Genomic DNA, 59586 nt, shown 5'->3' with positions numbered 1-59586 from the left:
GTCGCCACTTCCCCCACTGTGTAATTAGACGATGGTGTGGAGGAAATGCTTTGACAAGAAGAGAATATAATTAAGAGGAACGTCCTTTTTGATAAATATGAAATGCTATCTTTCTTAAAGCAAGCTGAGTTGTGTAACAACGAAAGAAGATTTTAGGTAAATAATGGATGATGTATCGTGGCAGTACATCTACGAAAGTAAAGTCTGTTTACTAATATATCACTTTTTGCTTTCTATTTCAGTCACATTTTACAATAGCATTCCTGTTGCATATTTACTGAACCGCTCTAATTCAGCACATGTACATAAATATATACTATATATTCTATCATTCAAAAGTTTGGGGTCAGTTCAGTTTAGTAAGAAATTAGCAAGGATGCATTCATTTGATGAAGAGTGACATTTGAGACATTCATTTTATTTCAAATAAAGTCTCTTATTTGCCGTTATATTTCTTTCTAGTAATCAAGGAATCCTGAAAAAATATATAACAGTTCCAACAATGTTTTCAACATTGATAATAATAAGAAATGTTTCTTGAGTACCAAATCAGCATATTATAAAAATTTCTAAAGGATCATGAAAAATTCAGGTTTGCTCTCAAAGAAATAAATGACTTTTTAAAATGTATTCAAATAAAATTATTACTTCAAAATGTAATAACATTTCACAATATTATTTGTTTTTACTATATTTTTTGATCAAACTATTGCAGCCTTGGTGAGTAAAAGAGATTTTCAAAAACACTTATAAAATAACATGATAATAAATTAATATAAAATATGGTTATGTATATATGCACTTTTTTTGTTTAGTAATTTTAGTTTAATTTTTAATGAATGTATGGGTGTTGGGAGAAAGTATAAAAACACTGACCACTGTTCTACAACTACTGTAAATTGTTCTACATTTTTCTGATAAAAATACAAATCCAAATGATTTTCAAAGCATTGCAGGGAAAAAACGCTATGGGCAAATGTTAACAACAGGATATTTACCTTAGATGAGGTGATGAGGGAGTGGACACCAAAACTCATACAGCCCAGGAAGTCGCTGCGCCTGTGGGCAAAATCAAACACTCTAAAACACAACAACAGGCGGGAATTTTTTGAACTCCTTATAAAGTCAGGTCACATTCATATCGGTTAACCCCACTTAGATCATGTTCACTGTCCAGTGACGCTGCTGATATAAAAAAAAAACACAGCCGAAACATATTGATTTTGTACTGAGTGATTGTGGCACTGCTGAGTGTCTTTTGCAGCAGGAAAACAAAATACATACTAGAAAAATTGTACTTATGGTACACATATAAATAGCCTCTATCTATAGCTGTAAATGAAAAAAGATGATAAAATCCTACCTGGCAGTTCGACTGCGATTCCACACGGTTAACAACAGCCTCTTCTTCTGATCGTCTTCATCCACATCTCTGCAACATAAATGCAACACTTCAAAAGCTCATCCATCAATGTCCAGCTTCATCCAAAAACACAATGGCCTTCCCCTCCAAAGACTTCAAAAAGAGCTAACAAAAGAGAGACAGCAGACTCAGCTCTAAAGTCTCTTTCAGAAAGACTGATTGAGATATAGAGGCTGTCAGACGAGAGGTTAGAGAGCACATGATGTTTAACATAAATTATTCAACTATAAGATAACGCAAAACTCTTCACTTCCTCTTTTTGAACACTGTCATACAAGTGCTCTGTCTATAGCGAACAATAAGAATCACTCACAACATAAATGTCTCGTTGAAAACAGGACTCTTGCAGTCTAGAACGGTCCTGGTCTTCCATTGCTTGATGTGGTCAACATCTGGAGCAATACTTATCTGGAATAAATAAACACGTGTTGGTGGTTGCTATTAGTCCAGTAGTTTAACATTGCTAGAGGATATATTCATCATACTCAGAGGGAAAATCAATCAACACTTGAATTTGGAATCGAGCGGACAGCTGCCAACACAACTGATGCTTTCTCATGCCTGAAACCTGCTCAGGCTGACATGAAAACGGGTTCATTTCAAGGGCAGACGTCCACAGAGGATTAAGCGACAAATAATGACAAAAATAATTGCACATCATCACCAACAGTGACCGAGAAAGTTTCTGCTGTCTCTCTGCTAAGAGAAATAGGTTTGAGTTGTTTTATGAGGCTTGCAGTCACGTGACCTCACGTGTCGTCTAAATATTGTCTGCACTAGACCTTATCAAAATATGTGAAAATGCCCACCTTTACATATGAGTCACATGGTTTGTACTCTCGTCCCATGAGTCCTCTGGCCTCCAAAACTGTGAATAAAAACATGCCAGCATGAGTAATGAAGCTTTCATTTAATCAATTATGAATGTAAGCCATCCTCTATGAATTAAGTGCAAGTATAACCAGGTTATTAAAATTTGATTTTAACATGAGAAGCAGTCTTATTTGAAAAACTAATTCTTAAAACTCTGAAATTATAAAGTACAAAATCTGTTCACAAACATGCTTACTTTGAACATAGAGCCACCCGCTGCCTGGAGTAACTGTCAGTTTGAGTTGACCTGTAGTCAGTGGGGAAAAAAAATCCAAATTATACACAGGGTTCCCACATGCCAAATTAATTTCCATGACTTGACTTTTCTAGTCAATTTAATATCCAGTCAAGTAATATAAATAATAAATAACTGGTCAAAAGTTAGTATATTATTATTTTTTTTTTTAAAGATTTATTTTTGGCTTTTTGCAGTATTCAGACAGGAAGTCAAGTGGGAGAGAGAGAGGGGGACTCGAACATGCTCACAAGGCTATTGGCACCAACTACTATAATATTTTATTGTTTTAGAGAGAAGTCTCTTACGCTCACCAAGGCTGCATTTATTTGATCAGTACAGTACTATTGTGAAATATTATTAGAAAATATTGTAAATTGTATTTCAAAGCATGTTAAAAATGTCATTTTTAATTTGCCAAAAATGTTATTTTTAAAATAATGATGGCACAGCTGAATTCTCATCACCCATTACTCCAGTATTCGGTGCCACATGATCCTTCAAAATCATTCTAATATGCTGATTTTGTCTATTTATATTTATGGAAACATCCACACAGGAATCTGCAAACCTGTCATGGACTCACAGGTGTAATGAGGAGTTTAAATTATTAGAGCATAACAGATAAGTCCAATACCCTGACTCAGCAGCTGGTGTTACACCAATATGTTCATAGACACATAAATTTGACAATTCTGTGACAAGTGCAGTCAAACAAATAAAAGCTCATCTTTTCATCTAAATCAGTGGTTCTCAAACTGTGATTGGTAGGTTACAGGGGGTCTGTGATGAACTTAAAGCAGTCCACAAACTGACTGAATGATATAAATAAACTAAGACAAAAAGCAACAACAAATAATTAAATGGCTGATTAAGTTACTCATAACAATGAATGATTGTGTGACTAATTTGAGTGCCTATACTGTCATATAAGTTATACACTACCATTCAAAAAATCTGAGACTGCTTTTTAAAAACATTAATCTTACTTTCTCCAAACTTTAAAATGCTAGCATATATCAGTCTACACACTGGTTAGGATCGAAATGGTTATCTAGCTGACATTTTGATGATTCCATTTCATTAGCTAAAACTAGCATGTAGCTAATTTCAATAAAAAGAATCAGGCTGGAATTATGGACCGGTAAAAGTGAAGTTATTTCAAATTAAAACAATTTAAAACTGTAGGTAATTGTTTAAAGATTTTTGTTGATTAATGCTATTGAAGCATCATTTGTGAACACATACAGTAGCTCAATAAAGACTCACCATGAGTTTGTAAAAGAAAAGATGATCTCTGCCATTGCCTGAAACAGCTCAGTGTTACTTTCTGTACCTTCTGACAGTCCATGTTACAGTAAAACCACAGCTTGACTGATTTTAAAAGCATCCCAAATTGCACGCATCACACATGAATTCTCAGAAATGTAATAAATTATTTCAGATGTGATGCCTCTTAGCTATTCAAAAGCTTAACTGCCACTGTGCATATTGCCACTGGAGGATAAAGGACAGCAGGAGAAAACAAGCATAAATTTCAACCGCCTTGCATTTTGAATATCTGATAAGACAGGAGGAGCTGTGATTGGTCAGAGAGCAGCACTGAACGAGTGAAAGGGGGTGTGTGAAGGGAGAGAGGAAGGAAGGGAAAGTCCACCTGCTGTATTCATAATAAACAAAACCTTTGATTGAGGTCGCCCTCTGTGCTGATCTGAGATCAGTTACATTATTTCTCTTAATAAATATATATAATTGGATCAACAACAACAAAACTTGAAAGCAGCTTACAAACACTTCTGATTTCTTTATAGCAAAGAGTTTGTCATGGACTCGAAAAACAGAGACAACATTAAATGATCCAATGTAAAAATCGCATTTATGATCATTATGTAATATGTGTATAAATCCTCAAAAGACCCAATGCCCTTTTTATAACTCCAGCTATAAAAATAAAAATGTGCTATCCCTGGCTTTTTTGTTTCTTTTTGATGACAGAAAACCACTTTCTAAGAATATATTCTGAAAATACATTTGATTGTTCTTGAAAAAAAAAAGACATTGAAAGCAGTCTTGAGGGCAATCCTTTGTTTCTGTCCGTTAAAGGACTTTAATCTGAGTGAGTCATTCATTGACACAAACAATCACAGCCTCTTTAATTCCAGGATGAAGCCACCCCTCTGCAGAGGCTACATCTTTACTCCACAGATCTCACTGATGAACATAAGGAAAATGAGAACAGTGATTTGGTGCTGCTATATAATCATGCTAACTCCATGTCCATGATGAATCCATCATATGGCAGTGAATAGTAAGCAATGCATCCCTCTGCAAGAGCAAAACCATGTTGAGTGCATAAAGCATTGTGTTAAGCTCTGTTTCCTGGTCTCCTTTGGGAGAGCCATGGAAAATGCATGCAACACACAGATAAAAATAACAATAAACAACTTGTGCAGAGCAAGCAGGATTTCAGTTGAATTAATTCAGCCATTATCTCTACTTTCTTCCCAACAGACAGTTTAAAAAAAACAAAAAAAACATTTTTATTTGTAAAATGGGATTATTGAATTCCAGATGTTTGTTTTTCTGTGTGTGATATATAAATTCTGTAATTTTAAGAGGGCATTTCTTGATGTACTACCAGCAGACATTATTGATAGTGACTGGAGACATTACTGATAGTCCGAATAAAGTCAGAGTCGAATTTATACAGTATTCTGCAGTATTTATGTAAAAAAATAATAATAGAAATAAAAATAATAATTTTTGGTACCCAATTTTAATTAATTAATTAAATTTTTTAATAATAATAACTTTTAAGAATTGTAATGCACTCTAGCTGAATAAACCTTATATTTTGAACCATATTGTACATTTATATGTATGTATTTATTTAATAACTTTTAATCAACTTAATACATACTTTCTGAATAAAAGTATTTCAAACCTTACTGACTTTTTTTATTATTAATTAGTTGATTGATTTATTTTAACCATGGTAATAGTCTGTGGTCTTATAGGATATGATTCAAAAATATGCAAATATTTTAGTACATTGATAATCTATCACTATCAAGGTTTTTTTAAGCCCTTATTTAAAGTTCTAAAATTTTACAGTCTGAACGTGAGTTTGAAGAAGTTTGAAAACTCCATGAATGAATTCCTTGTGCTGAGGAACACTACTTTACGGACAGATTCGTTTGGTCTGAGCATTGCAACAGTGCCATCTAGTGGCACACAGTGCACAATATCAGTAAACGTTTAATTATCCGTGCATCTCCATCAGAATGGAGCTTAATTCTAATGCGCAATCAGAAGAACAATCATTCACCTTTTCCTTTGAAACCAGACGGGTGAATTTTCCTCCTCTTTTTGGGTGCAGATTCTGTACTGTTCTTTATTGCAGTTTTGACCACTGGGGCCACTTTAACTTGAGCAGATGAACTTTGGCTGACAGCTTTCCCCCAGTTCCTGTCAGCAGGTCTACCAGCACTGAGACTGCAGGAATCACAGGATGAAACAAAAATATGAAGAAACTGAGAAAAATGCATGTCTACATAAGCAGTTCTAAACCAATTTAACTTCAGCACTCTGGTCTACATGATATAAATAAGCAACACATTTAATTTGAATAGACGCATAAGTTCACATATTTTCATATGAAATGTGTAACTATGCAAACAATGCAGTCATAAAAGTTAATGAATTTGATTTCAGCTTTATGTAAAACCATATGATTATGAAAGAAAAATTAAGTGTTTCAGTATTAAAAGAAAAAAAATTTAGTGCCGTTTTTGTCTTCGTTTGTACATATTTTTTAAACATATCAATATATACATGGTCCATGCATATATGAAAAATATAATATAGCTAGTTAGAAATGTATTATCAAATATATTGCATTATATTTTGAAGTATATTGCCATGTATTTTTGTTTCGTGAGGGATTCTATTATTCTTATTTGTTTGATATTACTTTGTGACTGTTATATTATGTGAGTCGTTAATTATGGTTGACATAAATTATAATACATGCATCATGCATTGTTCTAGTTAATCAGTAGACAGTGGGTAATGTTGTGTGGTTTGTTTTGATATGGTCATGCAGCATTAAACAGAAGCATTCCATTCATGTGCATTTTATGTGTTTACGTTCTTTACTTTGCCTGCTGGCTTACGGCCAATGGCCTTTTGTCCCTGACAGATCTGATGTGTGCCACTGAAGATCTCCTCTCTCTGCTGTCTGTAGGCCTGGATCTTTCTCTACACGGCTTCTTTGTTGACGGCCCCTTGGGGAGGAATGGATCCTGTAGCCAAAGAGATTCCCTGTGAAGTCTGTTCCTATGGGCACAGCCGGAGGTGTTACATGGTTAGACATTCATGTGACATGAATTCTGATGACAGAGTGATAGACAAGCGAACCCTGCAGGAAGCTCTCAAATGATCTTAATTCACTAAAAAAAAGCTGATTAACTCCAACAATGAAAAAGTCGTGTCAGGAGTTGCCAGAGCTAATCTGACATAAACGTCACACTACTTTAACATGAATTTAATGTATGAAGCTGGTGTTCTTCTTTGACTTCTTGTTAATTTATTAATGATTTAATATTTCAGAAATTTAAACAAAGAGTGTCAATGATTAGGTTTAATTAAGGTCTTCTGAATATGCTGAAGAAAATCACTTCTGACAGCCCAGCAGGACATCAGGTGCTTGCAGCAGTGGGGAGGTCAGAGGTTACAGTTCAGCACACAAAACTGCATCTTACCAATTTGAATTCTAATACATTTTATACATCTGCTTCTAATAATTGGAATGTCAAACTGATTTAAAAATGAATTGATGTCACTGCACTAGATTTAAAAAAAGATCAAAGCAAGCATATTTGCATTTACGTTTATTCATTTAGCAGAAGCTTTAATCCAAAATGATTTACAATTGAGGAATACAACAAGCGTATTTGAATCAAAGATTGCAAATGCTCGATTTTCATGCAATACATTTCACAAACGGAGGTTTGTTAGGTTTTAAATTATAAAATATGCATATTGTTACACATTGATATGGATAAACGTTGGTTACTATGCAAAGACACGTGAATGAACTTCATACATCCGCTAAAAATCACTACATGTCAGTTTGTAATGTAAATAGATTATTATTATTTATTATTACCAGTAAAAATGGTTCAGAAAAGTTAAGCATCGTCTGTTTACAGATTTCTCTTCAAGATTCAATTTGGTTTGATATCTTTACTAGACTATAATAGGCCTGGTGGAAATTGTTGTAGACAGAGGTTTAGTACATAAAGACATACAAAAGACAATTTGTGAATATGCAAGTATGCATTACTGCATGCAATGTACAACACAATACTACATTATATGATAGATGGACAGATACTGTAAGTTAAACTATTCCTAATATGCTATGAATGATTGCTAATGTTAATAAATGTTAATAATACGATTTATTTTTTTCTTGTGCCACTGTATATTGTTTTGTTCATAAACAGCATCCAGCTTTCCAAATAGTGTGTATTGATTGTAGTGTTGTTTCTGTCAGCAGAGGTAAACTTCATGTAATCATGAACTTGTGGCTTGAGCGCTTCGGTGATCATACACTCAACACCCCTTCAGTTCCTCACAATGGGCTGGGGTTAAAGAACCATTACAAGCTGTTTTCAGCCTGAAAACTGCAGCAGGAAATACAATTACCAATTACGATTTCTTCCATGTTCGGTCATAGCTTAAACCGCCATAACTTTACACTGGCGCCAGCTTATATCAAACTGCATATTTATAGGAATATGTGAGCTTAGTGAACTGTCTGTATTTAGGGGTTTCTCAGCAGGCGTTTCCAAACGTACCCGAACATATTCCACAGCTGAATGTCATTTACACTTACCTTTCTCTGATGTCCATATTTTGCGAGTGTTTTCTGCTATAATCCATCTTCTTAACAAACACAAATTCCCAGCTATTATGTTAATATTTATCAGGTCTGCGTGGGACATTCAAACTGCAGTAACTCCGCCGCCCCGCTCTGCAGAGGAAGTGTGTAGCGCTGCTGCAGACGCGCTGATGGATCTCTCCACCAATCGGAGAGCTGCATTTGAAACCCACGGTGCATTTTCACTAAATGTCTAAAACTCAAGGGGACTGCAAAAGTATTTGCCCCAAGGGAGTAACTGTTCTTTGCACAGTAGTTATATTCCTCCTTTTACAATATTTGTGCTGAATCCAGTCATCCAAAAATATTTTTGTCTACTTTTTTATTATTATTTAAACGTTTCTCCACGTTTTTTGTTGTTGTTGTTTTTTGTTTTTTAACAGTATTACAAGTGTTTCTTGGTTTCCTTCACTAACAGAGGTTATGTTTTTCAAGTAGTGCCCACCACTGAAGACATTATAGTTGCCAGGTGTCCAGAAAGTATTTAACTTTTTCTCATCCTCCCTCTGGACTGTTAGCCAAGTACACAGTATGCCAATTGAAGTCGCAGTAGTTTATTTCCCTTGCAAAACAGTTTTCTTTGTTTGTCTGGCACATTTTGTTGTTCTTTTTGTTTAGTTTCTAATTTTTACTCTCTATCTTTTTCTATTTTCTCTATCTTTTAATCTTACAGTATGATTTTATATGTCACAATTTGACTTTATTTCCTTTTTAAACTCTTTCTTATTTAGCTATACTCTGAGGTGGAAAAGCCTTCCATAAAGAGACAATTAAACAGTCAAATGTTTTCAGTTACCTAAAAATGGTCTTATATATTAGGATACACTGGAGACAAGTCATAATACTGCCACTGTCTTTTTGCATTATAGTTCTTGTTCAGCTAACAGGTCACAATTAAGTGAAACCTCAAAAAAAGCAAAACAAAAGAAGGGCTTGTTGCTGAACACATGGGATGAGGCCCGTTATAATGTGAAAGCACTCATTTGTGTTAAACGGTTTGAATACCTTTGACCATCAGCACAACAGTAACTAGAGAGCTGTTCACTTGGGAATGATTTCTTTACTGTAAAAGAATACATTTCTTAAAATGTTTTAGTGGAAAAATGTAATGTCTACTTTAATATGGAAAATTTAATAGCGATTATGACATTGTAATACAAAACAAGGTGAGGTTTTCCATTGCTAAAACTAATTTAAGAGGTATAATTGGAGAACAAGTTATTGTATGTACTGATAAATATTTTTGTATTGTAAATACATTTTTCACTATGCTGTATTAAAAGATCATATATTTGTGTGTTACAACAGGAGAAACAATTGTTAAAAACGAAACAAAAAGAACAACAAAGTGTGCCAGGCAAACAAAGAACACAGTTTTGCGATGAAAAAACAACAACAATGACTTCCATTGACATTCCCTGTGCTTGGCTAACTTGGCTGGTATTATTCTGGACTGTCCCTCTTTTAATATATGCACAAAACTCTTTCATGAAGTGCACTTTAAATAGTTATTTAGTATAATTTTGCCAGAAAACGTTTTAGAATTTTTATCATATGTTAATGTAAAAAAAATATTGTGTTTGTTTGTTTGCTGGTTTTTATTGTATTTGTTATACTTGTATTTTTAAAATAGTTTTGTCATGAAAATAGCCTAAGATGCTGACATGGCATTAAATAAAAATATACTGCTACTACTAGTATTAGCCTATATATAATAACAGGGAAAAACAAGTTTTTACTGTCATGCACACCTTCTCTCATGCCAAAGCACTCTTGCTGTATTTCTATTGATTAAACAACTAGGCCTACATTATGTTATTGCTGATCCACTTAACATAAACAAAGCCACACACTGCGAGTCAAGCACAACAGCAATATACACTTTGACCCTACAAACATCTGACTCCAGCAGAGACTGGAGGTGAATTGATGTCCAGTGTGGCAGCAGTTTCCCTGATGAGCAATTCATATCAGTGCAGCTAAATGCTGATCAAAATTGAGTGCTGTAAAGAGTATTGTGAATCAGCCAAAAAGGGGTTGAAAATAACTAAGAAAAACTCCACATTTGTTTGCTCACACATTTATCCTCCCTATTATGTGAGGTATTTTCAAAGGCCATCTGGTCTTTTAAAAACAGCCAGGAAATGTGTGGTTTACAAAGTTATCTGTAGTCTACATCAACTGCACAGAGCATTCATTGGTAATTGGGCAATTCCCATCAACAACTAATTTCCTCAGCTAACTGGTTTTGATCCTCTAAGAGGGTCAGTTGTGCTCAGCAGATATCCATTCATTAAGCAGATTCATATTTGCATTGCAACTATTTCAAATAATCCTGAAAAGAATCTATCAGGTTTTTCACAATAATAATAAGCAGCTGTTTTCAATACTGAAATCTTTCTTGAGCACAAATAGCATATTAAAATGATTTCTAAAAACATTAAAATATTATATACTGTGTTTTTTTATTAAAAACAAAAATATTTCTAATCCCTCATTTTGAATGGTATATTTTATTTATTGAGAATTTAATGTGTATTAATAACTGTCTAGTCGAAGTGTATTTTATCATCAATATTTAATTTCAAATATATACATTTTATGGGTGAGACATTACAAATGCTATTCTGTGGAACATAGATCAATGGTACTTAGTCCTATAAGTGACCCTGGACCACAAAACCAGTCATAAGTAGCATGAGTATATTTGTAGAAATAGCCAACAATACATTATACAGGTCAAAATTATCCATTTTACTTTAATTAGGTAAGAATCATGTTCCATGAAAATATTTTGTAAATTCCCTACCATAAATGTATCCAAACTTAATTTTTGATTAGTAATATGCATTGCTAAGGACTTCATTTGGACAGCTTTAAAGGCGTTTTTCTCAATATTTAGATTTATTTATTTTTTTGCACCCTCCGATTCCAGATTTTCAAATAGTTGTATCTCAGCCAAATATTGTCCTAACAAACCATACATCAATGGAGAGCTTATTTATTCAGCTTTCAGATGATGTAAAAATCTCAATAAAAAAAAAAAAGACCCTTATGACTGGTTTTGTGGTCCAGGGTCACATATATAAATGACAAAGTATGACTAGCAGTTACACTTTTCACTCCCGTGAATATTTCTCAGGCTGGGTTCATTTTTGAAAGTCAGTTGCAAACCTCAAATCTTTCCCTGGATATCCAATCTGCTGCAGAGATTAGTTCCAACCCTGATCAAACTCACAAGCCTGTGATTTTCTAATGATCTTGAAGACTCTGATTATCATGCTCAGGTGTGTTTGATTCGGGCTAGAGCTAAACTCTCCAGAGTGGGATAGATTTGAGGATGCCTGCCTTAAAGTCTTGAATGTAAAGTAAAAATCACAAAACAAAACAAACCTCACTGTTATCTTCCACACAAAGACACTTTAATTTCATCACAAAGCATTGGCCAGTTTATGACACCAGACCACAATAAGATACACATGGCAGCAGTAAGATTCACACACACACACCCGTTCCACTACAGAGTGGAGATTTTGGTGTTGCCCGCAGACCCCTCCATATACAGTATATACACACACATACTAACCATAAACTTGTATTTTACAATCAGTGCATTTTCAATACAATGACTTCATTATCAATACTTAGTAAATGTACATGTCGACACAAGGCAACAGAAGCACAACTCCCAGAGATGCACAACAAATACACATCAACACAGTAACAGAATCTGTTCACCATATAATCAGTCAGAACAGATGCTAAATTCATTTAAACTCATGTCAGGGTATGAAGGATTCTTGAATTTATTTATCAATAACATTTCAACCGCAGACAGATTGAATCAACAACCATTCGCTTTGGTCGGACATTTTCCACTACTGCATTAACAGACAAATAAATCGCACCAACTTGAAAGTAACACATAAACATAATTCTGAGACTTTTTTCATACCAGACACTTCATAATATATATATATATATATATATATATATATATATATATACATATATTATAATATATGTACATTTCAATCAGACAGGACTTTTGCTATAGGGAATATACAAGAGACATTGTAGCCAAAACAAACACTGTGGGATCAAATAACATTCAAACTTTCAGGAAGAATACATTCACACACACTACCACATAACAAGTGCAAAAATCGTGAAGTTTATATTTGTGTATCCGCTATCCTGTATACTGGCGTGCGGACAGGAATGTAAGCTTACACCTTTAGCTCGTGTAACACCTCTATATAGATCAAGTCGACATTGACTAGTGTGTAAACACAAACACCACACAGCATCTTCAGTATAATTAACACTGCAGTGACTTCGTATGTTGACACAAGTCTACACTGGGTGTATTAGTCAGATGCCCATTACAATGTGATTAGTGTATATAGTACAGACAGAGGGAATGTGCTCTCCCGCATTCTTCATTTATCTTTCTGACTTTTCTTTCAGCCACTTCATCCATACTCGCTGCTGCAGTGACGCTCGGCATTCAGCAATCCCAGGATGCACTTGGTCAGAGAGAAAGCGCAGAGAAAGAGAGACGGTAGAGAGACAGAAAGAGGGGAGGAGGAAGAAGAATGATTGGCTCTAAGAGTCAAATGAAGGATGTGGATTCTCACTGTGAGAAGGGCTTCCTTTGTTTGGACGGCTAAAAGACAAAAAAGAACAACAAATAAAACCAAAAAAAAAGGAAAAAAGCTTGGGAAATGACAGCATGGATCGTAAGGAGAATGGGTTTGTCAATGTCAAGTGGGTATAATGGCTTGTTTTTGTTCACTTAAGTTAATATTAGCACTTGTGAATGTGATGGTGATGACAAATGTCAATATATGTTTTTTTCTCCTTTCAGATATATAGAATTTAACAGCTCCAGCAGTGATTCCTCAATATGATTCTGATTCCGTAACAATTCCATTAGCAATTCTTTTAGTTTTTTTGGGGTGGAAAAAGATGCAATTTTTACTGCCAAATAATAATTTAGTTTAATGAAAATGGTCAAAACATTGAATTTATTCATTTTTTTATAGCAAATTCTCCAGACAAATCTTATAAAATGTACTTTATTTTTAACTACACGTCTTATGAACTTTTAAAAAAAAATTGAAACCAGTTCTGAATATGAACCAATTCTCGCTTACATTTTTTTGTATGATTTACTGTTAACGCTTTTCATGTAAATCAGTCTCAGAGAGGTGCAATATAACATTCAGACATCAATATGGACTATATTAAATCAGAGAATCATAAAACTTGTTAAAAAATAAAATAATCCCAACCATTAATATAAGGCAATATAAAAATCAAGAAGAGTTAGATGAAACTTGTTCATTTGTTAAGAAAGAAAATATGACTGCAACATAGAATTTAACATGGTAAACACATGTAACATGGTATTTTTTTAAGAAAAGCATGCAGGTCATGTTTATTCAGGGGTTAAGAACTAGTCAGATGCTGGTTAAGGCTTAGTTGTTGCTAATAAAGGCAAAAACATGTCAAGTGTCATCTAGCATCCATGTGCATAAATGTTGAAGCAAACAGTGAAATAGGCTGGTACATGGACAATCCCTGTGCATTTTATAACTAGTGTTCTTCATTCCTAAATACAGGATATATGCTGGTAATGGAATATAATGGCACCACATCTGCGCTCATGTGAATGTGATCGGTGTACAATTATTAGATACATTTTTAATATTCCTGGTATCTATTTGTGGAAGAGTAAATACTCTTTCAAGTAAACATGTGATATGTATGCGGACTGTGCTTGTGTGCCTGAATGTGGCAGAGGGGTCAGTGGTTTTCCTCTGTCTGCTGATCACCAGTGTTAATACTCAGTGAGCGAGTCTCGGTTGGATCTGGTGGGGGAGGCTGGCGCTCTCCGACTTCAAAGATGACAACAGACAGATTGATGGACGCAGATGTATAAACAGGAGGACAGACAGACAACAGGGGAAAAGACACACAATTAGGAACAACACAAAAGAACATGAAGACAAAGGCAGTAACAATGAACTCTGAAAATGCACATATACTGTATGACACACAAGGTGGATTTATCAGACATTCATGAACTACTAATGTCATGTTATTAAACACCTACAGGAATAATAAATCAGACTATAATTTATTATTTAGTTTAAAAAAAAAGATAATAAAACTTGGATTAAAACTGTTTAATCCAATTCACTTGGGCTTGATGTTTCACAAGTAAACTATATGCAAGTTAGCAGAGCCATTACTGAACATTTGCCATGTTAAGTCTCACAAACAAATACTTTCTGTAAAAAAAAAAAAAAAAAAAAAAAAAAAAAACTAAATAATAATAATAAAAAAGTATCAGGAACACACATAAACAGCATGTCATATGCCAAAACCTATATGTGTTAAAATAGGTCTATATGCCCCACATTAAATAAAAAAATTAAATTAAATTAAAAGACTGGCAAAGAAAAAAAAAAAAAAAAAAAAAAATTGCATTTTGTAATATAACCTAATTTAAAAAAGCCAAATAATATAACTTTTTAAATTAATGTTTATTTATGGTGACTTAAACACAACTATTTCTCAATTAAATTAAATTAAATTAACTGACATTAAATTACAACTGCTAAATTAAATATAAAAATAAAACAAAATAATTACAAATTACAAAAATAAAAAAAAATTCATGTTAATTTATAGTATATTTAAATACAAATGTTGCTAAATTAAATTAAATTAAATATTATTAAATTATTATTATTTTTTTTTTAAACCATGTTATAAATTTATGGTACCTTAAATACAACTATTGCTAGAAACTAAATCTATAACATGCATTTAAGAGTTGTTCAACCAGGTATCTCTTCCTACACAATTAAATGGCAGTTCTAAGCATAGTTTTAATTAGGATTTTGGAAAAATAAAATACTCTGAACAAATGAATTGACAGTAATAGACAGCCTGGTATACTCATATCTAGTGAATGACAGGTGTTAGGGAACAGCAGATGTTAACACATTTAAAGATGGAACCATGCAAGGACAGTGTGATGTCACATATAGACAATATGGCGGACATACCATTTGTGTAACTCCTCATTGGTCACTGATAGAAATTCTGAAACAATAACCGGAATCATTGTGGAAGGGATTTAGTGGGATTTAGTTTGAGGGGAACATGGGTCGACAGAAAAGAGGCAATGGAAGGAAGCAAAAACTTATCATCTCCATGGTTTGTCCCGTTTAACTGGTCAGTTTCCCTTACATTTTCCTCCCAAACATGTATATCAAGAGAGAATGATCTCACAAAGCTGATGCACTGATGTTACTACACAGTGCAAACAATTCATGAACTGAATGATTTAAAACAATGTTTGAATGAATATGCACATGGCAAGGAGTTGGAGAAAGAAAACCAGCATAGTTGAAAAAATGTGTGAGTGGTTTGTTAGTGCAGGTCTCTGAGTTGGACTGTGTGTAGGAGTGTGTGAGCTGAGAAAAAGTAATGGATTGTGACAGGCGAGAGAATTAGAAATAGCAGGAAGAGTGTTACTGATCTGTCTTTCTTGTGTTAAAGACCAGGGATCAGGTCAGGGCAGAAGGGCTGTAAAGGGTGTAAATGGAGGGTAGTTTGTAGATCATTGCTCTCAACACCATTAACACTTGTATTACTCCCCACAGTACTCAAAACACATTCTATGGTCTCTAGGCTATATTTAATTCAATAAAACATTTCAAAGGCCCCCTTTCATTTGCATGTGCACCATCTGAACAATTACACTGAAACATTATTACTTTAATTTATGTATATATATATATACAGTATATATATATATATATATATATATATATATATATATATATATATATATATATATACAGTATATATATATATATATATATATATATATATATATATATATATACGTCTTCTTTGGATATATCTTCTCTTATAAATATTTCTTCTCTGACTCACCTTGGGACACCTGGTGGGGCGCGGTTGGGACGAGAGGGGACTTGGGGTGGGGGGGTGCTGAAGGGGTCAGGAGAGGCTCCAGGTCTGGATGGCACAGGAGGTGCTCCAGCGGCAGGGGGTCCTGGGGCAGTGCGTCCACCTGGACGAGGGGGCCCAGGTGGGGCCCGACGCTGTGGAGTGGGACTAGACATGGGAGATCTGTTGAGAAAATAAAAAAGATGATTATTTTGGCTTGAGAAAGATGATTCTATCTATCTATCTATCTATCTATCTATCTATCTATCTATCTATCTATCTATCTATCTTTTGTCTTGTACATCATTTTTTTCTTTCTTTCTTTCTTTCTTTCTTTCTTTCTTTCTTTCTTTCTTTCTTTCTTTCTTTCTTTGTCTATCTGTCTGCCCATCTTCCAGCCTGTATGTCTGATAATAATGCTAATAATGCCTAGTAACAAGTTAGCTTCATGCTTGATGCATAGTAGCAAGTTAGCTTTAGCTTCATGCTAAATTATGTTAGCAATGCTTTTCAAAAGGTGTGTCTCATTTCACGGGCTTATGTACAATTCTATGCTGTTTTTTAGTATAAAATTCCAAAAAAACAAAAGTACACTTCAAAGGTCTGGATTGAGCACTTAATTAACCATAAAAAACAAGGGTAGGGGCTTTAAAACAACCAAACACACAACTAAAACATTAACAGGGCAGTCGTGGCCTAATGGATAGAGAGTTGGATTTGTAACCCGAAGGTTGTGGGTTCGAGTCTCAGGTCCGGCAGGGATTGTAGGTGGGGGAGTGAATAACCAACACTCTCCACCCTCAATACCACAACTGAGGTGAGACTTTTGAGCAAGGCACCGAACCTCCAACTGCTCCCCGGGCGCTGCCCACTGCTCTGGGTGTATGTTCACTACTGTGTGTACACTTGGATGGGTTAAATTCTGAATATGGATCACCAGACTTGGCCACACACCACCTCCCCTTCCCTTTCCCTTAACACTGGAACACAACTAAAATGTTAAAACTTGTTAAAAAATGTTATAGAAACTTCTAAAACATGCTAAATCATCTATCTGACAGATTGCATGGTCTTGCAAAGGTTTAGTTCACACCAGAATCAAAATTTCCTGATAATTTACTCACCCCCATGTCATCCAAGATGTTCATGTCTTTCTTTCTTCAGTTGAAGAGAAATTAAGGTTTTTGAGAAGAACATTCCAGGATTTTTCTCCATATAGTGGACTTCAAAGGGGACCAGCTTGAAGGTCCAAATTGCAGTTTCAACGCAGCTTCAAAGGGCTCTACATGATCCCAGCTGAAGAATAAGGGTCTTATCTAACGAAACAATCTGTCATTTTCTAAAAAAAAAAATTTAATCTATATACTTTTCAACCACAAATCTTTTCCAACATGACTACGTAATGCATGAAGTCATGGAAATGCATCGCAGAGCTAGTGAAAGATGAGCATTTGTGGTTAAAAAGTATATATTTTTTTATTTAATTTTTTTTTCAGAAAATGACCAATCGTTTAGCTAGATAAGACCCTTATTCCTTGGCTGGGATCCTGTAGAGCCCTTTGAAGCTGCACTGAAACTGAAATGTGAACCTTCAACCAGTTGAGTCCCACTGAAGTCCACTAAATGGAGAAAAAGATTCCACTTTATATTAGGTGGCCTTAACTACCATGCACTTACATTTAAATTCATAATTTGATACAATGCACTTATTGTGTACATACATGTTTTTACATTGTACTTATATTTTTAAAAATACCTATATGTAATAAAATCTGTAATCACTTTCACAGACTTTTAAATGAAATGTTCCCTCCCAACTCAATCCGAGCAGCTGAGTAAAAAAAAAAAAAAACTACCACTAGCTTTTCTAATCTTTTTGTATTTTATATATCTGTTTTCTTTTTATTTATTATACAATTAACAAAAGCAAAAAAAGCCTCTAACACTAGCTTGCTCTATTCTTTTTCTAAAAAAACAAACAAACCTTGCTATGTGTACTGCGTTAAGCTAACTGAAACTTGTTATAGCACTTGCATATCATTGCTCTTTTGTTGATTTTGATTGCTTCCATTGTACTCCATTTGTACGTCGCTTTGGATAAAAGCGTCAGCTAAATGACTAAATGTAAATGTAATTAATTTCTGTAATCACATTTATAATTACACTGTTGACCCATTCCTTACACCTTAACCTACCCTTAAACCTACACACACCACCCAACCTGTCTCTAACCTTATCCCACCTCAATAGCAGCAGAAATGTTTTGCCATACAATATGACCACAATAAGTACGTTGTACTTATTTTTTGATGTAAGTACATAGTTAAGGCCACCTAATATAAAGTGTGACCGAGAAAAATGGTGTAAAGTTTTCCTCAAAAACCTTAATTTCTTGTCGACTGAAGAAAGAAAGACATGAACATCTTGGATGACACGGGGGTGTGTACAATATCAGGAAATTTTAATTCTGAAGTAAACCAATTCTTTAAAACATCCAAATTTCCAGCTTTTAAAATGATTACAATCTATCTTAAAACTACATAAAACTTTTTTATGTTTTTTAAAACTAGGCAAGGTAAGGCAAGGCAAGTTTATTTATATAGCACATTTCATACACAGTGGTAATTCAAAGTGCTTTACATAAAATAAAGTGAAATAGTCAATAAAAATAATAATCAGAGCAATAAAAACAAGGAATTAAAAATAATAATAAAAACAAGGAATTTTAAAATGATATAGAAATTGATTTAAAATAAATTTAAAGAAAATTATTATACTTAAAATTCATTGCAGTCAGTTCGGACATATAGCACAGTGCTCATTCAACAAATGCACAGCTAAACAGATGAGTTTTGAGTCTGGATTTAAATGTGGCTAATGTTTCAGCACATCTGATCTCTTCTGGAAGCTGGTTCCAACTGCGGGCCGCATAATAGCTAAAAGCAGACTCCCCTTGTTTTGTGTGAACCCTTGGTGTTTCTAACTGACTCGATCCTAATGATCTGAGTGGTCTGTTAGGTTTATATTCAGTGAGCATATCTGCAATGTATTTAAGTCCTAGGCCATTGAGTGATTTATAAACGTGTAAAAGTACTTTAAAATCACTCCTAAATGTAACTGGAAGCCAGTGTAAGGACCTGAGGACTGGTGTGATATGCTCAGATTTTCTGGTTCTAGTCAGAATCCTGGCAGCAGCGTTCTGGATGAGCTGCAGTTGTCTAATGGTCTTCTTGGGAAGGCTGGTGAGGAGACCATTACAATAATCCACTCTGCTGGTGATAAAGGCATGAACAAGTTTCTCCAAGTCTTGACTGGAAACAAAACATCTAATTCTTGCAATGTTTTTGAGATGAAAGTATGCTGATTTAGTTACTGCTTTGACATGACTACTGAAACTAAGGTCTGTCTCCAGATTCACCCCAAGATTTTTGACTTGATTTTTAGTTGTTTGACCCCTAGAGTCAAGGTATGCATTCATCTTGAAAACTTCATCTTTGTTTCCAAATGCAATGATTTCAGTTTTCTCCTTGTTTAACTGAAGGAAGTTCTGGCACATCCAACTGTTAATTTCATCAATGCATTGGCAGAGGGAGTCAATGGGGCTACAGTCGTTTGGAGATAAGGCTAGGTAAATCTGGGTATCTTTAGCATAGCTGTGATAGGCAATTTGGTTCTTCCTCATTATCTGACTTAGTGGGAGCATATACAAGCTAAACAAGAGCGGTGCAAGAATTGAGCCTTGTGGGACTCTGCATGTCATGGCCGTCCACTTAGACTTATGCTCTCCTATACTCGCATAATAACCTCTCCCTTCTAAGTAGGGCTGTCGCGATTCGTCGATTTTAGTCGATTTTTAAAAATCGTCACTTCATTTAGCTCGCGTCGACTAACCGCCAAAATACCGGAAGTGGCGCATTTCACGGACCAGAATCCATAAAACACATTTTTAGACTATTTTCCAAGGCTGCATGATATATTAAACCCATTTAAAAATCATAATTCAGCATAATTGTGAATAATTCACAAATGCTATGATTTAATTAAATAATTATATGCGATGCAGTTCACACAGTATATGCGCTTTAATTATTTATATGCGTGTAGCTTAAGCACGTGCGTCTCACAGCGGCTCTGTTCACAGTAGCTCCACAGAAACTTATCATTTACATGCGTTGAGTGTCTTAAGCTCCATCTCTGCATGTTGTTGTGAGTTTGTGTTTATTATAAAGTTAATATGGAAACGCAACGCGCGCCATTTCATCAGATTTGTAAAGTAAATCATTTATAAATCGACACAAACACAGGAGAACACATCGAGATTTCAAAATAAAAGCTCAAACCTTCACTCTGAGTTTACATGGTTTGATGTCCACATATTCATTTAATTACAGTGGCTATAGCATTTCTGTCCTAAAGAAATGGCCCAATATTAAAGATTAAGTGTACGTTTGAAATAAATGGTGCTTGGTCAATATTAAACATTAATGTGCCGTCGGCGCCCCTGCAGGCCTTTGTTGTTATGCGTAATCTACATTAGCTCTATTGTTTATAATACATTATGTATTTTAACAGTTTTGTTCAATAAAACCATATGATATTTTGCTTTTGATACTTTGTTTGAACTAATTATTATTGCATCATTGCTATTATATATGAACTTTAAGTCATTTTAAAAGCTATTGTTCACTTAAATCCATTTTTATTACCACAAAAAAGAAAAAAACATAATAATTATAGGGCCCTATGAAATCCGTTTTATTTCCAAATTCAGTTTTTTAAATTTTATTAATCAAAAAGCCTGTCTAATTAATTGATTTTTACAGTTTTATCTTTACCAAATTCAGTTTTCCATTATTTTCTGGATTCCATTTTAATTGTTCCATTAAATTTTAATAATAAAAAGCATCTCCAATTAATTAATTTTATATTTTCAAAAAAAATATTTTTTCAGAAATACTGCATATTTACATTTTTCACCTAAATAAATTCTGGTAAATAATATTTCTGGTAAATACTCCTTTTAAAAAAGTGTTTTTTACACATAGATATGTTGTCATTCTTACACTATAATACTGAACTTTGATTTCAGTGATTTGGACTATGAGTTGGACACTTGCTTCTTGCACTCTATGTTGCACTTCACTTTTGCTTTAAAAAAGGATTTCATAGAAATTTTGATTTCATTTAGTTTAATAAAATATTTTCAAGTAAAATTGTAGATTTTTTTGCGGGAAATTAATTGTTTAATCGATTAATCGAAAAATTAGTCGATAGATTAATCGAAATAAAAATAGTCGTTAGTGGCAGCCCTACTTCTAAGTATGACCTGAACCATTTGAGTGCCATCCCAGAAAGCCCGACCCAGTTTTCCAGTCTCTCTAGAAGTATGTTATGATCGACAGTGTCAAACGCAGCACTAAGATCTAATAGTACCAGCACTGATATTTTGCCGGAATCAGAATTAAAGTGAATATCATTTATTATCTTAATGAGTGCAGTGTCTGTGCTGTTATGCGCTCAGAAACCAGATTGAAAACTGGTATCCATTTGAGTTTAAGTAGTTGTTCAGCTGATTAAAAACTACCTTTTCAATAATCTTACCTATGAAAGGAATATTGGTCTATCAGTGGCTTCAAAACCAGACATAGTCACTTCTTTTTGAAATTGCGGTCGAATCTGTGTGACCTCTGCATAACTTGAGAATGTGCCAATCTCCTTTCTGATATTATTGATCTTCTCAGAAAAGAAGGAAGCAAACGCATTGCATTTGCTGTCAGAGAGCATTTCACTGGGAATCTGACTTGGGGGGTTTGTCAGTCTCTCAACAGTCACAAAAAGAGTGCGAGTCTTGTTTAAGTTACTATTTATAAGGTTTGAGAAGGTCTGTCTAGCTGTGGCTAGTTCCACATTGAAAGCACGAAGGCTGTCTTTATAGATGCTATAGTGAATTTCGAGTTTCGTCTTCCGCCACATCCGCTCAGCTTTTCTGCATTGTCTTTTCATGCTCTGAACTGCTGTTGATTTTCTCCAAAAATGATTTTTGTCTGCCAGTCTTATTGCTGACCTTTATCGGAGCAATAGCATCGATAACATTCTTAACTTTTGAGTTAAATGAATCCAGGAGAAGATCAACAGAGTCTGCAGAAATGCTTGGTGTTAATGATATTGCCTTCATAAATAGCGCACTAGTGTTCTCATTAATGCATCTCTTTCTGACAGAGACAGATCTAGATTCAGTGGTGACAGAAATCAATATATCAAAGAAAATACAGAAGTGATCAGATAGTACTACATCCTTAATAACAATGGATGAAATGTTTAGACCTCTACTGATGAGTAAATCTAGAGTGTGTCGACGATTGTGTGTGGGTCCATGCACATGCTGACTCAGGTCAAAAGTATTTAAAACAGTTATAATTTATTTTGTAGTTTTGATTTCTGCATTATCTATGTGAATATTAAAACTACTTCGATCTTAAAACTACTTTAAACTATAAAAACTTAAACAGGCTTATTAAGACAATAACAAATAATACAGTAACAAACAAATATTACAGACCCCATGAAATCAAAATCTGGGTTTTATGGAAATATCAAGTACAAATGATGGTTTAACTGGGCTAGGATGAAGTAAAGGCAATTGGCTATTCAAAAATTATCTTTGATATATTTCACCTCAATTTCCTGTTTCAGTATGAAATACTAAACAAATGAAAAGCCACATCATTCAAATTCTTAATTAAAATATAAGTGTACACTGAAACTCTTGATAAAATTGCTGATTTAATAAAAATGTTGGCACAGTACCTGCGCCCTGAAGGTCCTCCTTGTACCTGCAGCCAGGAATCATCCACCGGCGGGGGCATGGCAGTGGTGACGGTGCTGGTGCTGATGTCCCCGATGATGTTGAGGGCCTCTTTCAGAGCGTGGTACATGCGCAGCATCTCCTCCCTGTGCTGAGCCTGTTCTGCTGACTCCTCCATCAGAGAGTTTTGGTCTCCACATGAGTACAAGTTAGCCAGCAACTCAGCATGGATGAATTCCTTAGTCTATGGGAAGAGGAAGCAAGGAAGTAGACTAAGAAAAAGTGCCATGCCAGCTGTATTTGCCTGGAACTGCAAGTCTAAGAAACATCCAGTAAGAAACTAACTTACATGATTCTTATTTGATAACAAACATCATGGTAAACACAGCTTACGTTGTTGATCATGAGATGCATGATGGTCTTGGGCATGAGGTCCCGCACAGTCTTGTTGACAATGGCCATGTAGGAATCCACAAGGTTCCTGATGGTCTCCACCTGCCTCTCAAGCTGAGGATCCATGGAGTGCATAAAGCCATCTGAGCCGTTCTCCTCACTAGCATCACTCTGCTGAGGAGCAGCAACACATATTGATATTCACATATTACTAGCACTAATACAATTAGGGACACATTGAGGAACAAAGAGTGGAACACTGAAGCAAATTAAATCCTATCACTAGATCACAGTTTATTTGATCTCCATCCTCAACCAGTGGTGGAGTTTACACCATCATTTTGTTAAATACAACACATAACTGATATTCAGAGAGGAATATGTTTGCATATGACAGATTTGGAAGAGAGAAAAAATAGTCAGAGAAAAAAACTTACCTTCTCTTTATCCTGCAGATGTAGCAAAGAAAGCACAATAAGTTAATTATGTTAGTAAGCTATCAATGTTTGTTAGAATTGCATTGGCGACTGGTTATACATGTGGTAGCTGTTGCAGCACAGTAATGAGTTAATAAGCTAATATGACTGAGAGATGATTAGTGGAAGCATTCACGTACAGTGATGCGCTCCGGGTAAACTCCAGCTCGTAGGAAGGACGCCTTCCAGCTGTCCACCTCCTCCTGAGTGTCACAAGCCAGCTCAAGCTGCCTGTAGTCTTTATACACGTTCCTGAGACAACAGTCCAACAACATGCAATGAGTCATCTTGTGCTTACGAAATAAAAAATCACCAGACAAGTGTCATTTGCGATGTAAATTGTATAAATCAGTATTAAATTATTAAGTATTTTTATTATAAATAATGTTTATTATACATGCACCTAATCAGCATATTACAAGAATTTCTGAAGGATCATAGGACACTGGATTAATGAAGCTGAAAATTCAGCTTTGCCATCATAAGAATGCATTAGATTATAAAATGTATTCAAATAGAAAACAGCTATTTTAAATTGAGTTAACTTAAGAGAATTGTAGCGCTCCAAACAGGAAAAAAGAAATCCTTTTACTGCAGGTGCGTAGAGCCAATGGAATACTTGAAAATGAACAAGAATGTGGCTAGCCGCACACTGAATCCAGCTCAGACTGGAAAAGTCTACAAAAACAAACTTTTTATTTTTATAAATTACATCATGCAAATAGTGCAGAGTGCATGTGAGTTAAAAACAAATGGACATGACGAGCAAGCAGACGTTTCAGCACATTGCTATTGTTTTTAACTCACATGCGCTCTGCACTTTTTGCACAATGCAATTTATAAAATTAAAAAAAAAAACGTTTTTGTAGACTTTCCCAGTCTGCATTGGATTCAGCGTGTGGCTACCCTTATGAAATAAAACTACATGGGAATATACTGCAAAATATAATAAAAGTCGTAAAAGTAAAGTCATGACGTATTGTCAAGTATGGTGACCCGTACTCGAAATTGGTGCTCTGCGTTTAACCCATCCAAGTGCACACACACAGCAGTGAGTAGTGAACAAATGCACACACACCGTGAACACACACCCGGAGCAGTGGGCAGCCATGCTGCAGCGCCCGGGGAGCAGACGTGGTATTGAGGGTGGAGAGAGCGCTGTACATTCCCTCCCCCCACCTACAATCCCTGCCGGCCGGGGACTCGAACCCGCAACCTTTCGATTATGAGTCCGACTCTCTAACCATTAGGCCACGACTTCCCCTGCCATTATTGCAATGCAATATACTGACACTCAAACAATATATTACATAATGCAATATATTACATAATACATTTCCATATATTGGAAACTAGTGCTTATATTTTTCAATATACAGCAATATATACATTGATATGGCTATATACTGTATCAATACATACAAATATATTTAGAAATGAAGACAGATGAATATAATATTCATAATGTTTGAGTCTTTATTGTGTATATATTGCACATAGATGCTCCCATATGAATGTGAATATATGTAAACACATATATACGCACATTCGTGCAATGAGTTAAATCAGATCTCTAGTTCCCAGCATGCTTTGCTTCTGACTATTAAAGGAGAGTAAAAATTTTAAAATTAAGTGTTATGTCTTGTTTTTACTCAATATTAATATAGGGGAGACCTTTTAGTGTTTAATGTTGTATTATTTTGACATGTAAAAGTGTTAGGCTGTGGTTAGGAAGACGATTGGCCAAACACTGTTAAATTATATAAAAAATAATGGCTGTGCAATTTTCAGCACAGTTATAGTCTGTTCACTAAGCACTTCATTATGAGCAGGTGTACTTATGCTATTGTAAACTAGCAATATTTTAAAATATATCTTAAATGATTATTAAATATAAGAAAAATATATGTGTGTATATGTACTGCATGAGTAAATATATGTTCAATATATTTTTACACATGCAGTAACATATCTTATCACATCTACATCTATATATTATAAAGTGTATTACTGAATATAAAATTACATATATTGTTATATATAAGTAAAAATATTGTCACATATTTTTCGATATATGAAAGCGGCAATTCCTTATGTATTATTCAATATTGTTATATATTTACACAATATATTATTCTGTATAATTTCTAATATACCGTTATGTTATTTAATATATTGATCATTCATATATTAGGAAATATGTTTTCTTTGCGTAAGGGTAGCCACCTTCTTGTTCAGTTTATATTCAGATTAATTATGCATTAAGTATATTAATGTATTTCTTTATTTTGGAAAGCTCTACAGTGAGTAAAATATTTTCTCTAACCTTTGTTCGGTGTTAAAGAGAGCAAACACGTGCTTGCTGGACATGAAACTCTTCTCTATATCTCTGAGCTTCAGGTTGTCTAATGGCAGCATGTACTTCTTCTCTTTCTCCTGCAGAGGGCAATAAGCACAATCAAAAAGTTACAGTTTTTTTCAACTGCTTACACACATTTTCAAAACTTTACACACAAATCCAAGAACTGCACACACAAAATGCCTCACATCTCTTGCAAAATGAAGCACTGCATTCAAAATATCACAAACATATATCAAAAGCAAACATTTGCAAACACCTTTGCTATAATATTCATTCCTGTTAGATTTTTGTGTTTTGCAAAAAGTGTTTTATGAAATTGAAAACTGAGTCAAAGGCTGAGAATTAGTGTATGGTTTTGCAGATTTGGTGTGTGGTTCTGGTGTTTGAGTGTCGGGTTTCAGAAATTGTGTGACAAGTTAAGATTTTGTGTGTGAGCAGTTGAAAAATACTGCAATAAAGCAAAGCCACAGAAGACACTACCAGATCAGGGACTGCCTACTGAAGAGTTATATTTGCTGAACCTGTATTTGCTTTAACTATATGGCAAAAGTAGAATACTATACTTAAACTGCTAGCTTAGCACTCTTTTATGATTGCATAAATCTGTATGAAGACATTTAGAAATTTAGAGGAATTGAACAACAGTTAGTGCTTACATGTCGGCCCCATCAGCTATAACACTAAAGGGTTAACAAATACTTGTGATGTGAATATTGATTCCACACTGGAAGCCTGCAATGGCACACTAAGTATCATGATTTATGACTCACACACTTAATCAGCAACACACCAACTGAAGACGGAAATCCTGTAAACTGAATTAAACTCTGCTTTTAAAGATTAAAGTATGGACTTTTCTCATATACCTAAAGGGTACAGAAAAAGGCTGATTTGTCATTCTGATTGATGCTTATCCCTTTTTGAATACAAAAGTGAGAGCATAGAGATGACACAGTGAAGCGTGTAGGAGGAGGAGAGGGAGTGAAGATGAAAACACTTGCATGTTAACAGTGTGAAGCAACCACATATTAGAAGAGTAACCTACATACAAACCACCAGAGGAATGCATTTCAGCATCAACACAAAATGATCTATATATCAGCTATACTTAACAACACTTGATGTCAGTGCTCTATTACAAAGATATGATATACAGTAAATAGAACAAAGTACAAAGTAGCAGCAATATTGTTGTGGCATACAAAAGTGTGATGTGCCTCTTTAATTAACATTTATTTCAATTTAAGTACTGTCTCAATATGGTGTAAAAGCATGAAAACGTAAAGAATATTTTTCATGGATAGTCCATCTTAACTATGTAGCAGCTGCTGTAAATATAGTGTATTGTTATATTGTTTTATAATATATTATATTTATTTGACTCTGATAGGTAATAAAAGACCTAAGGTAATAATCAAACACGTAAATACACAGAGTGAATTGCTTTGGGGTTTTTTTATTGTTCCTTTAAATAGCTTTGTTGTTGTAATTGTAGAAAATGTATCTTTGTCACTTGATACAAATCACTTTCTTTTAAAAAGGAAGCTGTACTGTAGTTTAACTACTTTCAATTATCTGTAACTTTTAGGAAGAAGTTACAGTTTCATCCCATCTCATCCCATTCTTTATCTCTTGTTTCTTCATGCAGTCTTCTCTCAACTATCCACTAAAAAACGAAAAAATCAAAAGAAGGCAGTGCCTCTCTTAGACCAGCATTCATAGTCTATGGTTCAATAATTTACCCTGACATTTATGATCATTTTCACCATATCCAGAAATAACAGATTTTAGAGAGACTCCCAAGTCTTGGGAAACAAAAACGTTGAATCACATGCACAGTCTCATAAAATCACAGAAGATGCTTGTGTATGTAAAATTCAGGAACAGAGCTTATGTATTTGTTTTTTAGTGAAATTAGACATGTTTGGCACATGGGCAACAAACTTTAAATGATAAAGATGACTGTGCCAAGGCTATGATTCTTTTAAAGAGTAAACATTTTGTATTTGTTTTATCATAAATATTATGAATCAAAATAAATCAATTTGGCAAAAAAAAAAAAAATTTCAGTTGTGAAAAGATGTACATTTCAATTGGAACCTCTTGTTTCTTTGATCAAAAATGTAAATACTACAAAAACTGTATATACAAATATAAAACACTTTTATTAACTAAAGTATTTTTGCTGTAATTATGACAAAGCCGCTAGTATTTCCCATTTTCTTATGAACTGGGAGTGTTAATATATAAATTAACCACAATTTATTTTGTGATTCTTGCCATTTCAAGAATTGCATGTTTCCAAAAAAAAGTTTAAATATTTCTCATATTGCATTTTAAACTAGAATATTTTAATATATTAATAATTATTTTAATATATAACACTTTAGAAAAAGGTACTATTAGTTAATGCTAGTTAACGGATAAAGTAATATTAAAGGTGCCATAGAATGAAAAACTGTCTTTACCCTGGCATATTTAAATAATAACAGTTCTGTACATGGAAATGACATACAGTGAGCCTCAAACACCATAGTTTCCTCCTTCATATGTAAATCTCGTGATTAAAAAAGACCACTGAAAAACAGGCGAATCAGAACATAACACCGACTGTGACGCAACATTCGGGATCACTACGCCCCCAACATTTGCATAAACCCGCACTTGTTCTAAGCCGGCAGAACCATCAGAAGCTCTGCAGGTATTGTAAATAAACAAGCGCGGACAACAGCGAAAATAACTAAATAAATGTTATGTTCCAGGCCGTGCAGGGGGTGTGAAGTGCAGGGATGGGTTGGTGTCTGTATTCAGAAAGGCACAGAAAGCAAATAACGTGAGCCACTAAAGGGACATGGTTAGCTCCTTGCTAGCGGTAGCCTGTTACAGTACATAAGATTTCACTCTCAGTAAGGAGAGATGAGGATGATGGCGAATGACTTACAGATCCTGAGCACCACTGACAAGCATCTGATCTTGTGAAATGTGTGGTAAGTACTGTTGCTCCATAATGTAAACATAGTTTGTGTGATCGCGTCTCTTGAAAGTGAAACTATAACGCGACCGATGGATCGTTCAAAAGCAGTTTCAATGCCTCGCATATTAATAACGGCTCCCTGATGCCCGCGTTTTATATACAGTATAATTACCCGACGATATAACTGCGAGAGAAAGTATTTAAATATATATTTTCCTCCCTGTGCTTCCTTCTTGCTGATGAGCCGTACTGTGAAACAGCCAATCAGAGCAGGGCTCAACATTGAGCAGCACTGTGAAACAGCCAATCAGAGCAGAGCTCATTATTATTCATGACCCTGCCAAATAAGCCAATAACAGACCGTTTCATTCTAGGGAGAAATCCTAGGGTTGTAAATGGACATGTAAAATCATTTCTGGAGATTTTTTGCCCAACAGATACAACTTTTTATTTTATTAATGTGTTAGTAAATGTTGCAATTACAGTTTCTCTCGATTGCTAAAACACTATAACCAGGCTTTTGAACTAAAATTTCAAAATCATAATGCCGTTTTTCAAAAAGCACACCCATTTTGCTGAACTATAAACACTATTCCCTGCTTTGACACATGAGTCAGATTTGGTGAACTGTTACTGCAAAACTCTACACACAAATCCCTACATTTCTCAGTGCTTACACCATGTGGTCATTTAGAAAGCACTAGCATTCAATATTGTTCACTCAAGTCAGCACAGTTTGAGCTCAATTAGCACACAATTACCCAAGTGGAAACACTAGGAGTCTAAATTTATCACACACCAATCAGAACCTTCCATGGATAAAGGGCCAAAGTCAGCTCACAGTGTTTCTCAGAGGCTTTGATGCATTCAAGCAACTGATTACTGTATGTACATTTGTCTGTGGTTTCCTACATTATTTGCTAATGTCATGTTGCTCAAAATGTATAGTTCTCTGTGCTATAGACTTACCCCTCAAAACCTCAAGTCATTAGTTCATCCTATAAATCATTACGGTAAATGCAAAATGGTTGATCTAGTTGTCAAACTGTCAAGCATATTTTCTACACATTTCTATTAGACTTTTTATAAATTTGCCATAAATTGTTCAAGTGAATCTTGACTTTCACTAATGAAGAGAATATAGATCAACCAATGACAAACCAGTTCTCTGAAATAGCTCAAAGGTGCATCTCATGAACCTTCAGTTGGAAAGCATATATAGAAAGAGGACAACATAAATTCTTACAAATTCTGATAGTGGACTTTCTAATTTTTATTTTCGCCTTTGTGCACATATTTCTTTTTCTATTCTATTCACAATGACGTTGTAATGTGTTTTTTTGTGTGTTTTTTTTTTGGTCAGACCACTAGTAAAAGTGTAACTGTGAATCATATCCAGTCTTTTTCAATCAATATACCACATACAGTAATGTTTACATTTGTACATTTGAAATAGATATATGGCATACATAAGAAGTGCAGTCTTCTGTATTTCAGCACAGTAACTGTCATCCAAACTGCTGCCATAGTTTACATCAGGTAATACTAACAGAGTGCACTGTTATACTGACAACATGACTAAGCATTTTGCCTTGTTTGTGAACAATGACACAAGGACATCAGGCATGCGAGAGGATTTTTCCCCCGCTGCCTGGCCAGGGCCAGTATAGCCTGTGATGTTGAAGAGGTTCTTTGGCCTGTCCCAGACCAAAGACGGGATACTGGGGCAGAATAATTATTTTTGTTGTTTTCTGTATTGTACTGTACTCTACAGTACATTAAATTGAGGAATAAAACATTTGGGGAGTACCACAATCAACACTTATTACCATTTTTTGTAGTATTGTTTTGAATTTATCTGATCAGTGTGTAAAACTGTGTTGTAGTGTGTGTGTTTTTGACTGTTTGTGTGTCATGTCTGAGAGCAAAGTTTGTTTTTTCAGCAAGATTGAGTTGTTTTGAGAGGATAGCTTCATTTTGACCTGAATATAGGAAGTTTGGGGAATTGAGTTAGAAATTATGGGTTCGTGTTTACTGTTTTGAGAATACGAGGCATAGTTTCAAGAAATGTGTTTAAGCAATCGAGAAAAACTGTAATTAATGTTCAAAAACACACACACTACAACACAATACTACAAATTCAAAACAATACTACAAAAAATGGTAATAAGTGTTGATTGTGGTACTCCCCAAATGTTTTATTCCTCAATTTAATGTACAGTACAATACAGAAAACAACAAAAATAATTATTCTGCCCCAGTATCCCGGCTTTGGTCTGGGACAGGCCAAAGAACCTCTTCAACATCACAGGCTATACTGGCCCTGGCCAGGCAGCGGGGGAAAATCCTCTCGCATGTCTGTTGTCCTTGTGTCATTGTTCACAAACAAGGCAAAATGCTTAGTCATGTTGTCAGTATAACAGTGCACTCTGTTAGTATTACCTGCTGTAAACTATGGCAGCAGTTTGGATGACAGTTACTGTGCTGAAATACAGAAGACTGCACTTCTTATGTATGCCATATATCTATTTCAAATGTACAAATGTAAACATTACTGTATGTGGTATATTGATTGAAAAAGACTGGATATGATTCATAGTTGCACTTTTACTAGTGGTCTGACCAAAAAAACAAAACAAAACAAAAAACACATTACAACGTCATTGTGAAATAGAAAAGAAAAAGAAATATGTGCACAAATGGAAAAATTAAAATTAGAAAGTCCACTATCAGAATTTGTAACTCTTGTGTTGTCCTCTGTCTATACAGTATATGCTTTCCAGTTGAAGGGTGATGAGATGTACCTTTGAGCTATTTCAGAGAACTACATTATGTTTTATCATTGGTTGATCTATATTCTCTTCATTAGTGAAAGTCAAGATTCACTTGAACAATTTATGGCAAATTTATAAAAAGTCTAATAGAAATGTGTAGAACATATGCTTGACAATTTATGACAACTAGATCAATCATTTTCCATTTACCGTAATGATTTATAGGATGAACTAATGACTTGATGTTTTGAGGGGTAAGTCTATTGCACAGAGAACTATACATTTTGAGCAACATGACATTAGCAACTGATAATAACCACAGATAAATGCACATAATCAGATGCATGAATGTACCAAAACAATCGCAACTTGTTCAAAAGAATGAGAAACTTTTTATGATGTGCACAAGTGACTAGATGATGTGGAGGTTGAACAAGTAGTTTTGAAAATGTCATTTATGATCTGAGAAATGGACCAAAGCCACTGAGAAAAACTGTAAGCTGACTTTAGCCCTTTTATCTCCATCGAAGTTTCTGATTGGTGTGTGATAAATTTTGACTCTTAGTGTTTCCACTTGGGTAATTGTGTGCCAACTGGGCTCAAACTGTGCTGACTTGAGTGAACAATATTGAATGCTAGTGCTTTCTAAATGAGCACATAGTGTATAAGCACTGAGAAATGTAGGGATTTGTGTGTAGAGTTTTGCAGTAACAGTTCACCAAATTGGACTCATGTGTCAAAGCAGGGAATAGTGTTTATAGTTTAGGGAAATGGGTGTGCTTTTTGAAAAATGGCGTTATGGTTTTGAAATTTTAGTTCAAAAGCCTGGTTATAGTGTTTTAGCAATCGAGAAAAACTGTAAGATTATTAATTAGTAGTTCACTTTAGCTAATGTAGCGAATGTTAACAAATGGTACCTTATTGTAAAGTATTACTACATTTTATTAATAATAAGATATAAATCCGAATTTCATCTTGCGGCCCCAATGAAAGTTTGTGAGGCCCTCTAGTGAGTCCCAGCACCTTAAACCATTTTTATTCTGTACATTATAATGTTTTGACACCTTAATGGACTTACAATAATTTCCAGAATTTAATATATATATAAAAAAAACAATTTTAAATGGTCAAAACCGAAGAATGTACGAATGTAATCTACAAACAGCCTTCCACTGTAACTGCATTTTTTTGTAACACATTTTTGCTTGTTTTTACAAACTAATGAACAAGTCTAAATTATTGTCTGTGGTAATCGCCAGCAAGCCAAAGATGCTGTCGATAGAACTGGCCTTATCTTGAACCCAGAACATTCCTTTAACAACCTCAGAAATTCAGATCAATTTTCAAACACAGGGCTTCAGAACCGCTGACCGAGCAGACGGTGTCGTCTTGTGACAATAAACTTTCCATCAAAACTGCCAGTTTCAGAGATTAATGTCCACAAAAACCAATGTAAAGGGAGCCCCCGACCCCAAGGACGGATCAAACGACGTGAGGATGATTAATGCCTCTTGTTTATAGGTCACCACCATGTCACCATCTCCACATTTAATAAGAACCTTCCTTCATTTCAGAGGAACGTTCTGCGGTGCCCCTAAATTTCAGCCCTAACTTCCGAAGCACCTCATCTACAGGCGTGTTTTAAAACACGAAAATGCATCTGTGTAATCGTTAGGGGGGTTGTAAGCCAGTATAAAGAGCCCTTTATCCAGTACGAGCAGAGGAAGTGAGGTTCAGAATAAATAGCAGCATGAAGAGAGGTACAGACCACAGGACTACACATCTGGAGATATTACAATTCCATCTCCATGCCAAGAAACTCAGTCAGCAACACCACCCACACCTTCACACACACATAAGCACACACAGATGTCAGAAATACATCTCAAAGCAAATGTTGACTCTGACAAGTCTTCATCAGTACCAGCTTTCCTCGTCTTACTCTTTTGTGACCTCTGACCTCGCACTTCCTGTTTAACGAGAAAAGAAACATAAAATTAAGGCAGGGGGAAAATGGAAAAAAGCTCCACCTCTTTCTCTCCCTCCTTTCAGCTCTTCCAGGAGTCAAAAGTATGCCACGTCGATTCTGAAAAATCCACATTTGAACGTACGAAAGACGCTGTGTGTTACAAACTAAATTTTGTGATGCAAATGCTGCATATCTTATCATTTTGTATATCTGTTTTCAACGACTCTGCTCCTAATCTAAGATGGATTTAATGAGTCGACGGGGGTGAAAGGGCCAGGAAACCCAACACTTCTTGCCACCCACATTCTTCGCCTTCTCGTACCACCATCAAACACTCAGAGGTTTTAAAGGACCCTCCTCTCTTCCTCCTCCCCCACTCACCTACCACTCTTTTGGCATCTCACACACTCGGACGTCCAGCCGAATGGAGCCAGAGAAAAAGAGAGACAGAGACGGAGAAAAAGAAGGATGATGGTTTTCGGAGGACAATCGTAACATCTAATGCCAAATCTGATTGGCACAGATGCACGAACTTTGAGGTATTTCTTGTCCCTTTGAAGAATTTATCATTTGCGTATGGTAGAAACAGGTCTGAAAGTCAAGGAGGGACAATGGGCTGGACAGATAGTTTCACACAGCTAGGCAAACTGAAATGGATATTTGAACTAAAATATATCAATAATAGATGTGATATTACCACAACAGCATTTGAGAGCGAATTCGAAATCAGTGGTCAGTAATAAACATTAACCTTCTCATCTTCTTTTTTCCACACTCACTTCCAAACAACTTCTGGAAAATGGAATATTTGCTTGTGTGAAAGGGTGTGGTGATACTCACAAAAAGTTATGTTCATTAACACAATTTAATATGTGCATGTACATGGTGTACGTTATGATGTTTAATGTTTTGTACACATTCATTCCTTAGTGCTGTTGGACTCATCTCATCTCCCCGCGAAGCGTCATGCCCGCCCCGCTTTCCCAGTGTTCAGACTACCTGTTCAGGGCGTAGAGATTGTACAGTAGTCTGCACATTGGTTAGGCTGTGTGGGGGGTGCACATACATCAACTAGTTCTGTTCATCAACAGTCTTGTCATCATGTCTCTGTACGTCTTCCTATGGAAATGTGCATGCCTTCATGTGCTAAGTAATGTCTGTGTATTTAAGCGTCTTTGGGGAAGTGGATTACACAGCGAATTTAGTTAAATCTGACAAAAATTTCCCTGGAGACATTTAGAAACATGTATCTTTCTATATATCTATATACATATCTATATATATATATATACATATATAGTACATGTGTGTCTTTCATTCTAAATAATAAAAGTAATAAATATTTTATTTATTTAAGAGTAAACGTAGAAAGAAAGAAAGAAAGAAAGAAAGAAAGAAAGAAAGAAAGAAAGAAAGAAAGAAAGAAAGAAAGAAAGAAAGAAAGAAAGAAAGAAAGAATGTACTTGATGGAAAGTGAAATGATGATTTGATGATGGAAAATAAAAGTCTTTTCTCTGTATATAATTGTCATTGTTTGGACTCTTATTTCATCCACTTGGACCACAAGGAAATAGTTTTGGCATAAGCAGGACATAACTGTGGTTTTTAAAAATGAGGAGATTAAATGAAAAACAATTATATACAAAATGGATTTTTTGTTTCTAAACAGTAAATCATTTTGGACCAGGAACTCCTTTGTTTTAAAAGGATTTTCTCTGCATGCTTAAACTAACTAGAGCGAGGGCTTTTGGGAAGTGTTGGACCAAAATCTGGTATGTATGGTAATGAAAACCATATGCCACCTTCCCAACCCCCCAGAGCAGCCCTCCCACCAGCTTCGGTCTGCTTCTCCTCATGCCTCCAGTCTGGGCTGACAGTGGGGGTAGGGCGGGGGTCACGACGGTACCGTAACACCTGTGCTTGATCAGACCGTCAAGATGGCAAAATGCCTGGCCATTACGGAAATAAGAAACAGAACTAATGCGCTCATTTATACTGTATGACCTCATTCGTCTCAATTCTCTTTTCTTGGATCCAGTGTTGCGGTGCATTTACAGCATGGGTTACTGGTAGGATAAGATGCTTTCATTGTGAAATAAGACTAAATATAGCCTTACTTCTGGTGGAAATAATACTAAAATACAGAGCCCAGAGTATATGAAAAGAAAACAAGGCCCCTCCAGAGCGACCGGCCCTGTAGAGATTATACTGTGAGTTGCTTCTGATAAAAGCATTGCAAGAAGAAACGGAGGGCACTCACCTCATCATCTTTGTACCAGGACAGATTCTCAGCAGTCAGGACAAACCAGTATTCCTTCGCTCCTCCTTTCATGATGCCAATATTATTGATGGTCAGCCAACCCTTTCTGATCACCTAGACAAAGGCAAACAAATGGGATGTAGAGGATAATGTACTGTTAGACTTTGTTATACTTATCAAATATATCAATAAATGGACAAGAAATCAATAATAAAGATACGAGAGACATGAACTTGTACTTCTATGTAGGAAGTCAGTTGGACCAATTGTGCAGCTTAGCGGTCATACAAAAATATCTGAATGCAGAATGCTGTCATTGACCAATCAGAATCAAGTGTTCCACAACCCATTGTAATAAATTTGAAAATGATGTGTCTGCGATTGTGGGATTTCACAGAAGAACAAATAAAAAGATCATTGCAAATATAGTAGGGTCGTTAGTCAAAAACCTACTATGAAGTTAAAAAAACTTGGGAAGAGTAAGATCTTTTAAAATAAATTAATATATTTATTCAGAATTGATCTCAATCAAAATTATATCAAACAAATACTGTTCTTTTCAAGGAATCATGAAAAAAAAATGTATCATGATTTCCACAAAATAAGTAGTCTTCTTTTTACCCGAAGTAACCTAGAGTGCATTCAAGGTGTACTATATGTTACAACTCTGCCCGGGAGCACGAAGACACGGAGACCAGGAGACGAGGAATTCACAAACACGAGAATCTTTAATCCAACTAGGAGCATGGGAGGCACAGGAAACACATCACGGACAGGGATGACAATTCAACGACCGACAAAACTAACTGAAAGGACTGGGGCTTATAAACACAGGATAACGAGGGACCTAAGGAGACACACCTGGGATCAAATTAACAATTAACATGAGGGAGAAACTGGGTCACAGAACACATGGGGAGCAAAACACAACAAAAACAGGTCCAAGATCCTGACATATCGCCCCCCTCCCGGAAGGTGCGTCCTCGCACCATAGAAACATCCAAAGGGGAGGGGCGGGTGGGAACTTGGGAGGCGGTTCAGGAGGAGGACGGATACCCGGGAGGGGGCCGGCAGACAGAGGCCAAGGCGGTGACGAAGGAGGGAGGAGCCAGGGAAGAGACAGGAGGGACCCGGAGCAGGAGGCGCTCAGCTGGACCCAGACCACAGCCGTGAAAATGGCCCAAGGTGGAGCCGACGGAGGGAGGAGCCATGGAGGAGGGATGGCCGCCGACTCCAGGGGGCCGACCAACGGCGGCGGAGCAGGTGGTAGAGGAGCCCGAGGCGGAGACGGAGAGCCAACGAGCCAGGGTGATGCCGAGGATCCGGGGGGACAGGGTGGAGCCGAGGGCTCTGGTGACCGAGGTGGAGGCGGAGACCTGGAGATCCGCGGCGGAGCCGGAGCGACTGAGGACCAAGGTGGAGCTGGAGGGAGGAAGGAGCCCAACGGAGCCGGTGGGACGGAGCGACGAGGCGCAGCCAGAGGAGAGGAGTCCAGAGGCGAAGGCGGGTCGACGCCCGACCAAGGCGGAGCCGGAGGGACGAGGGAGCCCGGTGGAGCTGGTGGATCGAGGAGTGACGGTGGAGGCGAGGGAGCTAGGAGCCGAGGTGGAGCCACTGGGTCTACGGACCGAGGCAGAGTCCGGGCCTCGGAGGCTGAGGTAAGGGATACTCCAGCCCCGGCAACGCTGGAGGATGGCAGACCCACGGGGCTCGCACCGTACCGATAGAGGGCTGAGGGCGAGCGGGGGGGCTGCCAGACGACAGCGGTGGAGGAGGCAGGAGTGGGTGGGAGGGTGGGGATCTTCGAGGAGCAGGCACTGGAGGGCACGTGCGTGGAGCCGGCACTGGAGGGCACGTGCGTGGAGCCGGCACTGGAGGGCACGTGCGTGGAGCCGGCACTGGAGGGCGCTCGGGAAGCGCGGACACTTGGGGGCGCTCTTACAGCGCGGGGCTGGACGGGACCAGCGGGAACTCAGGAGGGCTGGACGGGACCAGCGGGAACTCAGGAGGGCTGGACGGGACCAGCGGGAACTCAGGAGGGCTGGACGGGACCAGCGGGAACTCAGGAGGGCTGGACGGGACCAGCGGGAACTCAGGAGGGCACGTGCGTGGAGCCGGCACGTGGGGGCGCTCGGGAAGCGCGGACACTTGGGGGCGCTCTTGCAGCGCGGGGCTGGACGGAACCAGCGGGAACTCAGGAGGGCTGGACGGAACCAGCGGGGACTCAGGAGGGCTGGACGGAACCAGCGGGGACTCAGGAGGGCTGGACGGAACCAGCGGGACTTCAGGACGGCTGGGCGGAACCAGCGGGACTTCAGGACGGCTGGGCGGAACCAGCGGGACTTCAGGACGGCTGGGCGGAACCAGCGGGACTTCAGGACGGCTGGGCGGAACCAGCGGGACTTCAGGACGGCTGGGCGGAACCAGCGGGACTTCAGGACGGCTGGGCGGAACCAGCGGGAACTCAGGAGGGCTGGAGGGAGCCGGCACGGGAAAGTCGGACGCCCCCTCTCTGTCCAGCAGTCCCAGATTTCTCCTCAGCTCACCCTCAGCCGCGGTGCAGGGGGCGGAGCTCCACTCCGCGCTCACACCGTCCACGGCTTGCTCCCTCGTGATGAACACTGACGCCGGCTCTCGCACCTGGTCTGACGGGTTGGGCTCTACTTCCGGGACGATCATCCGCTCAGTCGCTCGGCTTTGCGCTGGCTCGCAGATCGCGGCGGGAAATGGCTCTCCGTCATCGGTGGGCTCGGGCTGGTGCTCCGCACCGTGGGGAGATGGTGGGCTGGGCTCTGGGTCTGGAGTGGTTCTGGCGAGATCATCCTCTGAGGAGACTGTGAGAGGCGATCCGTTTCTCACCAGAATCCACTCCACAAAAGCGGCGAAATCCTCTCGAGGACCATCTTCGGACGACAGCGCTCTGCACGCGGTGTTCAGGCTTCCATAATAGAAAGAGCAGAGCACGTCGTCCGGGTAGCTGGTGGCGTTAGCTAACATGAGGAACAGTCTTGTATGGTCCTCGAGAGATCGGTCCCCCTGCTCCAGCAGGAGGAGGAGGAATTCGGGCCAGACATAGGGATCCATGGGTCACAACGGAAAGAAAAACACTGGGTAAGACGGAAAACAAAACGGAAGGTAAAAGTAGAGGTATCTGTTTTAGGTCGGTCGTTCTGTTACAACTCTGCCCGGGAGCACGAAGACACGGAGACCAGGAGACGAGGAATTCACAAACACGAGAATCTTTAATCCAACTAGGAGCATGGGAGGCACAGGAAACACATCACGGACAGGGATGACAATTCAACGACCGACAAAACTAACTGAAAGGACTGGGGCTTATAAACACAGGATAACGAGGGACCTAAGGAGACACACCTGGGATCAAATTAACAATTAACATGAGGGAGAAACTGGGTCACAGAACACATGGGGAGCAAAACACAACAAAAACAGGTCCAAGATCCTGACACTATATTTGCTTAGTACATTTGTTCTCTGAGAAAAAACCCCATGAACGTCACGTCTCTAGCAGGTGAGCTACAGCTCTCAGGAGTGCAATGGCTCTCCACTGGAAACCTTATTTAGTTGCACAGCAGCCTCTCCAGTGCAGTGGCATGGTGCAAAAGCACTCAACTTTATCGGAAAAGGTCAGGATTCATTAATGAACATAAAAAGCTATTTGTGTTTTTGTTTTAAACAAATACACCATAATTCGGACCATAATAATCAACATGTATTGCTATTTTTCAAATCCATTTTATATTAAAAGGCTAATGTGCACTGGCAGACACAAAAACACACAATCGCACACACAAACACACCAAAGAGGTCGCAGTCAATGCACACTTACCATTATCTCATCCTGAGGCGTGTTGGTATAGCAACAGTAGCAAAGCAAAGACAGGGTTTAAGATAGGTAATTATAAACTGGAAAAGGCAGCAGTGAGAATAGACAAGATGTACAGAATACAAAAGTAGCAGAAAGATGCTAAGATAGTTCAGTAACTAGTTCATAGCCCTAACACAAGACATACAAAAAAACTAAATAGAACATGCTGTAAGATAATTTATGATGAATAACAACAGATATATACATACACACCCATACATGTATATATTTAAGAAAAATATGTTACGTTTATATATTAAACCTATTTATATATAAATAATATGAATATAAATATATACATGTAAATATTTTCAAAATATATACTGTATGTGTGTGTATTTATATATACATAATAAATATAGAGTACACACAGATATATTATGTAAATAAAAACTTTTATTTTGGATGCGATTAATCACAACTAATCGTTGGACAGCACTAATTTATTTTATAAATGTAATATTTTTTTTCTGCTTTGCATAGTTTTAAATGCTAAACAAAAAATGGGGCTTCTCTCTTTTTACAAGATGATTTGATTTTGACAGAAACCTGTCTATCATACATTTCTTCACATTTTGGATGTAGCCATCCTTGGTATACTAGAGGATAAATGTATCAGATATAACTGCATGGTCAATATAGATGTTATTTAATAACTGATTAGGTATTCTCTAATTCAGTTGCTTCTTTCTTCATGTTTGCCAATGGCTAATGAAGCATTTTTTTCAACCAAGCTCTTCCTAATTATTTCTTTCTTTTAAAGAGCATTTTACAAAACAACACCCACCACTGTTCTCAATAATTAAAATCTCATAAAATGACAGAGACTGAGTGACGCAGTGTCCAATTATAAACCTGCGCCTGCTGTTCCTACATAAGTAATGTTTGAGTGAGGCAGCAAACATCTGTCCAGGCTGATGTTCATTCTGGCTTGTGCTTACCTGATTGCCAGCAGCCTTCTTCTTATTCATCTGACTGCTTCTCTGCTGGGCACTGAAGTAATAAACAGAAAAAAACAAAAAAGAAATATCTATAAAGAGCACAAAACGATTGGAACTTATGGATATCTAATAGCCACAAGACATAAGATACTGATGTCACCATCTGACTTCTTAACAAGACCATCTAAGGGCTGGAATACACTACAGATTTTTAAAAAACTAAACATTATGCACTTGCCAACTTTGGTCATCATGCACTAAATGACTGAGAATCACACACTATGGCTTTTAAGCCATTCCCAACACAATAAACTCACACAAAAACTTGACTCACTTCTAAGAGATGAATGATAAATAAAAACTAAAATCGGCTCAAATTATCAAACATTTCTAACATCATCCGATCGGATGGAATCAGTCTAAAGCTAAAAAACTGGAGTTTGTGTCCATCAAACACTGGCCGATTTTCTTTGAACGTGGTCAGCTCTGACTGCTGACTGACTCTGGCTGATTTGACTTTGACTCTCAAATTGTCCAGACTGCAAATCCAGGCAAATACCTGTACAAGAGTAGTGTAGTGTATTCCAACCTTTAGTTAACTACCTTCACCAGTTAAATTACAAAAGCTGGAAAACAGAATGGCATATGCTGGTCCACATACTAGACTATCACCAAACTCACGATAGGACAAACCAGCCTGGCTAGGCTTCATTCAATAGTGGTGATCAGATTCAATAATAAATTCCATGGATTTGATTCTGCCAAAGGATTTATAAAGGTCGAAACTGATTAGAATATTAACTAAAATGTATGTCGAACAGACACTTTTAAACTGCAAAATTACTGTACAGTCACATTTAGGATGTCTATATGAATCAGTCTGTAGGTCTACTGTGCATACGTATCTAGGGATCACAGAGGACACTGTCTCCTACTTTCATCACTGTGCCTTTGAAAAAGGCTCTCAGCCTTAGCTCATTTAATGATGGTTCTTTAGTCTTCTGAATTGCTATTCATAAAGCATTCAGTGAATGACATGTTCAGTATTAGTTTCTATGAACCTGATGATCTCCTCACAGTTATGTTGGAGTGTTCTAGCTGTTTGCGTTTTTAAGTGTTAAACAATAATGCTAGTAAATGGTTAACAATGTTCTTACTTTGCAAAACCGATGAAATCCTCATGATTGGTGTTCATGTATGCTAACTCGATGTCAATTAGCAACATGACCTAACGGCAGGAAAAGAATACACGTCACAACTTATTTTTCAGTAGAATCTCTAGCTTGGTTTTACCACATGAGTTTGTACATGTGAGGGTTAGCAGGTACCTGATTCTTGGTGCGACTCTCTCGATCTCGAATGTGCTGGGTGACAATCCTCTCCATTTCCTCTCTAAGCATGGGGTACTGAGCCAGCTGTCCCCAAAAAAACCCCCCAAAAAACATACTGGATCAACTACAACGGCTGAGACAATAAGCAGGGCTTATTGTTCAAACAAATCTTATTACTGCAGACGAATGGACAAGGGATCTCAGTGATTATCAGTTCATGAATGGAGCTCATGGAAAAACATGCCTGAATGATATTCACCCCCAATTAAAATAATTAATTCTTATATGCACAAGACAATGAAGCCTAATGTAAAAGTAATTGTTAAAAATTTTAATTTAATTTAATTTAATTTGTTAAAATAATCATTTAATCGCTGGAAAATAGTTTTGCATTACTTAGCTGAAAATTAACCAAATCCCCCATCCCCATTCTCATTACTACAGTGTATCTCGATGTTTTATTTATTTTTTATAAATTAAATGTATTCTGGGATTTTACTATTTAAACTATGTATATTTTTGAGAACTTTTTGTGTGAATCAAAATAATGCCAAAATTAAAAAAAAAAAATTTTTTAATTAATTAAATTTAATTATTTTCTTAAATTAATTATTAAAAAAAAAAAAAGAATTATTCAGGGGTTAAATATGACCTGTACATGTTCTTGACACAGGCTAAAATTCAGGATATATTTATGGAAAATTGAAACATGAATTTGGTGTCAGTAAGATTATTTAATGTTTTTGAAAGAAGTCGCTTAACCAAGGCTGCATTTATTTGATCAGAAATAAAGTGAAACACTAATAATGTGATTACAATTTAAAACCACAATTTAACCTTTTTTCCCAACTTGCATACATTTTAAAATGTAATATAATCCTGTGATGGCAAAGCTCCAGTCTTCGGTGTCATATGATCCTTCAGAAATCATTCTAATATGCTGATTTGGTTCTCAAGAAACATTTCTTATTATTATTACTGTCAAAAAAAGTTGTGCTGCTGAATACTTTTGTGGAAAACGGTATATCCAAAATTCTTTGATGAATAGAAAGTTCTAAAGAACAGCATTTATTAAAAATAGATGTATTTTGTGACATTCTGATCAAAATAATATTTTCTTTCAGAATAGAAGAATAAATTTAAAAATAAATCTACTGACCCCAAACCTTTGAATTGTAGTGTATGTGAAGCTGTGGAGTTTTACCTTCTTGGTGCACTGCCTGACTGTATTGACCAGCTCAGTGATGACAAGGTCCACACATTTCTGACATGGCTCTTTGATCTTTGCAATCAGCCGTTTGACTATAGTCTCGAAGGCCATGTCTGGAGTAAACAGACCGGTTCTGACAAGTGAAAGGGATGAACAGAGCAGTCAGAGATCTAAATCATGTGCTTTACAGTTGTTTGTCATTGCAATTCATATTTCATGACATGGTTCTCATAGTACAGTACTTTAAATCTAGCACGCAGTAGCTCAGCATGTCACAGTAACATCAAAGCGAGTTTGATCTCAGAGTAGGGGAGCTGTTGAATGTGTGTGACTGTGTGTGTTTGAGGTAGAGGCAGATGCACACCTGATACCGTGGATGTTCTTGATGGCGTAACTGATCTCCTTACGCAGCTCTTTCTCATCAAACTCCATCTAGTCATCATTTACAGACAAAGAAACCCCTACTTGATCAAATTTGAGAGGATATACTTTAATTTTGCTCTTAGAGTACAACAGTATGATGAAATCACCTTAACCAGCTCGAAGGGGAAGCGCTCATGAAAGATGCGATTGATCCTCGCACCTCCAGACAGCTCCACTGTGTCCACCTGATCTCCCGAACCCTCAATGCACTTCTCAAAATCCACCGCAAACTGCTGCACCATCCTTTAAACCAGAGAACAGTGTTTTATGTGCAATCACAGATACATACTGTACCTTCACACAGAAAAACACACACACACACATATAATGATAAACTACTGTTCACAAGTTTGGGGTCAGTAAGATTTTTTATGTTTTTGAAAGAAGCCTCTTATTCTCAGAAATATTATGAAATAGAGTATTATTACAATATTATTATCATTTAAAATAACAGTTTGCTAAGGCTCTAGCCCACCGTGACCCTGCAAAGGGTTTTTAATATACTTTAAAATGCAATTTATTCCTCTGAAGGCAATTCTGAATTTTGCTCATTTTCAGGGTTGAAGAATTCTTTTAGAATTTTTTTCAGGATTCTTTGATGAAAAGAACATAATTTATTTTAAATAGAATTCTTTTGTAACATCATAAATGTCTTAAGTGTCACTGTGATCTATTTAATGAATCCTTGCTGAATAAAAAAAATAATTATTTATTTTGACACCACCAACAACAAATCTTTAAAAACCTGACTCCAAACTTTTGAACGGTAGTTTACAGTATGTGCATGGGCTGTAAATGTTCAAATGTGCAATACATTTCAGACTCACTGTAGCAGAGCCTTGGTCTTGCGAGAAGGATCGTCGGGGCGGAAGTGCTTGTACTCCTCCACCTCTTTCTCAATGGACAGTAGCTGGCTCTGAAGTTTGTTCCTCAGTCCTGGCAGAGTGTCTCGGATGTGGTTAGTTAATTGCTAAATGAGAACAGAAACCCTTGGTTACTAGTCAAAATCTCACTTACTCAGATTTATAAATCTGAGAGATAACATTCTTTATCAAAATGGCAGTGGGGTATATAAAAAACATGCAGAAAAACAATTGCATGAGTGACTCTCGCTGTCATTCAACCTGGTTAAGAATTTTCTGCAGGTACGGAGTCCCCATGCGATCGGCCAGGTGTCGGTAGGCTGGATGGGTGAGAAAGAACTTCCTCTCCGCTGCTATTGCAGCAGTGATGTCCTTCTTGCCATCAATGTCCTTCTGACTGCGGTTCACAACCCCAATGTAGCCTACAGTGAGCATTCAGTTTGATATTGTTACAGGCAATCAGCATGACCAAATGTAGTACACTGGACATAGTCAACAAATAACTTAGAACCCATTATCTTTCAGAAAATGTAGAACTATAGCTGTTAAATTACTTTCACAAGGTGAACTATAAGCTATTACATGTAAAGTTATGAGGAAATAAATGGGACCATGTATTAGAAACTGCATTAGGAGAGTAAATGGTGAAATTAAGTGTAATTTTATGTTTTTCAGTGAAGAGAAAGGGGTATTTAATATTCATTTATGATGGAGTTCGGTTATTATGGATGGTTACATGATGATGAGCATGATGTGTGTTGTGTCAGCTAATAAGCAATAACAGCATTAATGCCAGTACTGAGACCAATTTATTCCTACCTGCTCATCTGATGTTGCATATAGTAACAATAAATGTAATTGTCTTTAGCATGCAATTGCTTGTTATCGTCTAAAATAATAGCATAACTTGAATCCAGCAAGTCATTTGTTTAAAAGAACTTGTGTTAGTCTTGTTGTATAGAAATGTCTTCCTTAATTTAAATACGTTCATTGAATAAACTAGTCTAATTTGAAAAGGAAGTGTGTTATCTAGTAATGAACCAGGTAAAAAGAATATTCTATGTGACAAGTAATCAATAATATTATAATATTCTCTGCTGGTGGAATGACTTGCCCAACTCAATCCAAGCAGCTGAGTCTTTAAGAAATATCTAAAGACAAATCTCTTCCATCTACACTTGACCCTCTACACTAGCACTTTCTATTCTGTTTACATGTTTTCTATTACTTATTATAAAAAACTTGACCCACTAACACTTGTATTTTCTATTCTATCTACTTTTTTATTGTTATTATATTTAAAAAAAAACCTTGCTAAGTGTACTGCATTAGATTAATCGGGATTGTCACAGCACTTGTATATTGTTTCTCTTTTGTTGGTTTGATGGCTTCTTTTGTCCTCATTTGTAAACTGCTTTGGATGAAAGCAGCTGCTAAAATGCACAAGCAGACTTAGACTTAATAGTGCATCAAAGGCTTCAAAAGCACAAATGTCCTCTACAGAATATTTCTCCCTGAAGTCTGTTGCAGGTATAATAGACTTTTTTTGCTCTCCTGGATCTTTTGGAGTGTTTTTATGTCTGAGTGCCCTTATAGACAAATAAATATATAAATAAATGCGTAACCTCCTTATACATTTTTTTCCCTGACCTATATTTTGCTTTCAAGAGACCAGACACATATTTATTTAATATTCAGTGGTGAATAAATCTGATTTATCATCAGTAATCAGAATTGGTCAAACTGTCCCCCCAAATATTTGATATGCTTGATGCTGCTCTGCTGTACTTCATTACACACGAAGCTGTATGTTATTAGGATGGTGCATGGTAAGCTTTAAGTAGTTACACATTAAATATTTATCAACGATTTTATAACAGAAATGTTAAATGATTGACAGTAACACCCAACATTACTACTTTTGTCAAATTTTGCCCTTTTAAATGTAAAATAAATCATTTGTGTGATTCAAGTAATTCACTTTGTAATTGAATGTGACAAGGCAAGGCAAGGCAAGGCAAGTTTATTTATATAGCACATTTCATACACAATGGTAATTCAAAGTGCTTTACATAAAAGGAAGTAAAATAATCATAAAAAAAATAATCACAACAATAAAAACAGGGAAATTGAAAATTTTTCAAATGATTTAGAAATTGATAAGAAACATTAACCGAGTCATTTTCATTGACTTTACCTCTACGTAAAGGAAGAAGCTTGTTCTCCAGAATGTCACGTCCATCGGTTCCTTCATCCATTAGATCCAATTTAGTGATCACACCTATAGTTCTCATACCTACTCAAACACACACACACATCGATGCATGATCAAATACAATTTTTCAATGAGAAGAGCTTTAGTAATATCACATAATTATGCCTGCAAGTATGCAAATATTTTAGAACATGTTTTTAGTCATTGCTGGATGATAACTCACCCTGAGGGTCCACCTCCTTGGCAATCTTAAGGGCATCTGAGTTGGCCAGGTCAGAGTTGGCCGGAGACACAGCCAGCAACAAGCAGTTCTCCTTAGTCACAAACTGCATTAGCATATCCCTGATCTGAAACTCAATGTCATTCGGCTGGTCCCCTACCGGCACTTTGGTCATCCCAGGCAAGTCCACAAGGGTGAGATTCAAAACTGGCGATAAAAACAAGGGGGGACAGGATTATATCTGATATTTTACAATGCATGGTTATATGTAACAGAATATTTAGATATGATCACGGTTAAATCTATGTGCATGAATGTAAGTACCATGAGGCGAACAGACGCGCAGATTGATAGGGACCGGTGAAATGCCTTTGTTTTGGCCAGTGATGCGATCTGTCTCTGCCTCAATTTCCTGACGAACCTCATCAAAATCTGTAAACTTCTTCCCTTTGCAATGCAGAAACTCAGCATATTCTGGAAATAAGCAATCAGAAAAGACATTTTAACAAAACTGCTTTTTAGTTTTGCCCTGAAGGAACACTTCACCCAAAAATACAAATTTGCTGAAAATGTATCACCTTGTTTATTCATCACATTATATCACTTGCTCACCAATTAATCCTCTGCAGTGAATGGGTGCCATCAGAATTAGAGTCCAAGCAGCTGATAAAAACATCACAATAATCCACAAGACTCCAGTCAATTAATTTACATCTTGTGAAGTGAACAGCTTCGAGTTTGTAAGAAACAAATCCATAATTAAGGTTTTATTTATATTGATTTTATTTATATATATTTTGGTTAGAAGTGATGGTTTTAATGTTAAAAATGCCTTAATGATGGATTTGTTTATTACTAACAGGCAGCTTTTCACTTCACAAGACATTAATTGAAGAACTGGAGTCGTGTGGATTACTTGTGGAAAATTGTGATGTTTTTATCAGACGGCACCCATTCATTGCAGAGGATCCAATGGTGAGCAAGAGATGTAATGCTAAATTTCTCCAAAACTTTTCTGGTGAAGAAACAAACTCATCTATTTGGATGGCCTGAGTACATTTTCAGCAAATTTTAATTTCTGGGTAACCTATTCTTTAAAAACATGCATTTAAAAACTACAGAGCTTCTTGGCTTCCTTCTAATGCAAGCGAGATATTTACCAGTAGGGCAGTTGATGAGCTGCAGCACTAGGGGGCGCCGAGTGACAATACCAGAGCCACGAGGCAGAAAATCTCTAAAAGGAAAAAGGCAGCATTCATTGAGTAACTTTGTTTACATAAAGAGATGTACATTTTCCTTTTAGACAATCTGAAGAATAAATCAGTGCAAAGCAATGCAAAAAAATAAAAATACTTCTATGTTTAAAACTGCTTTTACAAGTCAATGAAAGGTAATACATTTAATTACCGTGAATAAAAACTCTTCTCTCTTAATCTAATGATGACTCTCAGTGTATGTTCAGACTAAAACAGCTCATCCTGAAAAACAGATGTACTGACTTAATTAAAGACATGTCAGTACAAGTGCTGCTCTGGCAATTTACTGCATAACTCAGCTTTGTACTTGTTCTAGATATTAGTAGCACTAGATCAATTTTTCATACATGTCTGTTGCTAGTATATTCGTAACTAGGCCTCTCTTAATTATGAGATTTGGAGATAGGGTTGAAGAAAGAGCTCTCTAAGGAGTGTGAGAGAGCGCTGTCAGTTCTGGCCATTAGGCAGAAGTGCTTTCAACATTAGTGGATATGTTTAGAAAAAACATGTAATTGCATTTCACCACTGACCACCTTTATGGATTTCAAAGACTGGATGTTTAAAATAGCCTCTACACAATCTAATCTCTCTTTTCTAGGTAGCTAAAGTAATTTACGTTGTTTTTACAGTGCAATTATGTAATTCATATTGCCTGTGTTAACATAATAAAGTAATTATGATGGTTATATACAGGTATCTTATCATAATAGGTTCTCAAATAATCTCTTATCACCCTCATTGTGTTACATGTCTGTGTCTTCCCTTGTGACCTAGTTTTCCCCGTGTTGTGTAATTAGTCATTGTGTGCACCTGTCGGTCCTCATTATCTGCCCCTTTATAAGTTCCTGCGTGTGAATGTTAGTTTGTCGGTTATTATTTGAAGTTCTTGTGTATGTGCTGTTAACTGCTCCTCGTCGTGCGCTCCCTGTCCTGCACTACACGTAACAGAATAACCGACCGAAACAGTAAGATTGCGGCGTGTTTTTTCCCCGTTTTGTTTCCCGTTTTTTGCCAGTTTTTTTTATTTTTCGTTATGCTTGATCCTGCTGTCCTCCTGCTGGAGCAGGGGGACCGCTCTCTCGAGGACCACACCGAGGATTTCGTGTTCCTGGCGAATTATACGAGCTACCCGGACAGCTGCCTCTGCTCGTTTTATCAAACTGGACTGAACACCTCCACACGAGCGCAGTTGTCCGGGGACGGTCCTCGAGAGAGCCTCGCCGCATTCATCGAGTTGGTGCTGGTGTCTTGCAAATCGAAGCTCACCGTGGACATCGCAGATAATGACACCAGCCCCACTCGGGACCCAGTGCCCAGTCCTCTACCACCCCGCAGCGCGGAGCTGCCCGAGCCCACCGCAGACGGAGAGCCAGAGCCTGCCGCGGTCGTTGAGCCATCGCCATCAGGAGCGACAGAGCTGCTGATCGCCCTGGAGCCCAAGCCCCAAGTGTCTGACCAGGTGCGAGAGCCGGCAGTTCAAGCGATGGTGGATTCAGCTGTGGAGATCGCGGGGGCTATGGAACGCCTCGCCCACGGCACCACCGCTGGGGGTGAGCACGAACTGGACCTGGGAGACCTCATTGGCTTTCACCCTGACACACTCATCCTTAAGCCATCTCCCGAGTTATATTCCTGGGAATTTATCCCACCCAACCTCCCTCTCCCACCTCCTCTCATTGATCTGGTCCCCACTCCAACACCTTCATCGCCGGAGTTCGTCAGCCCCTCTTCTCACCATCTGTGGCGTGGGCTCGCCGCTGGTCTACCGATCTCCAGCTCCATTGGCGTTGAGTCTGGAGGATCCCTCATCTCCGCCCTCAGCCTCCGAGACCCAGACTCCGCCTCGGTCCTGCGATCCAGCTCCCTTGTCTCCACCAGAGCCCGTCAGTCCACCAGCTCCCTCGTCCCTCCGGCTCCGCCTTGGTCAGTCTTCCCCCTACCTCCACCTCAGGACTACAGTCCTCCGGCTATGCCTTGTCCCTTCGTCTCTCTGGCTCCATTGGGTTCCTCCTTCCCTCCAGCTCCACCTCAGTCCTCTGTCGCTCCGGCTCCGCCGCGGCCTTCCGGAACTCCGCCTTCACCAAGGTCGCCGAAGCCTCAGGTTCCGCCTTGGCCCTCCGGATCCTCGGCCTCACCCTGGCTCTTCGGCTCTCTGTCGCCACCTCGGGCTCCACCACCACCTGCTCTGCCGCCGTTGGTCGACCCCATGGAGTCGGCGGTCACTCCTCCACCATAGCTCCTCCCTCCATCGGCTCCTCCGTGGGCCACCATCGTGACTGCTCCTGGCTTCCCATTGGCTCCCTTTCTCCAGTCCCCCATGGACTTGTTATGCTCTGTGTGTGGCTTGTCTGCTCTCCTGCTCCACTTCCTCCTCCAGAGTGCCCACCCTCCCTCCTCAATTGGATTACGGCGCGAGGATGCGCCTTTCCAGGAGGGGGCGAAATGTTACATGTTTGTGTCTTCCCTTGTGACCTAGTTTTCCCCGTGTTGTGTAATTAGTAATTGTGTTCACCTGTCGGTCCTCGTTATCTGCCTCTTTATAAGTTCCTGCATGTGAATGTTAGTTTGTCGGTTATTATTTAAAGTTCTTGTGTATGTGCTGTTATCTCCTTGTATCTGTTCCTGGATTATATATATTAAAAGACTGTTTAACTGTTCCTGCTCCTCGTCGTGCACACTCCCTGTCCTGCACTACACGTTCCTTTTAGTTTTATGGCGCGCTACAGACCAACATTAACGGTGCAAACCACCACCTACAATATTGGAGTGTGTCAAATCTTGGCTTCATTGATCTTATCTTAAATTCTTCTAATAAGACCAGTTTTGTGCAAAAAATTCATTAATGCCTTAACATTTTTTGATGCACTGCTTAAGTTTTCTCCTTTCTTCAGTTTAACAGAACAAGCTCTACACTTTCTTTGCATTTACAAACCTCACATTTATCTGTGTTCACTTTGTTCATAAGAAATAATTTATTATTAAGTTTTGTGTGTCCTAACCGCAGTATTGTATAACTGATTTCTTATCTTGTATTTACTATTAATTATTTGAACTTTAATTACTTTTTGAGTATTCCCTTTGTTTATTTGTCTGAGTGAAACAGGCATTACATGTGTTTAACGCTTAGTAATGCTCAATAATTCAGGTAAAAATAACAAAAATAACATTTCTATTTAACGAAATTTGAAGTAAACATATGATAATCCACGTTTTTTCATTGTACACTTTTTTTCCCCACAGTGGATGCATAAAAGGCTCATATTCCATATTAAAGACCTAGACTTTGATTTGGTTGATTTTACAAACCTCCTGATAAAAAAAATGACAGTCAAATATTTTTATAATAACAGTATTATATGATGTAAAGTTATAAGCTGCCTGCATGTTAACAAGCAAACAATAGTTTTTATTATAAATCGTTTTTTAATGACTTTGTAAAAACCTTTTAAGACAGATCTTCTGTGAGCTCTGAGGTTATTAAATTATGTCACATGCTTCTGTTAAAACTGTCAGTCAACATAATTTCAACTTTAATAGCCACATTTCAGGTGAAGAATGACACTTCACATTATTCCTGAAGAGAAAGATCCACCTTGAGAGATTCACAGCAAATCAACCAGGAAGAAAGCAGCAGTTCAGCATCAGCCACCCACTCCAATGAAGCACTGTGAATAATGTAATCAAGCTGGTAATTGAATAAACAAGTCACTCTCTCATACTATTATATGTAAATATGTGTTTTTGAAAGCAGTCTCTTATTTGATCAAAAATACAGCAAAACACTGTGAAATAATATTTATTACAATTTACAATAACTGTTTAATTTTAATATATTTTAAAATGTAATTTATTCCTGTTATGAGTTGAAAATAAAATTTCAGACATATTAAGCGAATGGAAATAAAACTGTTGTCATAATACAATCACAGTGCCTAAAATTTTCTACATTCAGAATAGGTAAGTACTGGCATTGCAGAGTTTGGGGGTTGGTAATTTTTTCAAGGGACAGAACTCTTTATATATTTATATAATTATTTATTTAAATCTCTATTGAAAAAGTGTAAATATTTCAGGAACCATGACCACTGCAAAAAAACAAAAAAAAGGTGGCCACTGTTGCGCTCTATTCAAAAACAAAGCAGCATAAAACCAAACTTTCACAAGCATCCATGACCAGCTTAATGCTGCACTTATTGACAATTATTGCATTTATTGACACATAAACACAGTGTCTTATCTGCTCTTGCAGGCTGTTTAATGACATTCATACAGCAGCTGTGATATCCTGCTGCTTTCCGCTGGACTGCACCAGCACGTAATTAATTGTCACGTCATCATGGTGATAGGCCACATCAGCATGTGCCGCCGTTTTAAAGGCCATGTCTCATTCATAATGGCATCTGTCTGGTAAATTACACCATAAGTGTCAGTGTGGATGAGCTCATGTTCGTTCAACTCATTCATAAGTCCAAAGAACAGTTGTAACTATGTGGAAATGAATCAAGCATGAAAGAAACATCAGCTAAGATATTTCAAAGAATGTTTTTGTCCATACAGTGAGTTCCAAAACAAAACTGGACCTAAATAAATAAATAAAAATAAGGCCATTTTCTTTATTAAAGGGATAATTCACTCAAAAATGAAAATTCTGTCATCATATACTCACCCTAAGTTTTTGCAAACCTGTATAGATGAACACAAAAGAAGATATTTTAAAGAATGTTGGTAACTAAATAGTTTCTGGTCCCCATCGATTTCCATAGTATTTGTTTTCCCCTTACTATGGAACTCAGTGTGGGGACCAATTGACTGGTTACCCACATTCCTCAAAATATCTTCTATGTTTAACAGAAGAAAGAACTCGGAGGTTTGAAACAACTTGATGGTGTGTAAATGATGACAGAAGTTTCATTTTTGTGAGAACTATGGCTTTAAATCATTTACCAATCCTCGTGTTGCGCTAAACCTTCAAAATATCTTCCAAAAAATAATTTGGAACTAATTATTAAATGACAATTCTGTGATCAATCAAATGATTTTCCGATGAACGGTCCCTTTAAGGGCCACATATACAGTATACAGTTGTGAAAACTGTAAATCTAGCCAGGCAACACACCGCATTTCAAGCCAAACAGCTGTTCTTGTACAGCATTGTGAAGTCTGTCCTTGTAACAGCTGTGAGCATAGTACTGCCAGTCAATGGATCTGTTTGTGGCTGACAAGCTTGACAGACACTTTAGTGTCCACAGAGCTCACAGTGTAGCGTGACCAATAACACTGAGTGAAGGCCTTGCTGAATAACAATGCAGGTCTACGAGGCAGCGAAGAACGTCACAACGTTACGAGCTAGACTTAATAGCAACCTGCAAATGATGGGGATCTATGCATATTTTGACTCAAACACCCCTCTGTGTTGCAAATCCTTTTGACACATAAAACAAACATCCCTGATGGAAATACAAGCTTAAACAAACCTAAAGTGGTTTGCTGGTTTATCTAGTCTCTCCACAAGTGTTCAGCTGGTATAGCTGATCGGCCAGCTGGTCTACTAGCCTGAGCAATTGCCTAGAGCTATCAAACCACACCAGACTGAAGAGTTTGATGGCCAGCTAAGATTAGCAAAACATATTAGGCTGGTTTTCTTAACCCAGAGATCTTAACAGAGATCTAATGAGATAATTAGATTTGAATTTCCTTATACAAATAACAGCACTTGCACAAAGGGCAAGTGTTAAGCACCAGAGACGCTTTGTTGTTGTCATGACACTTAGAGTACGTTATTTTCTATCAGCTGTGCAATTCACCGTGAAATAAATCCAAGAAAATATGAATACAATGACATAATCACTCGTATTATGAAATGTGAACATTCTAACAATGCCAAGTCAATGATTGATTTTCTAACTTTAATTTGAAATTTCTTTTAAGTGGGAAACTTTAGAACTATCTACATAATGAAGTTTAAATGAAGCTGAATTAATTGCTTACTGTGTCTCTTACAATTAACACCTTCACAGATTTTGAAAGAACTGTCCTTGGTCCTGAACACAAGCAAAGCTCAACTGGCTGTGAGCCAAACACAAAATATTGATGCTGTTGAAGATGAAGGATGTTAATTAGTAAACCTGGGGCAGGTATAGGTCTATATTGGATAAAATATGTGCAATAAAATAGCAAACTCACTGAGGACTGAAGTAATGGCTACTGAAAATTCAGCTTTACCATTACAGAAATAAATTAATTAAAAAGAATAGTTATTTTGAATTGTAATAATATTACACAGTATTGCTGTTTTTAACGCATTTCGGATCAAATAAATTTAATCTTAGTTAACATAAGACACATCTTTCAAAAACATTTAGAAATCTTAACTACCTCAAACTTTTGAACGGTAGTGCACACATCCACACAGAATTTACCACCAACATTACCCCTAGTTATAAAACAATGGAATGGAATTAAATTTTAGTTTAAGCAACAGCAAGAGATGATCTGTCTCAGAGAGTCATATAAATGAGCAGATATAACACATACAATATACATTTTGTCATCATTTATTGAGCCGAATGTTGTTCCAAACCTGTATGACTTCCTTCCATGGATCACAAAAGGCAAAATGACAGCTCAGTCAACATTCACTTTCATTGCATGGACAAAAGATGCAATCAAATACTAGTTTGGAGCAACATGATGGTGAGTAAATGATTACAAAATTTTCATTTTGGGTGACCTAATCATTTAAAGGATCAAATCGTCCCAAGAATATTGCCTTCAACTTATTCACAAAATTCCATTAGCATTCCTTCAGGATTTTGACTAGAGTGAACAGAAACTAACAGCAGGAAAGTGTCATGAGTCCGGCCCTGCAGTTCTTCATTTCTCCACCAGAGGTCACCATCTCCCATACTCCCGGACTCCATTCCCCTAACTCCACACACCTGTTGCATATCACACACACCTGTCACAAATAGGCCTGTCACGATAACAAATTTTGCTGGACGATAAATTGTCCAAGAAATTATCGCGATAAACGATAATATTGTCGATCTGAGACCATTTTTATCTAGAATAATGATAATGGCATAATAATGCACATACACCTTTCAAAATTCAATAAACGTTTATTTCCAAAGACTATTTAACACTGAAAATGGAAAACATTTTAAATATCCACAATAACAATGAACAAAACAACCAAAAACAATAAAAGCAATGGACTCTCAGTCTCTGTTAACAAAAAATGCACTTGAATAAATACCAAAAACAATAAATAAAATGGATGTAAACAAAATTGCACTTCAAAAAATATTAAACAATAGGCGCAACATGCATTCCATAACAGGCAAAACTGCCTGTTAGGACCTTTGTAAACAAACAAACAAAAAAGCCTCAAGCCATATGCAAAAAACTGTAGCTTTTTTATTTCCCATCTGGGAAAACTGCAACGGATGATGATTTTTTTTATTTATTTATTTTTTATTTACTGCAACGGATGATTGTGTTTTAGGTGCATGTGCATGTTTGTTGTGTTACCGGTTTTAGTCGATACTGTTTTAAAACAAATGCGACATACCGGCTCGCTCAGGTTAAGTGGTTCACCACGGTCATTCGGTTTGAATCCGAAGTGCTCCCACACTGAAGCTGTCGCGTTTGGCTTTGAAACCAATTCCATGTCACAACTTGCGTCTCGTCTTTTCGCTCTTCTCTGCAGTCGCCTCAAGCACTCCCGCCTTCCCACACAAAGTCCATGTGACTGACAAGCGCCGCCTCCCCACACAAAAGACAATGCAACTGACAAGAGGGTTCACTTCTCCTACGCTAAGGAAACGAGAGTTGTCATTCAGTCGCGGATAACAAACAAGTATGCAAATTAAATTATCGCGGCCGGAAAATTATCGAGGTCATTTTTTTTTATCGTGCGATTAATCGATTTATCGACTATCGCGACAGGCCTAGTCACAAATTACACTCCCAGCTGTTCCCCATTCTCATGGGCTGTATCCGAAATCGCCCCTATACCCTCAAATAGTGCACTATTTGAGGGGACAGCCATTTTAAGTGGTGTTCGAAACCATAGTGGATGTTCTCGAGTGCACTCATTCAATCCCACAATGCACCGCAAAAACGAGTGTACAAGCCATGTACACTCAACGGCTAGAGAATCCCCAGAATGCACTGAGAGAGTCGCGCACCGAGTGAATTCCCGCGTCTCACCAGAAGATGGCGCCCACAGCTGAATCATCCATTCATTGATTTTAGAAGCGCTCGTCCACGGCGTAATACAACACAGGTACAAAACACTATTAGGGTTTATACATAATTTCCGTGACTGAGTTCTAGATAAATCCTTCAATCTTACTATTGGAGCTGCCCGTACCAAATTATTATTTAACAGGAAGCAAACTATGCAAAAGCGGCAGTCCTTCCGGTGCACTTAGTGTCCGAATTCACTCACTCGTTTTCATTCACTCCTTCAAGTGAACTATATGAGTGGACTAATGTAGGGAATAGTGAATGAGGGTATAGGGGGCGATTTCGGATACAGCCATGGACTATTTATACAACACACTCCCACTGCTCTGTCTGGGTGAATTAGTTGTAATTTATTGTAATTGTTTGTAGTGTTTGTTCATCACTGCAGATACATGCACTGTGTTGCCGACTTGTATCCCATTCTTTATACTGCTTTGTTTTTTGCCTTGTTGGCATTTTGGTTTATTAAATATATCCTTACCTGCACTTGGACCCAGTCTTTTCCACAGTGCTCTCTCAGTGTTCCGTGACAGAAAGACAATAGGCCTGTGGCTCAAATATGACCCTCTGACACCCGATACAAGCAACCACTGAACATTAAATCCTTGACTTAGATCATTTTTATATCAGCAGCCTCTAAATGTCTTTATACCTTTTATATACAAAACCCTGAAAACAGTCGAATGGAAACATAACATCATTATCTGAAGCATACGTGATTAGCTGTTATTCTAGCTTGTAAATTAAAAATATGACACAATATTTCATACAAAAATATTTTTCGTCCTAATAAAGCTCGCTCGCGCATATGATGCCCAAAAATCTTGGTGGGTTGGCAGCTCGCTAGTATGACGGCTTCGCAAGGACACACACACACACACACACACATCAGCCATGAGCATCATTCTCTGTCACTCTTCTTTACAAGGCTGCTGTCTAAAACAAATGTACTGCATGTCGAGAGACCGAGGCAAGGTTCGTGGGCTGCTTGTCTCGCATTAAGTAAATCATGGTAAAATAGCTTTATTTTGTCAGTTAAAGGACAATGCATACCAAATGCAGCTGATTTATAAGCGTATGTTATGATACCTCACAGCCTTGAATAACTAACTCGATATTATGATAAATAAACTTTGGTTTTGGTACGCATGCATTATAAGTATAACGTTAATTACTGAATATGCTTGTGTCCAGTGCAGAAAGGCAAATTAATGACACATGAATACTGGATACACGATGCAAGTAACGTTAGAGTGATGCAGCACATCAATTTGTCATCAGTCACTTACTTCCCAACAAAGTTCTCCAGAACCGAGCTTTTCCCAGCACTTTGGCCGCCGACCACTGCGATCTGAGGAAGGTCCAGGGTGGCATTTTGTCCGATGGCAGAGAAGGCGTCCTGCAGTCTGTTTACCAGAGGAATCAAGTCCTCCATTCCCCGATTGCCCATCTTGTGAGATAAATAACAGGCTCTATTTCACAGTGAATGAAAAACCGATGTAATCGTTCCTGAATGGAGCCCTAATTGGTAGGCCCCGAAATATCTAAAAGCTGTCCCCTGCAGCGTGTCCTTCAATTTTCCAGGCACCTTGGCGTATCGACATACGTCCTCCTCCCTATGCGCTGCTCCCTGTCTGTTCACCACCGCTATGAGATCGGCGGCTGCTGCTACTGCTGGAGCTGGAGCGATGCAGCGCTGAAGCGCTGGATGCTGCATTACCTTCACCAGCCACTGGGGGCGCACGACATAATCAGCATAAGGCATGAAGATGTTTAGTTCATATTCCTAAAACTTGGAGGAAAATTTGCATTTTCAATCCATAATATGGGTTTTGCTTACAAAAGAGTTTTTGGATTTTAAGACTAAAATAATGTTTATAGCTAGTTAACATTAATAGCTAACATGAGCCTACTTAAAGAGTGCGTTTTCATACCTCAAACATGAATTTGACGAACCGTAACATTAAAAACTTTGATCAATGTTCTTGTTAGGGTCTCTCAAAGTTCTGAACCAGCATTATTCTAGAACGTTCATTCAAACTGTTATCTGGTCTTTAACAACGTTCTCAAGACGCTAGCACAAAAACATTGTTTCTACATAATTAGAAAAAACAAAACATAATTTCTAAAAAATTTATGAAGAAAAAAATTTAGTTGCACGTTTGTCTGGTTTAGAGAACATTTCAAGGTAACATTCCTAAAATTTTAACAAAAAATGAAATTGAACTTTCCATTTAATGTCATCTTCGACATTTATATAACCAAGAAAACTCCCCTTTTTGAAGCATTTAAAACCTTTTTGAATGTTCAGAGAAAATGCAGAAATAATGTTATCATGATTTACATGTAATGGGATTTTTAGCAAAACGTGCTTAGTGTATGGCAAGCCGTCTTAACATTTAATCTATTAGCACTAGTATCTAATTTAATGCTACTAGTACTTATTTTTTTTAGATACTAGTATCTTTTCCATTAAGTACTAGTACTTATTCATGAGCTACT

The 59586-nt window shown here is 37.3% G+C and overlaps 1 protein-coding gene across 2 annotated transcripts; it reads right to left on the bottom strand.

The window, feature by feature from the left end:
• Positions 1 to 14323: 14323 nt before the first annotated feature.
• dnm1b (dynamin 1b) lies at positions 14324 to 58730 on the bottom strand (the record flags this gene model as incomplete). 2 transcript variants are annotated; one of them, XM_079417925.1, is made up of 20 exons in its annotated part: positions 58374 to 58730; positions 48736 to 48809; positions 47900 to 48049; positions 47579 to 47782; positions 47338 to 47436; positions 45402 to 45562; positions 45105 to 45247; positions 44385 to 44520; positions 44219 to 44286; positions 43849 to 43987; positions 42642 to 42728; positions 42471 to 42541; positions 41314 to 41365; positions 36484 to 36597; positions 26471 to 26580; positions 24285 to 24396; positions 23669 to 23842; positions 23278 to 23519; positions 16456 to 16653; positions 14324 to 14381 (listed from the first exon to the last, which is right to left on the bottom strand). In XM_079417925.1, exons 1-20 carry the CDS (start codon positions 58532 to 58534, stop codon positions 14324 to 14326), a joined length of 2553 nt encoding a protein of 850 aa, XP_079274051.1. In that variant the 5' UTR covers positions 58535 to 58730. The 2 variants fall into 2 exon arrangements, with proteins under 2 accessions (XP_079274051.1, XP_079274050.1); XM_079417924.1 differs by lacking the exon at positions 14324 to 14381 and adding an exon at positions 24106 to 24117 and having other exon boundaries at positions 16452 to 16653.
• Between the last annotated feature and the right edge of the window lie 856 nt (positions 58731 to 59586).

This window comes from Barbus barbus (genome assembly GCF_936440315.1).
Source record: "Barbus barbus genome assembly, chromosome: 5".
NCBI lineage: Eukaryota > Metazoa > Chordata > Actinopteri > Cypriniformes > Cyprinidae > Barbus > Barbus barbus.
The sequence above is the reverse complement of the archived record's forward strand: the minus strand, read 5'-3'. Positions and strand labels throughout refer to the sequence as shown.